General features: G+C 43.0%; 1 long non-coding RNA gene across 1 annotated transcript; it reads right to left on the reverse strand.

Annotated features, from left to right (window-relative positions):
- Positions 1 to 26,620: 26,620 nt before the first annotated feature.
- Positions 26,621 to 49,007, reverse strand: LOC120398228. Its single transcript, XR_005594268.1, has 3 exons — positions 48,696 to 49,007; positions 46,856 to 46,933; positions 26,621 to 26,837 (listed from the first exon to the last, which is right to left on the reverse strand). It is a non-coding gene; the product is annotated as an uncharacterized LOC120398228 (long non-coding RNA).
- Between the last annotated feature and the right edge of the window lie 23,082 nt (positions 49,008 to 72,089).

Consider the following 72,089-nt stretch of genomic DNA (forward strand, 5'->3'; position numbering starts at 1 on the left):
TAAACCCTCAAGCCAGGCCTCTTGGATGCTGGGTAGAAGGTGAAAAAAAAACAACGCAGCAGTTTGCCAGTTTTGCCATGTGGGAAAAATCCTTTCCGATTGCCAGAACCAGCACCACCAGAGATCCAGCAACTAGGTGAAGGGTGAGGATGAAACAAGGAGTACACAGCAGCGGGGGGGGGGGGCAGGCACTGGAGTCCTGGTCCTTGATGTAGCATGTGACTCCCTTCTCCCATCCCCATCCCCTGCGCAGGAGAAAAGAAGGGTCGAAAGGCACCCCTACCTGAGGAGGAAAGAGAAAGGAAAGAAGAGGGGGCATATGGAACACTGCCTCAGCTGCTCCCAGATGAGATTTATGCCCCCCTGCTACCCTGCCACGGGCCCAGCAGATGTCTCCACTGCTACCAGTCCCATCAAAGACGCACCTGGGCTAGCAAGGTGAAGATTTGGGAAAGTAATTGATATTATATACCAATAAATATGATCCAAAACGTATTATTTATGATTTACATCCAGGACAAAGAAACAATACTTTATTGGAGAAGGTCTGACCTTGTGTATGGACATGCATTTTTCTGACATGTTCAGCTTCTGACGTTTGGATCAAAAATGCCTCAAGTATTTTTTATATAAAAAGTAACATGCATCTTTGGAACACAATGAAAACTTGTTCCCCTAGCACTGTGCATAGGGGAACTGTGCATAGTGCTGGGGGTTATTTGTATTTTTGACCTAATTCAATTTTCTACCAAAAATATTAAAAGATACAAATGAAATCTTTTTTTATTACAATTTCCACAACATTAACTGGAAGTTTGTCTGCTGTAAGAATTATATGTAAGAGTAGACTTTATACAAAGTAGGTTTTCACACATTTTAGTTTCTATTGAAAAGAGAATGAATCTATTTTATAAATTTTAATGAGCGTTAGATGCTATAAGGAGCATTCTAGGGTATTTTTTCTGCCATTCTGAAGAGTACATAGCCTAAATATGAAAGAGATTCTTGCATTTTTGAGGGTATTCATTTTTTTTAACCTTGCATTAAGATGGACATTTCAACATTTTCCAGATCTAGGAACTACTGGAAAAAATGTATATAATACTGCAATACTAATGTATGACATTAATAATTCTAAGCAACATTAAATAAAATTGTTTTAATGTTAAGCATGTTTTCAAAAATATGCTTAAATCTGTATTAATATTAAATTATTCAGAGATGACAATTTTCCAAGAGTGTGACTAATATGCCAACGCTATGGCACCAGCAAGATTCCACACTTTCTCCTTTTGCCTATTTAGCTAAACCAGCACCACACCAATACTGAAAGGAAAAGGCTGTAACTTCTTCAATGTGTTATAGCAATACAACACTAAAACAAAATTAATTACAAATATGAGTAAGTATTGCTTCGGACTTCAATGGGCTTACCTGTTGGAAGAGACTACCAAATCCACTGCAAATGCAGCTCAGGAAGTACCAAACTCTCCTCCATTTTGAAGGCCCACACTAATCCTAGACCCTGTGCCATAACTGCAAAACTGAATCTTCTCTGAGACAAATACTTGAGGAAATGTACTGTATTTTTTCTATTCAACTTTAAACATGCAGCTGAAAGTGAAACTTCTATAATTGTGACCATAGCATTTTCACTTAAGTTTTATCCATAGGCAAAAGAAGATTGTGATCTATAGAAGGTGGTTCTTAATCTGCAACCGCACTGATATATCTTTCATCACGAATGCCATATTTTTGTTTCCCTTGAAATCATATTCTTGTACTAACCACATCACTTCTTTGAAGAGACAAGCTAGTCACTAAAACTAAAACAAAGCATTTGGTTGAGATTGGTAATATGTCATCTAAGTCTTTCTCCCTCATGAAGGAAATTCATGTAGTGAAACACCTGCCAGAAAACTTTGAAGTACGAGGCAAACTGCTATCATAACAGACTCCATTACTTTCTTGAGTAGTCAAGCATTGTAAAGAGACTCTGCAATAGCCACCAACCTACCATATAACAAAAGCAATGGAAGTACTAAAACGGAATATGATGATATAATGTAAACTGTTTGCCCTGAAAGAAATCTAGAACAGAAATATCTCACAGAGATGGTCATTAACTCTTCCTAAATCTGTTCATTTTTACTTAATTTCCTACATAGACTATTTTAGAATTGTTTAGAAAATGGCTAACCCTCATTTTGTGGTTAGGAGGGTTTAGCACATGGAAGACTACTATCACTTACTTACTTCCCTCTTCGTTACTCCCAATCAAGAAGAAGCCATGTTCAAAGAGCCTACCATAGTCCAGTGAGAGGCGTGGGGAGTTAAGACTAAGTAGTTCAGCAGGACATCTGCCCTTCTCCAAGGGGGAGAGAAGACCAATGAACCCAGCAAAGACCAGAACAGCTCACCTGATCTTATTTTGAACATCTACACAATCTCATTTTGGTGTTTCACTTTGGCACCTCAAATGTCTGGAGATTTCTTTTTGGGTGAAGTATGGATAAAATAACTTTATAATTTTCAGTTTGACCCCTGTAAACCCATGTATTGTCTCACAGGCCTAGGCCCTGAAATAAAATAATAAAACCTAACTTTTATGTGGCGTTTTTCTTCTATAGAATTCAAAGCACATTAAAAAGGTGGTAAATATCATTATCCCAATTTTACAGCTGGGGAAACTGAGGCACATTGAGAGAATTGATTTGCACATGGACACCCAGCAGGCCAGAAGCAGAGGTGAAAATAGAATACAGGTTTCCTGAGTCCCTGTTCAGTACTCTCTCCACTAGGCCAATGCCTCGGTTTCCAAAGGTTCTGATAACCCCAAATTTATAATGACATGAAGATCTGTATCAGAGCCTCCAGAATCAATGTGGAAATTACCCTGACATTTCTGAGGTCACCAAGAGTGGAAAGTTTACAGATATCAATATTGCAAAATTGACAAGTCCAAATAGAACACGGCTGAAGTTGTCAAATAATTAGCCTTTATTATAATAGTAGCCATACCCTCAGGAAGTCCTCCAATGCATACAGAACTAGAACAAACTTATTGACTGATACAGTGACTTTGAAAAGTATTTCATAATTCATTAATCAGCTATATATTATGTTATTTCAAAGTTAACGATATTGTCCTAAACAAATTAAGGTACTTAAAATAGTAAGGATACATATGATATAAGAAAACAATCAATTTGTAAACACCTAGAGGATAATAGGGTGATAGGTAATAACCAACACAGATTTGTCAAGATCAAATCATACCAAACCATCTTATTTTTCTTCTTTACAGGGTCACTGGCTTAGTGGATGGGGGTGGGGGAGCAGTAGACATGATATATCTTGATTTTAGTAAGGCTTTTGATTCAGTCCCACATGATATTCTTATAAACAAACTAGGGATATATGGCTAAACAAAATTACTGTTAGGTGGTGCACAACTGGTTGAAAACCAGACTTAAAGCATAATTATTCATGGTTCACTAGAAGGACATATCTGAAAACTAGCAGGAGATACAGGACAAAGTAGAAGGACATAACTAGTCCTTCTACTAAGGTCCTGAAGAAGTAACTCCTGGTTCCAATACTATTCAATATTTTCATTAATGAGTAGGATAATGGAGAGGAGCATATGCAGATGACATCAACTTGGGAGGGGTTGCAACCACATTGGAGGGTAAAATAGGGAATAACTGGCTAGATGGCAATATTGCTGAAAAGGATTTGGTGGCTATAGTGGGCCACAAATTGAATATGAGCCAACAATGTGATGTAGTTGCAAAAAAAGGCTAATGTTCTGGGATGTATTAATAGGAATGTCCTATGTAAGACATGGGAGGTAATTGTTCTGCTCGACTCAGAACTGGTGAGGTCTCAGCTGGAGTATTGTGTCTAGTTTGGGCTCCACACTTTAGGAAGGATGTGGACAACATGGAGAGAATCCAGAGGAGAACCACAAAAATGATGGAAGCTTGAAGATTCTGGTAAAACCTGAACTATGAGGAAAGATTAAAACAACTGGGCAGATCATCACAGCATGAGTGGTCACTTAAACATGCAAAAAGATATTTCATGTCTACAGATATTGAGAAAGGAAGACTGAGAGGGGTCATGATAACAGCCTTCAAATATGTAAAGGACTTTTATAAAGAGGATGCTGATCAGTTGTTTTCATGTTCACTGAAAGTAAGACAAGAAGTAACCAGCTTAATCTTCATCAAGGTAGATTTAGGTAAGATATTAAGAAAAGGTTTCTAACTATAAGGATAATTAATTACTGGAACAAGTTACTGGGGGAGATTGTGGAATAGCCATCATTGAAGGTTTTAAAGAATAGTTAGGACAAACACTTGTCAGGAATGCTCTAGGTCTTGATTCTGCCTCAGCGCCTGGAGATGGACTACCTGACCTATTGAGCTTCCTTCCGTCCATACATTTCCATGATTCTATGATTCTGTCATGGGAGTAATTAGGCTTATGACAATTTTAAGCCTCTGATCATGTCAGTAAAATTAGAGATTGCCAGAACCCTTAGCAGGCTCAGAATAAACTGAGAGCTTATATATTTGTTGACAGAATTTTGTCCCCTCTCCTGACAAACCTGAATCCTACTAAATATTACACTCCCTATCGCTTAAAGTGAGCAGGAGTAGGTTGTTCTCTCACGTGTATGCACTCTCCCAGCCCTCCCCCCTGACCTTTTTTTGACACAGTCATGTCAATTTTTCTTCTGTCCTTCCCAGATCATCATAGTATGAATGGTCATTTAAATATGAAAAAAGATATTGCATGTCTAAAGATATTGGAAAAGTCAAGCCCTTTTATAATGTAAATTCATGTTCTCTTCTATCCTTCTCAGTATTCTCCATGAGAAGTATTCTGTTTGTTTAATACACTAACACCATCATCTGCAAAACTCCTTTTGCATATCTAAATGGTGCGCACTGTTTCTCTGCACATGGGGGCTGGGAAGAAGGAAAATATATCCTGCTTCTATTGTACTTTTTACATTTTAGAAACAGGTTATTCCAAATTATTTTCCCCCAGTACCCATTTAGAGCATACAATTATTTTAAATAAAATGAATGAAGCCATGGTTTAGGAAAGTTTAATTATACACATTTAGAAAAATAAAAAGTGCCTTTTCTCATCCAGTTTTCTCTATCTCAGTCACACAAACACACAAAATGTCTTTCATCTGTTTATTCGTGCATGACTAGAATGGCTAGAAAGATCTGTGTTCATATCCTACTGTATAGATGCTTGTTATTATTATGTATGTGTGTATATGTGTAAATAGATAGATAAGATGAATAGCTGCCAGTCAGAGGCAGCAATTAATAGGCACTCCATTCACTGTAATATAGCTTAACTGTCCAACAGTTTAAACCAGGTTTGAACTTGGTCAGCCATGTTCATTTATGCAGTGAACACATAGGGACATATATTTTATCTTATGTGACAGTAATAAAAATCAGACATGGGATCACAGTTTCGAAGTTTTATAGGATTATAGATATTTCATCAGCTTATGTTAGTATTGAAAATTTTAGAATTTGTCTAAGATTGTATGTGACCAAATCTGTCTTGGCTGAGTCAATTTCTTTTATTAACCTACTAAATACTTGCCCTGTTAACTGTCTCTGTGTTATCCACACACTTTAGGGTTCCTACCCCTTACCGTCCCTCATGGGTACTCAGGTCATAAGAGACCCTCCTCTACGGGTCTGCGGGATCTTTGCCCACTGAAAGAGCCTTTACACAGTAATATCATTACCTTGTATTTATTAAAAACTAATTAACAGAACACACTCACTAAGCACACAATGTGCTCAACACTCCCAATAAGGCAGATGGGCTTCTCCGGATGGGCCATATGTGCTGTAACTAGGGGTGCTGGAGGTACTGCCACACCCCCTATCTTGAAGTGGATTCCATTATATACAGGTTTACAATAGCTCTCAGCACCCCCACTATAAAAATTGTCCCAGCACCTCTGTCGATGGCTAGTCGGAACTGGATTATCTGTGGGCTCTGGCTTCAGCTTCTGCACAGAATGGTCATGCAGGTAATCGAGTTCTGGCCGCTTTGATTTTGGGCTGTGTCCCAGAGTTAGGTTGCAAAGAATTCCTTTTTGGACTTCAGTTTATATAGTTAAACCTTGGGTACTGCTTAGATAGAGTTTAACCAATCATTTTAAATCATGGGCAGTGGGTGAACCCCCAGCTTAGGGAAGCTAGCCACTGGCTAGACACTAATGCCTTCCACCTGAGATCCTGCCCCTCCCACCCCCTTCCCCCCCAAGCCCAGACCCCCCCCCCAAAGCTGCCAGCCCCCTCAGCCCCAGAGCACTTTGAGCCCCCTTCCCCATCCCCAGAGCACCAGCTGGGCAGCGCATGCTCCCCCGCCCCAGCCCCGGAGTGGAGGGTGGCGCGCAGTCCCCTCTTCCCTCTAGTCCTGGAGTGCTAGGCAGCGTGGCCCAAGTGCCGGGGGCCCCCCCAGCACTGTGTAGCCCCAGCTACCCCAAATTCCAGCCGCCCTAGCCCCAGCCCCAGCAGGCTTCCCTTCCCAGAAGAGGAGCAGCCTGTCTGGGCTGGGGCCAACTAGTAGCAAGCAGGGGCCTCCGGACGGAGCGTGGGCAGGGTCATGCAGGACTGTTTGGGGAGGCACAGCCTTCCCCTGCCTATTAGATGTGCCGCCCATGTTTTCAACTAAAGTACTATGAAACAGTATTTGTCACCAATCCTAGCCCATCACCTTTTACATACAAGAGTTAATTTAAATTTTGTGAAATCATTTGCACAACTGACAGAGGCAATTAAAGAGCAGACAAAAGCAATCAAAGGTAAACAAAAAGAGAAGTATAGATCTTCTCAACCGAAACTGCTGATAAGTGCTTTTGCCAGACAGTATTATCTTGCAACATTTTCTTCACAGATCTTAAGGGCTGTCTGTTGATCTACTCACTCTTGGCGCTTATATTTCCTTAGGGCTTTCCTAACAATCTGATATTAGATGGTTTTGGTGCAGTTTAGATGGGACCTGACTCCCCTGCTTTTAGCTAATGGCTGCTGCTGCTGCTTACTGCAAAAAAGAGCATCAGACCACAATTGTGTGGAGAAAAAACTATAACACTACATATAGCCACTTTTAATTTGATTGATTTTTACTCTCAGAGGAACGTATGCCCTAAGGGATAGGTTTCCATTCCCTTCTCCTTTTTTTACAAGAGTAAATTTAATTTTGTACCCTTGATATATCAGGACTGCAGACTTATGCAACTAGAAAGTTGTACCTCCTAGTGAGGACAGTTATATCAGTGTAAAAGGTCTAGCTATTACTGTACAGAAAGGGGAATAACAATATGGATATGTCACATAGTATCATAGAAGTGTAGGGCTGGAAGGGACATCAAGATGTCATCCAATCCATCCCCTTGCCCTGTGGCAGAACTAAGTATACCTAAACCAGCCCTGACAGATGTTTGTCTAACCTATTCTTATGAAAACCTCCAGTGACAGGGCTTCCACAGCCTTCCTGCATAACCTGTTCCAGTGTTTATAGTTCTGGGGTGGCGAAATCATAGCTTGCGAACCCCATGCGGCTCTTTTACATTTAAAGTATGGCTTGCGGAGCCTTCCCCCATTCTCCACCTACCAGACTAGGTGCGGGGGGGGGGGGGAGAAGTTCAGGGCTTCCCTTCTGTGGTGGGGTGGTGGGGCTAGAGGCTTCTGCCCAGTGGGGAGGGAGTGTCAGGGCTTCAGAGTCATAGGGCTTGGGGCTTCAACAGCAGTACGGCTGAAGTCGCAAGCCCCGGAGGGCACGCCCCTTGGTGGTAAAGCCCCAGCAGGTGCCTCCTGCAGGGCAGAAGCCCTGAGAGACCCCCCTCCACAGGGCAGAAGCTCTGAGCCCCTCTGCAGGGCTTCCTTCTGAAAATGTACCCCAATACATGAGTCTGATTGTACTTCATTCTCTCATTCTGCTTCACTGACCTTGAAGGGTACATATGCTACATTTTGATAACTAGGTTTAACCAGAGCTTTTTTATCCCAAATATCCAAAAATGGGTTTGGAAACAGACTGTTTGCCTTGTTTGTTTGCTCCTGAGGAAAAATGTCTCTGAAAGGAACAAAGCAAACATTGGTTGGGAATTGAAATTTTGCCTTGAAATGACAATCCTTTTGTTCAAACTTTGTTCTGATGCTGCATAGTACAGGCGCAGTGTTATGTGTGTATAAGCGGCAGGTTAAAAAAAAAAGAGAATGAACGAAAAGGTAGCAAAAAGAACTTGATCCTGCATTAATGAGAGCACTGCAGCATAGTCACCAAATTAATCTTGCCTAGGAGCAGGCACTCAGCCAAAAAGAGGCGCACGTAGCTAATAATTAATGTTATCCCTTTTGACCTGAGTGGTTAACTAAATTCAGAGTGTTGTAGGTTGTTCCAGTCAGAAGTAGAAATTGATGATAGAGTCAGGTGTTTCTTTGATGCAATCTTCTTTATTTACAAGGAATGTACAAAGTCCTGTTTCCTGAACACTGGAGGAACCAAAAAAACCCCCAAGATAGTTTCTTTGCCCACAACCCAGGCCTCTTTGCCAGCACCAGAAACAGAAGCCCCCTCCCTAGGATAGGGCTGCCCGGAGAGGGGGGGGGGCAAGTGGGGCAATTTGCCCCAGGTCCTGGGCTCCACAGGGCAGAGGCCCTGCAAGCCCTGGCCTGACCGCGGTCCGAGTCTTTGGCGGCATTTCAGCGGCGGGGGGCCTTTCAGTGCTGCTGAAGACGCAGAGCGACTGAAGGGCCCTCCACCGCCGAAATGCCGCTGAAGACCCGGACTGCTGCCAGGTGAGTACAAGTGCTGCAGCTCCTCCACTTTGCCCCAGGCCCCCTGAATCCTCTGGGCGGCCTTGGCCCTAGGTTTCTCCTGGGTCACACACTGTGCTTGTCCAGGCTTATATATGTCTTTACCCCAGTCTGTTTTGCTATTGTCTGCATTTGGCTGTTACTGTGTGCTTCCCCTTGAGCATGTGTACTCTTTCTCTCTTTCTCTTACGCACACTCCCATGCCCATAAAGCTTTCTGCCCACATGGTTCCGATTTCTGGGCGGACTCACATATGACTTTATTTAGGTGGGGGATACTGAACTGTCTCTCACCACTATCTTAAATGAAGAGCATCAGCCACACTGTCCTGCCCATGCTTTGCTCAACCCAGAACATTAACTTACTCAGGATGGTACTTCAGCTCACGTCACCTCATACACAGGCGTTATTGCCCACATCCACATTTTTTCCCATGATCTTGAAAATAAGAAAGGGTATGTAAGAGTTTGAGTTGCAGTTCCATGCAAGGCTCTGTCCTGCTCCAGATGATGTCAATTAAAATGTTGCTGCTGATTTCAAACCAAGCAGGTTTGTAACTAATACTTATTTTGCCAACTCAAATTTTCCGTGACTTGAAGGGACCAAGGTGCTTATGGATATAAAATGTCAATAATTAGCACTCTTCTGTTTAAACAAAACGTGAGTCTCTGAATTGAAAGTCTTTGTTTTGTTTTAAGAATGTGACTTTAGTATACATCAGTGCTTAATTTGTGCTGGGGCTTGCCAGGGCTGAGTCCCGGCACCTCTAGGCTTGACAGTTCATAGCTCCAGCACCTCTGGGTTTGAGTCTGGTACCTCTTTCATTACAAACTAAGCATTGGCATGCAAGTTCAGTTGAGGTTACTGAGAGTACTGTCATTATATGACTTTTGCTTGTAACCAGTTATACAGAGTGGCACCAGGAGCAGTGACCAAGAAAATGTTTTTTTTCTGGTTATGGTTTCATTATTCAATCTAAATTAAAATGTACTATGGCCATGTTTATGTTGCTTTCTTACTTGGATCTGAGTGTTTATTTATTAAGGTAATTTTATTTAAGCTTTACATACAAGCTCATGGGAAGTATCAGGAGGTAGCTGTGTTAGTCTGTATACACAAAAACAACAAGGAGTCTGGTGGCACCTTAAAGACTAACGGATTTATTTGGGCATAAGCTTTCGTGGGTAAAAAAAACAATTATTCAGATGCATCAGAGTCATGGTTATATAAAGCTCATGGTTATACTTAGTTTTCTGTTAATAGCATTAGCAATTGCTAACCGGTAAGTATTAGAACCGGGTCTAATACCCCTCAGTATGGTTAATAGTCTTTTGTGAATGGACCCAGTTGCTGGTTCCCATGTGCTTCCAAGTCATCTGGGTCTGGGTATAGTTTAGTTACTGTTTCTAGCTCTGGGTCTATAGGGCACATCCCAAGCTCACATTTCCTGTCTAACACTTTTCCATGGTACGTAGGGACCACATTCCAGCCCCCTAATGCTCTAAAATCAGTGCTTGAGACCTCCTGAACCCGTCAGTGACTTACTCACTCCCTAGTGCTCCACTAAGGCTGTGGGCATTATTGGATTGCTTGTTTAACCCTCGCAGAGAAAATGTGCCAGGAGACCAAGGAACACAAGCTCAGCAAAGGAATTTCTTAATTATAGTTATTTTACTCTTAACACACACAAGATTTTTGAAAACAAAAAAAGTCCCAAGATACAATGGCCCTCATCTGATCTTGTGACGTTGCTTCCACATGCTTTATGGGAATATGCTTATGAATATGACACAACTGGAATACAATTGACACTAAATACCCCTAAAAAACGTTCTTCTCACTAAGTCCCAATGTGCATCTGAATAATGAGTATCTTAGAACCCATTCAGAGTTCTTGAACACCCTACTAAAACCAGACTATAGTAATTCCTGTAGAGAAATGAAAGGCAGAAGATCCTCGTGGAATGAGTAAGCTGTTTCTTCATGGCTTGTTGAGAGGAGGAGAAGGGGAGAAGTTGAATTTGAGAAGCAAATATGTGTCTGCAGCATAGCAGGACATAAAAATTGAATCACTGTTGCTAAATCATACAGTATGTATGTACTAAGCATCCATCTATGGTTACTAGTTTCATAATGAATTAATATAATTTGGGAAAACAGCTATGTATGTTTTTCAGTAGGTTTACTCACACATTTAAGATTACACATGTTTAAGTGTTTTGCTAGATCAGATAGATTATATTTGGTTCTAAAGCTATTTTAATAATTTGGGATTTTTATTAATTTGAGAAGGTTTTGAAATGTGATCTGAAACCTGACGATATAGTGGTTCCTACTCAGAATACCCTTCACCAAAGACAAATTGGGAATCTACAAATGAAAGCCCATCCTTATAAATTGACTCTTTAGTTGTCAGATGATCCTGAAAATTCCTTTCCTACAGTCACCTCTCTCAACTATTTGCATACTTTCCACTGAGCAACATCATCACATCTGACAACTGTGCAAATACAGATGATATTTCCAAACTCAGGTTTTATGCACCGTTCCTTACAACACAATCTGAACTTTGCAGAGAGCAGTGGTCTTGCCTAAGATCCCTTGCTCAGGCTCTCCTAAAGCTGTGACACTGAAAATCTCCCTTGGAAATAAACTGCCTAATGTTTTCTACAATATGCAGAAAATACAATGTCTGAATCATAGAGACAGAAAATGCAGCATAGATGATTCCTTGTGTAGCACCAAACTGTGTAAGTTCCAAGGAAGTGATGAAAGCTGAAGCAAATATATAAAAAACAGAAAGGTTAAAAGATTTCCTGTACATGTTGCAAAACAATGTCCCTGCCCATGAAAAGTAAGGGTTTTTTTCTATCTCACTGTCTGCTTCATAAAAATACCACCTGCCAAGTTAGAGTATTTACAGATTTACAATAAATTCAGCATCTTCTCTAAATTTGTTAGCAGATGCTGAACTATTCCAGAATTAACTGATTCTTTGTGGTTACTTGTAGCAATTAAATGTGTGGCAGCTTTTCTGAAGTGTTAAAAGATCTAATTTTTCATTTGCATAATTGTTTGTTCTAGTTGACAGTAGCTTAAAATCCAGTGCTAGAAAAACAGTGCAACAGAATTGAAAGAGCAATAAATAAATAAGCAGCTATCCAGCTGAAGTGCAACTAGTTAGAGCTATTTATGTACCACCTAAAATGCAAATTAAAGTTCACAAAGATTTCAGAAAATGAAGTTTTTACAAGTTTAAATTAAACTTAGCTTCAGGTTTCCGCATGCATCATCTAATTCAGATGCAATGGCACAGAAATGAAGAGCATGTCTGAATCATGGAATAAAGTCCAAGATTAGATTTATGATATCAAAATTACAGAGTTACCATATTTCAGGTTCCCAAAAAGAAGACACTGCTGGAGGTATGGGACTGGGAGGAAGGGAATGGGAACTGGAGAGCGGGAGCTGGTGGGGGTACTTGGAGGTGGGGGGCAGTGTCGCTCCCTGTCCTGGAGGCAGGGCACGACGACAGTTGCCAGTCAGCACTTCCCTGTGGGACCCCCTCTCCGAAGCTGGGAGCCGGGGCCTAGGTGGGCAGGATCCAGCAGCTGTCACTGCAGGGGAATGGATCAAGCCACTGCCTATGCACAGGAGGGACCAATCAGGAAGCAGCTCAATCAGAGCTCTTCTGAGCTGCAGCATCTGCTCTGCAAAAATCCAGGACATTTCCTGTTATTTGAAAAATCTGCCAAGACAAAGGATGGAGGCTCAAAAAGGAGTCAATGTCCTAGAAAACCTTGACATATGGTAACCCTGAAAACACATCACCTCACAGCTCTGATCTTCTGGCTCCTTCATCATCAACTCCTCTTTCTTTGTTCCACTTGCTTTATTATACTGTGAGCTTTTACAGTGCTTCCTGCAGATAAATAACTGCAGTTTATCACCTTCTTCATGATGACGGCTAAGTGTCCTGGGGGACGGATTTTTATTTAATTGCTATAAAAAAAACCTATTATAAACCACCTTTGTTTTTAAGTTCTGCAGGGAAAGGAGAATGCCTAAAAAACACATTTTTTTAAAGGTGACTTACATTGCCTCTACGCTGGGTTGTTTAAATTAGGCACAATCTAGCTATTAATAATCAGATTTTCCAATACTAGGTCTAATGCACTGGTATATTAGTCCAGCTTTACATCATTTCAAAGCAGCCCTAAACTTAGCTTAGCTGTCTCCAGTGTAGTGGGATCCTCCATTGGCACAGAGCCACCATAGTACCTCCTACTCCATTCCAGGTTGCCAATGTAGATAAAGTGGAAGGGGGAATGAGGGTATGGCCAGGGCTTCTTTGCTCTCCACTACTGTATCACCTTGTTGGCAGCAAACATAGATTACAGTAGCCCTCAAGGTGCTAAAATACACACCAGGCCCCTGACCAGTGCCCAGACAGCCCCAGAATCAAATGGTCACAAATGTGACTTAAAGCCACCTTTGTCCCTTTGCCTCCGAGGCTTGTGAGCAGCACTCGTCAGCCAAGCTGAAAAATCAAGGCCACTGTGCATGCTATTGAGTAAAGTGCACTATATTAATTCTGAGCAGCACTTTTGTATGGTACAAATATTAATTAAGACTTTTTACTTACCTACCCTAATTAGCTTTTTCTGTTTCTAAGTAAACACTCTGAAGTATAGTTTGTTTTTTAATCTTTCTTCCTCAAAAACAATTATGCCCACTACATTCTGCCAGTCAACAATGGCCATTATATGAAGCATCTCAGACAACCAAGAATCAGCAGTGTTGTATTGAATTTTTTTTTTACTGAATACCAACTGAAAATTCCCACTGACCCCAACAACTCAGCTTTAATGTCATCCCATTCATTGCTTGGTATTGCCTGGGAAAGTCTTTTCAGATATTTTGCTATGTCTCTTAAATTAGAGCTCACCCTATGCAATGCAGCTAAAATTGCAGCTGTAACATGTCTTATACAGAAATTAAAGTGAGCTAATAGTGCTGACAAGTTGTATTTCTCATTGGTATCCTGCTGTAGTCTCCTTTTGTGTCCCTTAATGTGCATCCACAATCACTTGGCTAGGCAAGAATCTTTTAAATTGTCTCATTATAAGATATTAGAAGCTACCCTGACTAGCCCAGTAGAATAAGCTTACCCACCATGTATCTGACTTCCAGATAGGACTCTGAGTAACTATGTACTTTTATTAGCATAACCTCTCTCTTCTCACTTTTTCCCAGTATCCCATTTTTTCATTACTTTTTACTTTTCATCTTATTGTGTACTATCTAAAATGAGATTGCATGCTGCTTGGGAGAGGGATTGTATTTTTTATGTATTCTTCAGAGTGGTTAGTATGCTTTGAGAATTGTATGAATAGTGTAACAACAACATAGGGTCAGACCATGCCCTTAAGATAAATGCACAGAGAGCTCTGAGTGAAGACCCTGCCTAGGGGCAGGGAGTGTTTCAGCTAACTGCAGCACTGTCCTGTAGGAATGATTCCCAATTTAAGAGCTCACAAAGAGCAATCCATAGGATTGAAGTGGAGAGAGCCATGTTATTTGGACCCAGCAGTGAAGGAGATAGCTCTGCTTAAATCTCCTCTGCCCTGTCTATCTGCTGTAGTACTCTATTGTTCAGGCAACAAGAAGAACAAATGGAAGTGAGGCTCTGCTTTGAATACAAAGTGCCCAACCATTTAAAGAGGCAGAACATCATGTTCCTCCACCCTACTTTAAAATATTTCCCAAATATATATACATCATCATTTACGTGGCCAACATAAAACACTATATGACCTAACTAAAAGTTGTGGGTGGACTACTGCATACTTTCAAATTCCAAGGGATTATTTTTCCCCGGAATAACAACTCACTTACTAAACAATTTATAAGTTCAGATGGACCATTTGTTTTCTCATTCTCTTAGGCTAGTGTTAGGATTGTGGTGCGGCATTATCCTGCAGGCACAGCATTATGCACAACAGGAACTATCGGTAGTAAGGAATCAACTGGATCTGGTATGAAATTCCCTGAATCTGGTACCAAAGTTTCTTCCAACAAGTTATCAAAATTTGGAGTTGTAAAAGGAGGAGGTTCAATTGAAGGAACAGAAAATCCAACTGGAACATTTCCAGAAGCCGGTATTTGTCATGGCTGCAACTAGTCCATATATCATCCCATAAAGTAACGTTGCATAGTTTTACCATGAATGACACAGGTCCTGTGCATTTCACAAGTTCTCCAGGTACCCATTTCACTCCACAACAATAGTTGCAGGTCCATACTAAGTCTTGTACTTCAAAAGGATGATGCCAAGTCTCATTGGATCAATTTGTGTAGCTTGGGATTTGGCTACACATGAGGCAACATCAGGACGTAGCAGGTCCCAACGGGTATGCAAAAACCACTTCAGCAAAAGAGTTGCCTATGACTTGGGAAGTATCATGTGGTTTCTTCCTGTAGACAAGCAAAACAGTTCTGCTGATGACTCAAAATAGACTTGTTAGCTCTTTAGGCATGCTTAAGTGTCTGTACAAAGTGTTCTGCTAGTTTGTTTGTAGCAGGATGGTACAGAGTAGAACATATGTACTGAATTCTATTAGAAGCTAGGAACCTCTGAAATTCTTTTAAAGAGAACTTAGGTCCATTGTCTCTTACCAACTCTAATGGTACACCTAATCAACTAAATAAGGCATGAAGATGTCCAATAGTCTTGGTAGCTATTGTAGAAGTCATTCTAAAATCTTCTGCCCCCTTTGAATGGGTGTTCATTATGATCAAAAACATACAGCTTTCCAATGTCCTGGCAAAGTCCATGTGAATACCTTTCCAAGGAGTCTGAGGCCACAACACAGAAGAACGGGGCCAGGATGATGCTGAATTTTCTGACATCTAGTAAAGAACTTTGCCTTCCTCTCAATTGTTGATCCCTGACCAACAGACATGAATCCAGGCTATGGCCTTCATCTGTACACTGATCAAGAGCTTCCAAAACATGAGATTGAAGTAATTTTGGAATGATCATTCACATTCCCCATATGATGCAATCTTGATTCACAGATAATTCGTGTTGACCTGACACAAATTGTGTAATCTGAGGATTCTTATGATCCAACACTGTGCCCTGAAGTATCATTCTCTTCACAAGAGAAAGCATACTCAAGCCTTAGCAGTCTATTTTTTTATGTCTGTGGTAGTGATGGGTGACCTATCCATCACACTGAGATAGAACATGTTGTCAAAAGTTTCTTTGGGTTGATGGAAGTTTGAGTATGGCAGACATGACAGCCCATCATCACTGCTGTGATGAGTCCTTTTATGGAACTGGATGGAATAGGAATGAGCTGAAAGTAGCAATGCCCATCTGTGTTCCATCTAAGCTGCGTGGTTGGGTGGCCGCCCAGGAGTGATTCAAGTGCGCAGCTTAGAGGGAACAATGTTCACTAAACAGTCCAAATCATCTTCCAACAGAGGCTTCAGAGCATAAGGCAAAACTCTGGACTTGCAATATTTTGGCAGGCTGTCAGATTTAACAGTGAACCTCACTGACATGTTGCTCATCTATCCAAATTCTTATTCAAAATCTTTGGAGCGTCTGTCCTGTATTTCTTGAAGGTTTTTAGGTGCTTTCATGATCTCCTTGATCTCACCTTTAGTTTCTAAAGCCAAATTCTGACAAATAAAAGTGGATAATTTCCTTCAATCACATGCAAGGGTAAAATGACTGATTATTCATCTAATTGAACTTTCAGCTGGAGTATCCCTTTTGGGACGAACTTTTCTACGTAAAAGTCCTCAAAACTATGGAGTTTTCTTCAAGAGGAACTTATGAAAATGTCTGGTGATAGCTAGATGCAGAAATCAGTGAGATGGCAGCTCCAGTATCAGACACCATTCTTTTAGGAACTCTCTCAATCAATTCCATCTCTTACTCCAGCTTCTGATAACATGTGCAGTGCTACGTCTTCATCAGTGTCACTGGACCTCTTATTCCACATTATGAATTCCTGACTGCCATATCTTCTTAGGTTCAGTCTTCATAGGTGTCTTCTTGGATGGATGGTTACTTGTGTTGCTGGCTGTTGAAATGTGAGATAGGACATGGCAATGCATCCTTTCTTCTGGTACTTTTTGCAAATAACCTGGCATGCTCAGCATTCCCTCTCAATATGCAAAGTTTGTGCAAAATAGCCAAACAGAAATTCCTTGCACTCCCATCATCCTCTCTGTCTCTGATTCAGAAGGTTAGCATCTCAATTCACATCAGATTCCAGCGAATTCTTCTCCGTGCTTTCCATAACCATAACTACCTCAATAGCCTTCTTCAATGTAAGTGCTGATACAGTCAGTAACTTCTTTCAAATCTGACCATTGTGTAATCCAGAGCCAAATTGGTCATGTAGGGCATCACTCAATGTCTGTCCAAAGTGACAATGATCTGACAACTTTCTTAGAGCAGCAACAAACTGCTACTGGCTATCCACTTCCCTGGTGTTGCTGAAGGAATCAATATCATTCTGCTATTGTTGATGGGGTAGGGCAGAAATATACTTTCATTGCTCCTGTAATTGCCTACATGGCAGTTCCAGGCACAGTTTCTCCAACAGTAAGTCATGCAGCAGTCTATAAGCGTTCGGACCCATCACTGTCAGCAAGGTTGAAATTCGTTGTCCATCCAGAAAGGTTGCAGGTTGCAAATGGCTCTAAATTTTGAGGTGAAGCACCCTCAAAAATTCACGGTTTTCTTTGAATTCACCAACATCACCACAAAAGTTGCCATTTCACTTCTCTCTTTTTGAACTTCATGCCCTCCTGGACATCTCTCTTCCACAGGGAAACTTTATTTTTCCGTTGGCCTGTTGTTGAAGTTTTTCTCTGAAGGCTACAATCCCCCCCCCCACACACACACACTTTTTTTTTTATACAGTGCACTGTCTGAGCTTGAGCTCCCTCTGCTGGTTGTCTGTTTACACTGCAGGCTTCAGACTTCCTCCTTTGGTTGTACTTAGGCTCCCTCTGCAGACTGTAGGCCAGGGATCAACAACCTTTGGCATGCGGCTCGCCAGGGTAGAGGGATGTGCTGGCCGCCGCTTCCCACTGTCCCCATTGGCCTGGGATGGTGAACCGCGGCCAGTGGGAACCATGATCAGCCAAACCTGTGGACGCGGCAGGTAAACAAATCGGCCTGGCCCGCCATGCAGCCTGGTGGGCTGCATGCCAAAGGTTGCCGATCCCTGCTGTAAGCTGTCAGTGTAGGATACAGACTGTGTCTGTTCCTGAGTGCATGAGGCCAAGATGGCTGCTTCCCCTGCTCTGCTCTGTTTGAAGCAGTTCTGGCAGCAATTGATGCTGTCTCCTCCTTTGTTTTATTTATATTTGCCTACTCTCCCTCCCTGGCTAGATGGCCAACACTGCCCATGCAGCAAAAGAAGCAGTCTGCCACCTTATGTTTCTAGGTGAACTTTTATTCTTTTTATTTTAATTATCATTTGCTTACTGTTTCTTCTCCTTGGTAGGGCAGTGGGAGCACTGGACACTCATGGGAGAGAAGCTTCCTGTTGCCAATACTATATCTGATCCCAACAGTGAAGAAGATAGACCCAAGGGGAGCTGATTTAAACACAGCTATGTGCAGTGACTTTATTGTTTTGGCAACAAACAGGATACAAAGGCAAGTGAGGCTCTGATCTGAGTACACAGAGCCCAACCATTCAGAGGGATAGAACATCACAGGCTGGATGGTGGTTGGATTGGGGAGGAGGAAGGAAGAGGGACTCATCATCCATTATATTAGCCCAGTGCAGATTACTAGGTATTTCCACTCTATAGGATGCTCTGGGCCACGTCCATTATTCTATAGCAAAAGTGAAAATAAGAAAATCCTGTGTCAAATACTTGTTTTATAATACTAACAATGAAGGATCAAATTCTGTCCTTATTGACACTGATTTTGTTCCAGTCACCATCAATTTTCCACGGAGTCATTCCAGATTTACATCAGTGAAAGTGAGAGCAGAAATTGGCCTATTCTCCTTGGTTTCTATCAAAGTCACATTAGGTTGTTCTATCTTATCCTCTAGATATTTTAAAGGCATCACAATATAGAGACTGTCAGTCTGCCAAAGTCCTGACATTTTAAACCAACCACCTTAATTTCATAAAAAGAAGTAACATTTTAGCATTTTGCTATAGGCAACTGCAAACATTCCCTTTGGCAACAAACCCTCCATTCAAATTATCGGGACATATCCAGTCACTCAAGAAACATCTACAAATACCATCAGATGCTTTCAGCATTGTGGTCTTACTGATCTGATCGGCCGCAAACACCTGCTGATCTTGACGCTGTGCCTTATGTAATCCCAATGATATGAACACTCGACCTTTTGATCTAAACCAGGAGTTCTCAAACTGGGGGTCGGGACCTCTCAGAGGGTCATGAGGTTATTACATGCAGGGTCGCAAGCTGTCAGCCTCCACCCCAAACTCTGCTTTGCCTCAAACATTTATAATGCTGTTAAATATACAAAAAAGTGTTTTTAATTTATAAGGGGGGTCGCTCTCAGAGGCTTGCTATGTGAAAGGGGTCACAGTACAAAAGTTTGAGAACCACTGATCTAAACCATACAGTCCACAAAAAGAATGATTCAGTTTTCTGATCATTGTACAAAACAGTGACAAGTCTCCTACAACTGTGAATTAGCCAGAATCCTTTTTCAAAAATAAAAAGAGCTTTAAAAAGGGATCACTGGGCTTTTTCTTGTCTGGTGTCATGCGCTTAAGGTTCTTGCCAATAGTTCCCATCAGTTAAAAAAAGAGGCATAAAATAATTCTTTAATGTCAGATAAGTAGCAATTTTTCAGATTGTATTCTGAAATCTTGAATATGAAACAGCAGATTTAAGCTGTATTTCTTCTTGTTCCAAATTAATTTTTTGCACTTCAGTTGTCAAGTGTCGTCTTGAGTTTTAAACTTCAAAAAGCAGGAGTCAGGGCTGCCACTTTTATTAATCTTCATTACATAGCTTCTGGACAAAATTGAGTCTCACAATTCTAGTAATCAAGCAGCTTTTCAGCATCATAAAACTAATTTATATTCATTTCATTCTGTCTTATCTTCATTTGTGTGACCTTACCAACCACTATCTACCATTAGGCGCCAGAGCATAGAATTTTGAGTGTTTTGATGTTTTACAGTTATTTACAGGTTATATTTTAATTTTTGATACCCACAGGTCATTCCAGTGCCACAAACCCTTTATAAATATTTGCACAGCTTGATATAACCGAGGAAGACTTATCCTACTTATCTGATGAGAATTTACCTGAAAAACTATTAACAGCTGAGTTCAAACTCTCTTTTAAAGGTGGACTTTTGAATATATATCTTTTCAAATATTTTTTGAGATAATGTACAGATACAAAGTTGAGTTGCAGTGTCGGAAGTTTCAGAAATGTTAACCTGAAAATTCTCAGGCACTGAGCAAAAGAGAGAGAGAGAAAAATCTTTTCCTTAGTGTGGTATAGTTTTACAGTAGGATAAAAAGCTGCAGTTATTAATTGAATTAGTTGTGTCCCAAATACAAGGGCATTTAAAAATAAGGGTTGATATCCACTGGAAAAAAAAAGATTCATGTTTTATTGATCATTTTTCAATGTTATTGTTTCAGGTTATTCTCTTAATTTTGCAGTTCAATACGTATGATAATCAAAACCTTTCTAAGAGATCTTTTCTTTACTTTTAATTTTTTAAAATATTGTGCTATAAAAATAGACATTAGCTTTCATCCTTGATGAGTCAGAATGAAAGATTAATGTTTTCTCTGTTCTCATGAGCTATCCTTTAAACATAATGCTTCTATTAAATATTGTATAACACTGTTAATTACATAGTCTTGATGCATGTTATGGAGGAAGAGGGCTATTTGCCACTTATTAATATTTTACATTGTTACAGTATATATCATGAATATCAATCAACCAGCTTTGAATAAATGTTTTAGTTCACAAATTGTGGCTTACCATGAATAAAACAAGTGATAAATGATATGGGGGATAAGGCACATTCTACCAATCAACTATTGCCATTCCAAATAGTGCATCAGTTGCACAAGACAGCAGTCCACTGCAGTCAGATCTCTCATCTATTGTGGGAAGCAGGCAAATGCAGGCTGCATTATTATATCTCACTGTATTGGTCCTTCCAGAAATATGACATCACTGCTGCTCTGTGTTTCAGATGTTAAGGGCATAATTCTCCTTTACACTAAATTACATTTGCTCCCTCTTTAAGGTCTCTTTGCACAGCCAGAGCAGTGCAAGGGGACCTTAGCGTAAATGAGAATCAGGCCCTAGCACTTGTCTTTTAAGATTGAATGGTGTAATAGAACATCTAAAGTAATTACGCAGAGTAAAACAAATTAGGGATCAATAAATATCCCTCTGCACTGCAGCTTACAGGACTATGCCTTCCAGATATGCCAGGCACTGATGTTTTATGAGTTGCACTAAGTTGTTCCAAAGATCTTGCCTCTGGACATTATATATACTTATGGTTGGTGTTGCGCATTGTTGGGCAGAGCCTTAAAATCAGAGCCTTAAAATCAGCCATTCTTATTTTTGCGCCAATGCCTGCTAGTGATAACGGAAGGTTCATCTCTTCTCTTTTAACAGTCACAGTTAGAAGCCAGAGGGTTCATTGCTTAGCCACTACAGATTTCCTTTCTGCCTTTGAAAACTGTTAACACAGCATGGCATTCTCATTTTGCATCTCAGCCAGTACTAATTTTTCTTATTTTTAGAAAATCCTCATTTGACAGTAATTGCTCCATCTACTCATCTGGCTTTTTAACATTTGCCTGAGTTTATTAAATGACTTTATTAAACAGTTACACCAGTTGAAGGAGAGAGTCATTTTTAATGGATATGCAAAACAATGTTGTGCTACTTTTTAGTACTTTGTTGAGTCCCTTGAAGTATTAAGAGTTAGATGAATACGATAGCTGTCATTTCAGCTAAACACTCCTGCTTTTCCTGTGCAGTGAGAAAACACACTTTTTCTTGGTGTTTCCTGTATTATCAGCTTTTTCTTAGAACCAGATACTGCAGTACATGACTTTCAGCAATGATAACTGTCAGCATGGTGATAAGAGGAGGGAACACATGTCACAAAGGCTGCCTGTTGTAGTGGGAATAGTATAGCCCCACAAGCAAGGAAACTCAAAAGTAATGCAAGGAGGGGACTTGTACCATTTGTTGTGACTAAGCTTGTCACCTGGAGTTTGTTTTACAAGCAAATAACAACCTATCCTCCTAATCTCAGAAGGTTCTCTCATTCCTGGAGTGATCTGAAAGATTTTCACTGCTCAAGGGGTATGGTGTCCTCTGTGGAGGAAAAACAAAAACAAAACCACATGACTTTACTAGCTAGACTTTCTTCACAAACCACACTCTCTGCAAAGCATAAAATCTTCCCAGACAATACCATTGGGCCAGAGACCTTTTCATCAGCAATTCCATCAGTCAGCTCTGAAACAGTTCCTAGGTCAAGCCAAACGTATTTCCTTCCTTTGGAAGACTACTTTATTTTTTCCATGTTGGTCTGTGGCAGGTGACCCCCAAGAGGATTTTAGCTACAGTTCAAGATGTTTTTTTCCCAAAATCTAAGTGTATTCCTTTCCTTGCTTTTCAGGATGTTACTTTCAGATGGTCAAGCACCTCATAAACAGGAAAGGGGCTATGTCTTTAAATAATAAATAATATTATTTAATAACCTAATAAGAGGTGCTGAAACTAGGAGTGCTGGTCTGAAGTGGTTTCCATCATATACGGGGTTAACAGTTTGGTTCAATGGCTCTCAGCACCCCCACTATACAAATTGTTCCAGCATCCCTGATAATAATCACTATTATTGTGCCTTTGAATCACATAGTGCTAGCAATGGTATAAACAAGCAGCAGAGAAGACAGCCTCTGCCCCACAGAGTTTATGTTCTAAGGGTCCAGCCCTGCAAAGGCTTATGCATGAGCTCAGCTTTAAGCCTGTGTGTTGTCTCACTGACTGACTGCAGAAATCAGGAGGCTGAGTTAACAATAACATTAAGAGTGGTTAGCACATAAGCAGATGTCTCAGTGATTAAAAATAAAATGGGTTTCCTATAAAGCAGGATATGTATTGTACCCAGCACTCAAACAGCACACATCTAGAGCCCAGTCTGAATTTCATTCAAACTGTTCAGCTCCTCCATGCTCAATGTGCAGATGAAGTAACACACGCTTACCAATGCAGGACTTACTTCTAGTGAAATATTTATTACTATGCATGAAGATGAATTAGAACCTGTAAAATATATTACATTTGGTGCACAGGAAGAGGAAGCAATGAATTACTTGAATATAATTTTCAAAGCATTACTGCTCCAGCAGCTGCCAAACTACAGTAGCACTAACCAAGGACACAGATTTTTAAGCCTTCCACAGACACAGAATTCCAATATATATATTTTTTTTCTGAAAGAACATCATCAAATGCATTTGAAGTACTGTTTCATGTATAAATATTCTATATGCAGCATACGTAGTAATCAGTAAGAAAAGCTTTTAGTCTTTTAAGACTCCCATAAATGACTTCTAGCACCAAATGGCTGGTACGAAAGTTGCATTTAATTTCAGAGGTTTGGAGTATGGGATTTAATAACTTTACATTTCTTGTGAGTAGTAAGTAATAAATGTGGAGCTAAAAATCCAGTCATCCAACAACATTTAGTATTGAGGAAATGTTAGCTGACTTCAGTATTTTAAACCCTAATGTCCAATTGACAAAGAAGATGTAGCATGCATTAAATCCATGCAGCATAAACCTAATACAAAATAATATTTACACATCTTTTCCCTGCAATCCGCAAACTACCATTTCATTTAATAATACTTTAATGGCAATGTGCAACCTGAATCCAAATGTTGTGCAAGGACCACATTTATTGTATAAATGAATGCAATTTGATTATCGAGCTCTACATAGTATTAGACTTAATTTGCCCTTTTCAGAAATCTCCTAATAATTCAATGAGATTATGCTTTTCATCATGCTTTCTAAACTAAGGGTATATTAGTTAGTTTCAAATAAATTAGGCATTTTCTAGAACACAATCCTACATCAAAAGTTTACATTTAAAGAAACAAATCCCCATTCAGATTAACAAATAGGCCTTATAATCAAGTTTCTTACTTTATTTATTTTATCGAGTCAATTAAACATATGTTAGTGGGGTTTTATATAGCATGAACAGTTTTTCAATGGATAATTAAATTACAAATCAAAAAGAAATGTTTGACACTGTCAAAATGACTCCAGTTCAAAACTACTTTTTATTTAGCAATTTTATTTAATTAATATGAAAGGTTATTTTTTTAAAAAAGGTCAAGATTGAAATAAAGCATTTCAAATGACTTTAACCAAAATATTTTTTCACATTATTGGTTCATAAAAATTTGTGAGATTTCAACCTTTTTTTTCACAATTCGGTATGTTGTGGGGTTTTTTGTTTGTTTGTTTGTTTTTTAACTTGGGGAAGGGTTAATCTCAAAAACGTCACAGGACAGGAAAAGTTTCATACCTAGATCTGTAAAAGCAGCAAAGAGTCCTGTGGCACTTATAGACTAACAGACATTTTGGAGCATGAGCTTTTGTGGGTGAATACCCACTTTGTCGGATGCATACCTAGATCTGTCTGTTATGCCAGGTGTCACCAAATGACACTGTTGCATATTCCAAGTTAGTTTTCATAACATGAAAGTCAATATTTAGCTGTGGTGAGATATTCTGTGTAATTTTGTTAGTGTTGCTATGTTAGGTTTTGTGTGGAGGGTGCTCAAGGAGAGTTTGCTTTCTACCTTGATCTCTGACTGGTGACCATTCTTGCAGTAGAGTTGCTTTCTGAGGACCAGGCTTTCGTACTGGGCTGAGACTTCTGGAAGAATGGATTGCCTTGCATGTTGTTCAGCCATCTCTGTTCCATGACTTGTGCATGTGTGTAAATAAAATAATTTACACTTGGAATACACCCAGACACTATGGCACCGATTTCTCCTCCACTGGGAAGCCAAGCTGCAAGGCCCTGAACATCTCCTACTGATCAGAAGAGGAGCAACAATATATATCTGAGGAGTGATAAGAATGCTATAAGTAAAAATTGAAAGGGCCTTACTCTTCTTTATCTGTACATACATGGATGGAGTCTTAAAATTCCACTTGTCTTCCTGAAAAGGAAAATCTTTTTTACAGGAACTTAATATTACTCAATGAATTCAACCTGCAGGGAAGTCCTCTAAAAGACAGGAGGAGCATGAAGGTTCCAGGACTATATACAAATGCTGGTATATCACCAAGCCTGCAGTCACACAACTTTGGATTGGGAATGGAGGAGGGGCCAAACTCTCAGCCTCCCCCGCCACACTGGCTGAGGTCTTGAGGTGGGGGGTGCTTAAAAGTGAGCAGGGGCATGGCCTCAGCTGAAAGAGGCAGGCAGGGGGGTAGTGTCCCCAAGGGGAAGTTTGACCTGCTGCCCATATCTGCCTACCTGGTTTCCCTTCAACACATTCTTGTGAAATGTTTCAATTTGTTTTCCAGCTCTACCTTAGGATCAAAGACCTTTTATATGTGGGAGGGAATATTTTATATGTATTAACACAATTCTTCATAGACTTACAGTACAAGAGGTGTCCCATAAAGTGAGATACTTTATACATATAGAGAGATGGGTATAAACCCATACTTCAGACCTTAACACCAATGAAGTTTGGATTCTGGCACATGGTTGTTTCAACTCTTGTCGAGTATCAGGGGGTAGCCATGTTAGTCTGTATCTGCAAAAACAACAAGAAGTCCAGTGGCACCTTAAAGACTAACAGACTCCTTGTTGTTTCAACTCTTGTGTGATTCTCCCACAAGGCAAAGTGGCTACAAAGAAGCCCTAAGCAGGCAGCTGCAAATTCCATTAACATGAGGAAGAACTCATGCAATTGGTATGATGTCATGACCTGCAACACCCCAACAGCACAGGGAGATATCAGGGGAGGAGGGTATGGGATGTAGATGGAGTATGATGCACTTTGGCAATCCCCAGCCAGTATAATGGCTTCTAGGGGTCCTTTCCAAGTTGGTATAATTTAGAAAGGTCCCAAGACTATTCTGAGTTACTCCAAATAATCTAACCCCTGACAGCCTCAGGGATAGAAGGAGTGCAAAAGTAGCTGAAAGCCAACCCTACAACATCAGTGAGTGGTGTCATGGCTCAACTAAAAACCTGGACCTCAATCTCTACTTATTCCTACAATGAGTTGGAGTAATTCAGGACATTTAATAAAACATTCTGAGGCAGAACACGAAGTACCTATGAAATAATGCTCCTTAAATTCATTTTTAAGGATAAATTGGCAAAAGAATTCTTGTGGACATTTTTATTTTCATAAAGTATACATAAGACACAAGAGACAAATAGTTTTTAAAGTGTTATTACTTGGAATTGCTGCTTTCTCCTTATTTTGACATATCTGGGGCATGCAATTATTCACAAAGGTCACTTTCCACAGAAGAAAAGGACAGTGTCCAAAAGGAAGCATTTAGGCTGTGAATATGCTATGACAATTTAATCAGTGAGAAAACCCCAATGTCAAGAACCACCTTATTTCTGGGTTGACAAAGACTGACACCTCATCAGACCCTGGTAAAATTGTCTACAACCCGTAGGAGATCAGAATCCCATTGCAGTAGACAAGGAGGTTCAAACATATTATAGGCACAGAAGTTGAGACAACCTCGCCTTTAGATGCTAAATTTATAATTAGCTTGGGAAACACAGAGTATCATTCTGTAAATGTTGGTGTGCAGCTATGGCCTGATGTCCACAGAGACGGTGGCCTGTGTCTCGCCTAATCTGGCAGATCTAGAAATAGAAATGAGACTCTCAGATCATATACAAAAATAAATTTCTAGCCCTTTTCTTTACAAAAAAAAAAATCCGTACCAATGTGAACAGAGTGTGCAGCTGTGGCATCAGTACACTTCCCAATTCCCACAGCCTGCTTAAGTAGTAGTGTGTGTCTATCTGTAGTATTGGGATACTGCAGGGACGTGCTGGCCGCCACTTCCCACAGCGCCCATTGTCCAGGAACGGCAAACTGTGGCAACTGGGAACTGTGGGGGGCCGTGCCTGCGGATGGTCAATGTAAACAAAATATCTCACGGCCTGCCAGTGGATTACCCTGTTGACCATGTGCTGAAGGTTGCCGACCCCTGGCCTAGGGGTTAGGTGTTGCAATGCTGAGCAGAGAGGTATTAATTCTATAGCCCAGTGGTTAGAGCACTCACGTGGGAGGTAGCAGACATGGGATTAAGTTCCTGCTCTGAATCAGACAGAGTATGTCTCCGACATCCCAAGTTAGTGCCCTGGCAACTGAGCTATTGGGCATTCTAGGACACATAAGGGAAGGGTGAGCTGGAGAGAGATTGTTTCAGCTGCTAGGACATGGGCTACCTAGTCTCCTACACCAGGTCAGCCGCTTGTGCATACCAGCCCACCTGCCCCAAAAAGCCTCATCCTGGGCTGTCTTTTGTGGGGGTTAGGCATGCTTTGAGCACACCCACCATATCGGGCCCTGCAGGCAAGATAGGCAGGGGAATTTCTACTTTGAGGATCCCATCAGGATTGAGGTAAGAGCTAGGGCATGAAGAAGGTCAGAGGCACTAGAATTTTATCAGCTTTGCGCATATGCACTGGCAAAAACATTGACAACTAGGGAACTTTACTGGCAGGAACTTAGTAACCTACATGGTAAGGCAGCATCTGAGCACTGGTTTTGTGAATGTCAGTACTTAAGGACCTAAAGAAGCAGTCCCTTTGTGACTCTAACCCTAAGTGTCTAAGCACTTTTGTAAATCCTACTAGGCACTTATCTGCACATAAGTACTTTTATAGTCTTGGCCTTAGTCCATATGTAGACCTTCCCTTTCCTCAGGAAGATCTAGTCAGACTCTTCTTCTCAGAGTTGTTCATTGGTCTGTTGATTGAACTTCCTTTCCGGTCCCCAGGAGAGTGCTCTATCTCACTGACTGGCTGCCGAGTCCAGGTCTATGAATCCAATTTCCTCTAAACATGTATGCCCCCCTGATCACAGTAGTGCACTTTGAGCCCTGTCTCCTCACTATATCATGGTTTCTTCCTGATTATTAACTAAAGGTGGAGGGAGGCCAGTTTCTGAAGTCTTTTAGCAGGCTTTGCCGCTCATTCAAGTCTGTCTTCAACATTGTCCTGGTTTGTACACCTAAAGGTACTGATACTAACTGAGGCAAACTGACTCCTATGGCTGAAAACTTGTTACTGATTTTTGGTTATTCACGGTCCTGTCGTATCCTCCTAGGGCTGGGCTGTATGGACAAGACAAACCATATAGCAATATGTCCCTTGATTTTTTGGGAAATTTTCAAATTAGTTCATAGACATTGGCAATGTCACCCAGGCTATATTATTGTTCTGGTAAGATAATGTATACATAATACCAGTCACGTTTGTTTGAAATTAACAGAATTAATCAGGCATGTTTTGAAATTGATGAAAAAGGTGAGAGGGGATTAGAATTTTTTTTTTAGTCTTTTTAACTAGCTGTAGAAATGAATAAACTTTAAAAATGCATATTTGCTAATTTTGCTATGTGCTGTTATATTATAGATTATTTAAATTCATTTCACAACTAAGTTATAAAACCTGTACATAAGCACCACGACTAAAAGGATTTTTGGATACAGGTGTTCAAAATAACAGCATTTGTATGTACATGTTATGATAGAATAATCAAATTTCACACTTTGAGTTATCATGTAATGGCCTCAGGTGTCAGGAAGGGATATTTTCTCCCCTCTGCACACCCACCCAACCCCATGTGAAGCGTGGGGCATCTGGCTGGTTCAAGATGGGTTTTACTATCCTTATTTCCTGAAGTCATTGCCAGAGACAAAATAATGGACTTGATGGGCAATCTAGGATACAGAAAATTATGTCTTTGAAAGACCTTTATTCTATTTATACAATGGATTTTTTCCTAGTCATACATTCTTATGTTGGCTTTTTATATTCCACTCTCTGGTGTTTGGATACTGTAAGACATTTGGGGTCAGATCCTCATGTGGCATAATCAGGGTAGCTCTTTGACACAATGGAATTATGCTCATGTACAATGGCTGTCTGTTACTGACATGTGATTAGCTTTTAATTAGCCAAATATGGTCCAGATTCTCCTTTCAATTACACCATTCTTACACTGGTGTAAATCCATTGATATCCAATGAGTTATTCCTAATTTAAACCACCATAAATGAGTGGAGAAACAGACCTTATCTTTATATTTTAGCTCCTCTTTATATGGACATAGTTTTCCCTATTAAAACAAAGTCATTCCGTACTGAAGTGGAAGCCATGACAGCAACTGGTATATTTAACTGTGGTCTTTCCTAACAAAGATCTATTATGCTTCAGCAATGTTGTTGCTAGCAAGGTCCAAATATATCTTGGATGCTTTATGTTACTTTAGTGATGCTAATCAGCTGTAAACCCCTTTTAACTGAATCCACATTTACAGCTGATTAGCATCACCAGGATGGCATAAAGGAACCAGAGGGGACTGGTAATCATTTTTAAAATCTAGACATCTGGACCAGATTCTCAGCTGGTGTAAACCAGCATAGCTTCACTAAAATCAGGAGCTGGAGATCCGATCCATTTGTATTAGAAAGCATATGCATGAAAAATATTTGAGTCTGTCTAAAAATACTGTTGTGTGACAAAGCATAAAAATTTCAGCATAATTATTTACATGATTTTTACTTATGAACTGAATACCCACAAGTGATTCCAGTATCTCTTAATTCACTTTGCTAACAAACCTATCAAAATAGTTTACATGGTTGGTAGCCTTTAGCAACAGGATCTGAAACTAATATTCCAATAAAGTTCATGAAAAATAAATTCCCTGTAGTTTTTCGGGGAAAAAGTACATGAATTTTAATCTGTCTGATTCATCCCCTGTTGACGGGATTTTCCTGTAGTATTTATATCTACAAGGATTCAAATATTTCGGTTGCACATGTGATGAATGAAGAATCCAAATAAATATACATATATTTATGTGCAAAATAAATGTAAATTCTGTTCTTCCTTGCTAGCAAAGCAATGGATTGTTTTTATGCATTTTTGTATTCTAAGTGAGAGTGTAACTTGTGTTAATAGTAGTACAACATGATTTTAGAGGGTTCTATAACATACATGACATTTGTGTGTGTGCGTGCAAGTGCGAGTAAAAGAAATGGAGTGCAAATGGCTATCAGGTTGGGGAAGGCAAGATTGATTTTAACTGATTTACTTATGAACATAAACAGTTACTTAACTTCAGAATTAATTTTGGTTGAACTGTTTGACAGCCTCAAAATTTTTGATTGATATAAAAAGCTTCAGAGGCAAATTAATTAGGACCTGTATTTAGGATTCAGAGTTCTATTAAAGAATTAGAATAAGTTTACCACTTTAAGTTAAAACTTTGATTTATCATGATTTGATTTTTTAATTTCTTTTCAGATCCTAGGTTGTTTCATTTGTTTTCATTTCACTTTGCAAATCCTAGCGTATCCATCTTTATTTTCTTTGAACTGTAAATTATGTTTTGATTCATATAACTTAAAAAAAATTGTAGAAATTACAGGCATAGTATATTGTCTTATTAGAGACTTAATACATTATTACTAATCAGGGTTAAAACACAGGGTGAAAGTCAATGGGAATTTTGTCATTGACTTCAAAGAGGTTAGGATTTCACCTATTGTTTTTAGCTTTCCTTTTCATTACTGCAGTGTTGAAAAGGTAGATTGTCTTGACTGACTAAGCCAGACTTTTAATGAACAAAAAGCAAAGAGAAAAAAGTTATAGCAGAAGAGAAATAATAATGACATACAACTGAGAGAACAGAAGCAGGAACCTCAAAATCACACCCATCTGTTTCTCAGGATTTAGCTAAACCCAATGGAGGGGGCAATGTTATTTAGTTCCCTTTGCATGCCTGGTCTGGTCTGGACATCTTTTAGGAAACCAAAAGCTCAGTGGGGTTCTAGTATATCCTGTGGTCCTGTGAGATGGTGAGGCTGTTTGTAGCCATGATGGTAAAGCTTGCATTCTCAAGATGTTCATTCCATAAGATGAACTTAAGCAAGTTGCCAAGTAACCTCCAGTAATGTCCAGAAATGGGCAGCCTTTTTGTCCCATCAAAACTACCCAAGCCATATATCTGGCAATTACATTTAGGAATTGCTTTTTTTCCGCAGCTCATTATGTCAGGTTGTGACTTTCCCAATAGCCTTGAAGATCACTGATCACTGTGGTTTTGGTGGGCTTTTTTAGCTTAAACACATCTAATTTGTACCAGTATGTCTTTAAACGCTGATGATTTTTAAGAATATATTTCTTATATACCAAGCCAAGCTTGCTTTTGTTCATTTTGCCCTCCCCAACTTTGAACAACTCAGGATATAGGCCTTCTGACCAATGGGGATTTTGGGACCATTGCAACTATAAGAAACACAAGAAGTATGTGTGGCTGAGTCTGTGGCTTTAGGTTGTTGGTGCTGCTTCAAACTTTCCAGTCAAGTCAAATTCATAGTTCTAGTGCCCTTAAAACTTATATAAAATGGCTCCTCGTATTACCTTTTGGGTGCATCACTTAGTTCCATCTTCATTGTGTACTGCCTTTCTTTACTTAGGAAGGGCCTGAGATGGACTCAGTAGTGGAGGGGGCTGGCTTTTTACTTTCTCTCCAGTTTCACTTTAAGTAGATAATTATGAACATACCCTGTTTTTCTTCTTTACCTTGACCCAGATCCACAAAGGGACTTAGGTGCCTAAGTCCTATTTTTAGGTGCCACTGAGAGCCCCAAAACAACTATCAGATGCCACCTAACCTTGAAGGTGCCTAAACTTACTCTGTGTCTAAGTTTTTGCAGTAAAAGTTCCTTACGTAACAACTTCTTGCATATGGCCAGATGCACTGTTGTATCATGCTATCTGCCCAGACAACTATCTCCCACCTAAGCCCCTGAGTGTTCTTCCACCTAATTCATTTGCAGTTCCCAATCTGGGAGGCATACTCAGAGATTACTTTACTCCAAATAAAACAGCCAGGGAAACAGGGAGAGGAGAAGAGAAAGAGGCCCTTCCTTTTCACCTTTAGCCGACTGGTTAGGGATATGGGATAGTCTGATATGTGTCTCCCTCAGTTTCTCCTACTGAAGTTGTTCCACTTTAATTAAATAATTTAATAATGTTATATTAATTGGGTTAGAAAAAGAGTGAGAATTCTTCTACAGCCCAGTGAGAGCACTCAGCTGAGGTACCAGATCACTGTTCAAATCCCTTTTCCTCAACCAGCACGGAGGAGACTTGAACCAGGGGTCTTCCACATCACAGATGAATACAATAAGCACTGAATTAAAAGTTATAAGGGAGGAACTCATCACCCCCTCAGCAGTTTTGAGTGAAATTAGGCGGCCTCTGAGCAGGCCTACCAAACAAGGTCTGCAGGCAAGTTAGGCAGAGGAGAGGTGCTCTTCCTCTAATTCTTGGATCATAAGCAGAGACGAGTGCCTCCCATTGGCAAGCTAAGGTACTGTAGCTTAGATACAGTAGCTCCCTGCTAGTGTGCTGGCTTTGTGGATTGCATTCTAAGGTCCCTCTATCTCCCCATTCATTATATAGGGACTGTGGACACCTAACTAAGACTTTGTGGATCACAGTGTTGTTCCTGTGGGTTTCTATGGGCCTAAAAGTTAGGCTTTGTGACATGCAGTATCTGAACACTTGAGATCCTTATGGATCCGGGTCTTAATTCTTGTTTATTTGTTTGTTTGTTTTCAAGCCTCTTTACATAAACACACATAAGCACGTGCCCGTGCACACACCCATACACACACTGAAAAACAGTTCCCCTGTAAAGAGTCCTCTGAACTCTTTTCCTCCAACAACACAACTGATAAAATCTTAGCAATCCTTAGAAATCCTTAGTTTCTAAAGAAACTAAAGAAAACTAGAAATGATGTAGCTTATTTTGGAAACGTTTTACTTATTTCTGTGGATCTTTTAAAAAATGGCATGCATTTAGGAAGTCAGATTCAGAATTTGTGTAAAAGGAACAGCCATACACAAAAGTCAAGGTACTCAGACAACATACCATCCTGAGAAATACCCATACCTTCATCTCTCCACAGAGCCCCCCCCCGCCTTGTTTTTTACAGCATAGCCTGAATATCAACTAATGACAGGTTCTTTATTTTCTCCCACTATCACTTTCTTTATCTAACTCTAAATATCATGTTTAGTATGTAAATAACACATTGAGTTTACAGTATATTTTGACTTTCAGCCCCCACATTCTACTTAAATACAAAAGGGTTTTTGTTGTTGTTGCTAGGTTTGACAATTTTTTGCTTGTATCTGTACTTTATATCCACAGAGGAAAAGGGGCAATGGGGTTGTTTTCATCTTGTTGCAAAAACAAGTGAGAAAATCCAATTTTACCAGTTTCAGTTCAATTACAAATCTTTTTTTTTTTTCAGAGCCTAGCTCATGACCATTACCTTGTTTTGTTTGTTTCCTTGTTTGTTTTGTCAGCTTTAAGCCATTCCAGAAAATGTAAATTTGCTAAAGCAGGTTGTGAATCCACAATACAATTTAATTACACAATGTGTCAATTCATACACATCTCACAAAGCACAGTGGTTACAACAGCAGAGATGTTGTCAAAGGTGGCAATAGGAAGGTGAGTACAATAAATAAGAAGAAGTGTGAAGAGTTGGTAATTGCAAGTACATATGTGGAAAACTGTCTAAGAACTTACTGATTCTAGGTAGGGAAACTGTAGGAAGTGTTCAGGTGTTTTAGAAAAGATCATCCTCCAATAGACGGAGAGGAGACTTGAATTTGCAGAGTGCAAGAGAATGAAAACGGGGTGGGGGGTAGATAGAGAAATGGAGGTACATAAAAGCATGGCTAAGAAAGTCCTCAAAATTAGGAACAACATTAGTAACAGATGTGAAAGTGGATGTGGATAAGTCTGATATGACTTTACCCACAGTAAGAAGGAGTAGAAGGAAAGAAGAAATACCATTAAAGGGAGGAAAGGAGAGGAAATAAAGAAGGAAAAAAGACATCATTTGGAAAACAAAAAGAGTAATGGGGGGATTCTGAGCACATTTTGAGGCACACACAGTACAATTTCTAATTATTGTCTGTTGCTCAGCTACAACAGTGATAATCACCTTAGAAATATCTTAGGCAGGATACGTAAGTGCAGAGTCAGGAGTCATATAGACATGTTTTGATATGACATGTGTTCAAGCTCCAATATGTTCAGAATGCTGAAATAGCCATCTCAGAGACAGTGCATGAACAGAGAAGCACAACAGTACAGAAATATGGTCTGAAGTGGCAAATGCATTGTGACAGACCCAGGCCAGTGGGGTACAGGAGTCTGGTCCTATTAGTATCCAGGAAGTGGGCAGGCAAAGCCCGCCCACTGCTAAAGGACCTCCCCCCAGCCTAAGGGGAGGATCCACAGGTCTGGGATACTAACTAAATACGTGGGACAACAAATGAAAAAAACAGGATTGGGTCATAGGGCTAAACGAAGGGAACCTGATGGGGACACCGAACAGAGAACCCCAGAAAACGCCCACTGCTCCTCGAAGGCGTCAAGGGAGCCAGTGGATGCTGCCCAGAGGAACTCTGCCCGGATGCGTGAACGGATGGAGGAGCGGAAATAGGCCCCACAGTCGCAGGAAATCCCGTCGGCCAACCTCCTCTCTCTGGTTTTGTAGATTGCTAGTTTGGCCAGGGCCAAGAGGAGGTTGACAAGGAGATCCTGCGACTTCGTGGGGCCACGGATGGGGAGTGCATAGATAAACAGGTGAGGGGAAAAGTGCAACCAAAAATGCAAGAGGAGAGCCAAGAGGAGCCGGAACAGGGGCTGCAACCTGGCACACTCTAAATAAACATGCGCCAGGGTCTCCTTCATGCCGCAAAAGGGGCAGGTGTTGGGGACAGGGGTAAACCGCGCCAAGTACACGCCCGTGCTCACGGCCCCGTGAAGGAGCCGCCAACTGACATCCCCGGTGGGCCTCGGGACCAGGGCAGAATACAGGCTGGCCCACCGGGGCTCCTCACCCTTGAGAGGTGGCAGGAGGTCCCGCCATTTTGTATCGGGGCGGGACACGAGGGTGAGGTAGTGAAGAGTGTGGGGCACGAGCGTGTACAGATGTTTTCTTGGCGCGGTCTAGAACAGAACTGGCTGCAGATCGGGCAGCCGGCTCGCAGTGAAAGGGCGAGGGGGTCGATTGGGTCCACGGGGCAGGGACCCGATAAAAAGGTCCACGGGACCCGGGGTGGAAGGTGGGCGGGGCGTGCCCTCTCGCAGGACCCGATCGAGGTAGGCCCAAGCAGTGGGCAGTAAAGTGGCCTTCACCTCCAGAAGTACGCGCCAGCGAGTACGAGGGCTGGAGAGCCCCATGCGCTGAGCGAGCATCAGGGGATCCAGCCAGTCTCCCCGGTCGTAGTCCAGGAGGTCTCCGACCCTGGTGACTCCTGCCAAGACCAGCCTCTGGCGCACTATCGGGGACTCCGCCACCTGCACACGGAGCTGGGAGTTGTGTAGCAGGGGATCCGCGAGGAGATCAACCCCCATGGTGGCCGCCACGGACCTGGTCGTCGAAAAGAGCTTCCAGGCCCGGAGGAGGTCTTGGTAGAAGACCAGCAGCCCAGAGAGGTCTCGTGGAAGACCTCTCGGATGGAGATAAAAGAGCTGCCGGTCGTATCGGAGCCCTCGGAAGCGGCGCAGGAAGGCGTGTGCCAATACGCTCCACGCCGGACTACCAGCACCATACAGGAGCCTCTGCAGGGCCTGGAGGCGGAAGACGTGGACCTGAGTGCACAGGCACTTCAGGTCCTGTCCCCCCTCCTCCAGGGGCAGGTGGAGGACCCCTGCAAAGACCCAGTGCATCCCTGGCCAAAAGAACTCCAGAACCACCGTCCAGAGGTTGGCCAGGAAATCCGGGGCCGGGACCAGAGTGTTGAGCCGGTACCAGAGCATGGACAGGACTAGTTGATTCAGCACCATGCCCTCCCTCGGAGATAGAGGCACCGGAGTAGTCCTGCCCATTTCCAGAGCCGTGCCCTCACCCCGCCCTCTAAACCGTGCCAGTTCTCCGGTGGAGATGGATGCGTGGCAGAAAGGTAAACGCCGAGATAGAGCAGCGGACCCGCGCTCCACCGGATGGCCTGAAGTGCGGGTGGGAGGGAGCTCGCCTGCCACCCGTCCCCGACCACCAGGCCAGAGCTCTTGACCCAGTTGACCTGGGCGGAGGAGGCCGCCGAATAAATGGCCTGGCAAGCCTCCACCTGCGCCAAGTCACCCGGGTCCTGGACCACGAGGAGCACATCGTCGGCGTACGCCGACAGGACCAGCCGCAGCTCCGGCTCCCGGAGCACCAACCCCGTCAGCCTCCGACGGAGGAGACAGAGGAAGGGCTCGATCGCCAGAGCGTATAGCTGACCCGAGAGGGGACACCCCTGCCGCACTCCTCGCCCGAAGCTGACCGGCTCGGTCAGGGCCCAGTTGAGCCTGACCAGACACTCCGCAGAAGCGTACAGCACCTGGAGAAAACCCACAAACTGGGGTCCGAAGCCAAACACCTGCAGAGTGCCCAGGAGATACCCGTGGTCCACCCTGTCAAACGCCTTCTCCTGATCCAGGGACAAGAGGGCGAACGACAAACCATCCCTACACCCTAATTCCAGAAGGTCCCGGACCAGATACAGGTTATCAAAGATCGTGCGGCCCGGGACGGTGTAGGTCTGGTCCGGGTGGACCACGTCCGCCAGCACAGACCCTAGCCGCATCAAGATGGCCTTCACAACGATTTTGTAGTCCGTGCTGAGGAGCCAGATGGGACGCCAATTCCGTAAATCGCGGAGGTCCCCCCTCTTCGGCAGTAAGGCGAGCATGGCTCGCCTGCACGAGCGAGGGAGGACCCCGCCCTGCAAAGACTCGGGCCAGACGGTGACTAGGTCTGGGCCGAGGACGTCCCAGAACATGCGGTAGAACTCCACGGTCAGCCCGCCCATGCCCGGAGATTTATTGGTGGGCATGCAATGGAGGGCTTCCGAGAACTCGGCCAGAGTGAGAGGCAGCTCTAGCCGGTCCCGGTCGCCCGCACTGACTGTCAGGAGTCCGTCCCAGAGCACTTTGCGAGCGTTAAGATCGGTTGGATCCGGGGAGAAAAGAGTCGCGTAGAAGGCCCTGGCCCTCCCGCACATCTCCGCCGGATCCGTGAGGGGGGTGCCGTCCTCCGCCAGGAGGCAGGTGACGTGCTTTTTGGCCCCCCTCCTTTTCTCCAGGGCGTAGAAGAAGTGGGAGCCGCGATCCATCTCCCGAAGGAGGCGGATGCGGGATCGAACAAAGGCACCCCGGGCTCGATGATCCTCGAGGGCCCGAAGCTCCTCCCGCTTCTCCCGGCACGCTCCGCAGAGGGATGGATCCTCGGGGCTGGCGGCCAGACGCCTCTCCAGCTCCAAGACCTCCCGTTCCAACTGCTCTATTGCCGCATCCCTCCGTCGGCTGGCACCCCGGGTGTAGTCGCGGCAGAAGAGCCGGGCGCGCACCTTCCCCAGGTCCCACCACCGCCGCGCCGAGGGAAAGGCGTGCTTCTGCCCTCACCAAGCCAGACAGAACTCCCGGAAGGATGCCACGAAGCCCACGTCCTCCAGCAGACTATTATTAAAGTGCCAATAGGCCGGCCCCGGCCTCTCCGCGCAGAGAGAGACCATCACGGTGGCAAGGTGGTGATCCGAAAAGGGGGCCGGCCGAACGCTGGAGGAGTGGGCTCGTGAAAGGTGGAAACGTGACAGGTAAATGCGGTCCAGCCAGGAGTGGCGTGACTGATGGACCTCCACCTGGAAGGTCCACCTCCACCTGGAAGGTGAACGTTGAGACGTCGTCCAGGTGGTGATCGCGCCAGACGTCCACCAGGGAGTGGCGTTCGACGATCTCCCGGAGGACGTCCATGGTGGCCGGGCACTGCTCGGTCCCCGAGCGGTCCCATTCCTCGAGGGTGGTGTTAAAGTCCCCGCCCAGGACCAGGCACTCATGAGGATCCAGGGAGCCGAGGAAGGCGGACGCCTGCTGATAAAAACGCAACCTCTCCGGGCCCGATGTCGGGGTGTAGACATTGACGAGATTAACCACAAGCCCCTCCATGCGGACCCGGAGGTGCAGCAGGCGGCCCGGCACAGCCTCGGCGACCCCCAGCACCTCGCGCCGTAGGTCGGGGGAGAACAGGGTCGCCACTCCTGCCGAGCGAACCGAGAGGTGGCTAAAGTAGACCCTGTCCCCCCACTCCAGCCGCCAGCTAGCTTCAGCGGCCGGATCCGTATGGGTCTCCTGCAGGAAAACCACAGAGTACCCCCCGTCCCGAAGGAAGGAGAGCACCTGGCTCCTGCGGAGACCCATCCTACAGCCCCGGGCGTTCAAAGTGGCAAAGATGATCGGCGCCATGAGGAGGGCTGGGGGGGATCCTCACCAGCAGACATGCCCACGGCCTCCATCGGGCCGCGCAGCAATCCGTGACCAACACCGCAGGTGACTAGAGAGCTACGGAAGAGGCAGACCCGCCGGTAGGCCGCGGCGGCCTGCTTCCCGGTCCTCTTATCCTCCCCCATGAGGGCCCTCGCGGCCTGGAGGATCAGATGGAAATCCCCCCACCGCTGGAGCGCAAGTTGGACCTTGTTACGGGAGCCACGGACATCCTCAAGGAACTCCCGCAGCTCCTCCCTCAGCTCGCGGGGGCTGCGGATGGCAAGCGGACAAGAGGGGCTCCCTCGGGGGCTTCCTTGGGAAGGGACCCCGGATGAGGGGCAGCGTTACCGTCTGGTGCTGCCACGTCGTCCCCAGCCGTCACCACAAAATGGGCTTCGTCAGGGGGCAAGGCAGAAGGTTCATCATCAGAGACCCCCTTCCTGCTCTTCCAGGGGGTCTCCGAATCCAAAAGATGTAACGGGGCCTGAGCCTTCCGCTTGCCTCGCTTCCCCTGCACTAAGGACCAGCCCTCCATGGCATCATCCGGGGGCTGGCTAACAGGGGTCAGGTCTGGGGGCAAGGGTGAAGGCTAATCAGGGCCGGGGAATCGCGGGGGGGGGGAAGTTGAGCTAGGAATGGGGCAGAGGGACCACAGGGTAGCTGCAGGGCTGGGGCAGGACAATCAGGGCCACAAGAGGGAAATGGGTGGGGCAGACAAATGCGGCAAAGGAGAGGGGGTCAGGCCAAGGGGGTGGGGGTGGGGGGTGCGCCCACGGGCACTTGTGCAAAAAGTCAATGGTAGCTAGCTGCTGCTGCAGGCCCAGAGGATAGAAATGGGCATGGCAAGCCAGGTGAGCAGCTCAGTCCCAGAGGCAGGAGATCGAGGTAGACGGAAAACAGCCAGCAGAGGTGGTGGTGGAGGGGGCAACGACGGTGGTGGGGGCGAAGGGGGACATGGAAGGACCGGGGGCAGGCTCCGCGCCATACCCCCGGTGTCCCAACAGACACAGTCCAAACGCCCACCACAAGAGCACAGTCCAAAAAATACTCAGTCCTTAGGTGCCCCCTCCACGGTGGTCTTCAGAGTCTCTACGTGGTCCCTCAACAGCAGGCAGCACTCTCCTCCTCCCCCTCTCCCTCCTTGGGGCTCCAGCAGCACCCCAGTAGCAAACACAGCACCTCCAGCAGCTCCAGGTGGTGGTCTGGTGGCCAGGCAGGAGGGATCCCGCTCAGAAGATGGTGGTGGTGGAGCCCTCAGCAGCAAGGGCTGGAGCTGGGGTCCCTCACTCCCCTCCTCTGGGGAGCAGGCCAGCAGCCCCCCCCCCCAAGAGGCCAGAGGTGGAGTAACAGCAGCAACAGAGGTGGTGGTGGTGGAAATCTACTAGCCAGCCAGCAAGCAGGTAGCAGAGAAAGGGGGTGGGTGGTGGTGTCTAGCCCAGCCAGGGGAGCAGCCGGAGCAGTAGCAGCAGCGAGGGCCCAGCAGGAACAACAGCAGCAGCAGCAGCAGCAGCCCTCTCCCTCCTACCCTCTACAGCAGAGGAGTCAAAGGGGGATCTTCTGGCCACTGGAGAAAGAGGTTTCTGTTCCCTGAGTGACCAGAGCAGGGGCTACACTAGAGTAATCAGGAACCTGCTAAACTAATCAGCCTGTCTGCCTTAATTAGAACACCTGCAGCCAATCAAGGCAGGCTAATCAGAGCACCTGGGTTTAAGAAAGGAGCTCACTCCAGTCAGGGAGGGGAGAGCCAGAGGAGAGGAAGTGCGTGTGAGGAGCTGGGAGCAAGAGGCGCAAGGAGCTGAGAGTGAGAGTGAGGGTGTGCTGCTGGAGGACTGAGGAGTACAAGCATTATCAGACACCAGAAGGAAGGTCCTGTGGTGAGGATAAAGAAAGTGTTTGGAGGAGGCCATGGGGAAGTAGCCCAGGGAGTTGTAGCTGTCATGCAGCTGTTACAGGAGGCACTATAGACAGCTGCAATCCACAGGGCCCTGGGCTGGAACCCGGAGTAGAGGGCAGGCCTGGGTCCCCCCCAAACCTCCCAACTCCTGATCAGACATAGGAGAAGTTGACCCAGACTGTGGGGAAAATCACTGAGGTGAGCAAACTCTGCCAATAAGCGCAGGACCCACCAAGGTAGAGGAGGAACTTTGTCACAGCATGAATGAGCAACTTAGCCGACGCTGTAACAGCGAGACCCATGAACCCAAGTACTGTACTGCCAGAAAGGTAAAAAAAGAGTTATACAGTTAAACTAGCACAAGCTACATAATGCAGTGTTGCTTTAAAGAGTGTTGCTTTAGTTATAGTTTTTGAAATGTTCAAGAGGTAAACTCAATTTACAAACACTCAGTCCCTGTGCTTCTCTCAAAGCTCCCAGGTAGTCTCCTGTATGACTTCTCATAAGGGAATCTCATGCATTCCAGCTTTCTTAAAATATGGCTCAGTGACTGACAAAGCAATTTCTCCCTTCCTCCTCCAGTCCAAGAGACTGATGCCCTGCCTGTTCTCTCTGATTTCTTGACGTATGAAGGTCACATGTAAATAACTAGGGCTCACTCTACCACTGTAAAGGTACTTTTTCATTCCAAAATGTGTCTTTGTAGTAGGCAAACTTGCAAACTGTATCAATGTGAGTGGAAAGGAGACCTTAGAGTCAACAATATCTCTGCAATTAAAGAGTGGAGAGGTAAAAGAGGCCAGAATTGAGAAGGGAGATGGAGGAGTTAGAGGCATAACGGAGGATGCTTTTTAACTAAAAAGAAAAAAAAGCAAATCGTTTGAGTTTAGGTGGGAAAGAAGAGTGCCATCCAAAAACACATTTAAAAAACAAAAACAAACACTACTTGGAAGTCTCTTTTACTGTTTCCTAACAGGGCCATCTATACAAGCCCTTACTTATCAGTCAGGCATCAGTATTCTTTGGAAGTGCAAGCCCCAGACATTAGTGTAAATTCTAAGTTGGACTAATCATCAGCAGGAGATAAGAGAAGTCACTCTCAAGCACATAACCATATCACAAAAGTCTTAGGTCAAGCAGAAGTCAAGTCCGTATCTTTACTGGTGACAGGCACAGCTGTAACCATAGCAACAACACAAATCACATGAGGAACATGAGAATTGTACTTGTCACTTTCTTCCTGCCTCCTCTCATCCTTTATGCCTGCTTTCAGGAAATGCCTGTACTTTTAGGAGCAGATGACTGCCTTATCAGGGTTTAGTAAACACCTAAAGGTAGCTAATTTGTCTTTGGAGATACATGAGTAGGTGATTTAATGTAATGCAAAGTAGTTAAAGGACAAATGTAGCTTACAGCAGTGCTAAAAGAGTTCCCTTTCATTAGCTGCCCCAGCATACTAATAATCTCTAGACAATACTTCTAACAAGGCTGTGCATTTGGGTTCCAGAAAAACCCAAATATCTGGATAACAGGATAACCCTGAGTATCTTGGTGTTTGTATTTTGCATTTTCATGGTCTTGGGGGCTAAAATAATCTAAGTTTGGTGCTTCTCATAATCCAGCAACTGAAATACCTTGAGAAAACCAGATCTCATTCTTTAGCTGAAGCTACAATAGGAAAAGGACATGTTAAGAATTACTTAAACAAATTAGATGTTTTCAAGAAGGCAAGGGCTGATGAAATATATACAAGAATACTTAAGGAACTGGCTGAAGAGATCTCAGAGCCATTAGCAATTATCTTTGAGAAGTTGTGAAGAACTGGAGAGCTACTTGAGCAATAGAAAAGGGCAAATATAGTACCTCTTTATAAAAAGGGGAATAAAGATAACTCAGAGATCTATAGCCCAGTCAGCTTAACATTGGTACCTGAGAAGCTAATGGAGCAAATAATCATACAATTAACTTGTAAGCACCTACAAGAAAATCCGGAAATAAGAAACAGTCAGCATGGGATTTGTCAAGAAGAAATCACATCAAACCAACCTTGTGATAGTGCACCCTATAAGGCTTTATGGAAATATACTTATGAATGTATATATGACATAACTAGAACATGTTTTATGCTACATATGCCATGTAACATATCTCTGTAATGGTTATTATCTACTGAATCTATTAATCCTATCTGTGTGCATGTATCATTTTTGTATTCAAAGTTATGAATTTTGGGTGTGTACTGGCTTCATTTTTAAGTAGCCTCTGTAAAGCATTTGGTCAGCTCCTTGAGAAAGGAGTGTGCAAATTAAGTGCCCAATCAAGAAGCGTTTAAGGAACAATGAATCTTGGAAGGCTCCAATCCACATAAGAAGTCTAGATGAGGATATTCAAGGTAGCAAGTAAGCAATGTCTGCTGCCTGTAAAAAGTGAGTCATGCATGGACATGTGACTTGCCCATGTGACTCCAAAACTCCATCTTGGAGCTGGACTTTGCATAGGAGAGAAGAGGAGGTCTCCAGCCACAGAGAGTCTATTTAAGCCTGTGGGAGACCCCTCAATTTTGTCTTCAGTTGGCTAAAGAGAGAGCTTCTCCATCCCCAAGGATACCTGAAAGAAACTGGAACAAAGGACAGTAACTACAGGGGGTGTGAGTGATTGCTGGACTCAGACTAGAAGGAGACTAGTATTACCTGTATTCAGTTTTCTTAGACATAGACTTGTGTGTTCTATTTTATTTTGCTTGGTAATTCACTTTGTTCTGTCCGCTATTACTTGGAACCACTTAAATCCTACTTTCTATACTTAATAAAATCACTTTTTACTTATTAATTAACCCTGGGTATGCATTAATACTGGGCGAGGGGGAAAACAGCTGTGCATATCTCTCTATCAGTGTTATAGAGGGTGAACAATTTATGAGTTTACCCTGTATAAGCTTTATACACGCTGAAACAGATTTATTTGGGGTTTGGACCCCATTGGGAGTTGGGCATCTGAGTGTTAAAGACAGGAACACTTCTCAAGTTGTTTTCAGTTAAGTCTGCCGCATTGGGGCATGTGGTTCAGACCCTGGGTCTGTGTTGGAGCAGACTGGTATGTCTGGCTCAGCAAGACAGGGTGCAGGAGTCCCAAGCTGGCAGGGAAAGCAGGGGCAGAAGTAGTCTTGGCACATCAGTTGGCAGTTCCCAGGGGGGTTTCTGTGATCCAACCCATCACAAACCTAATATCCTTCTTTGACAGGGTAACAAGCCCTGTGGATAAGGGGGATGTAGTAGATTTCATATATCTCAACTTTAGGAAGTCTTTTGATATAGTCTCACATGACCTTCTAAAAAATAACCATAGAAAAATAGCCTAGACCAGGGTTTCTCAAAACAGGTGTCGCCGCTTCTGTAGGGAAAGCCCCTGGCGGGCCGAGCCGGTGTGTTTACCTGCCCTGTCTGCAGGTCTGGCCAATCGCGGCTCCCACTGGCCGCAGATCGCTGCTCCGGGCCAATGGGAGCTGCTGGAAGCAGCATGGGCCGAGGGACCCGGAGCAGCGATCTGCGGCCAGTGGGAGCCGCGATCGGCCAGACCTGTGGATGGGGCAGGTAAACACACCGGCCGGGCCCACCAGGGGCTTTCCCTACAGAAGCGGCGACCCCCGTTTGAGAAACCCCGGCATAGACGAATCTACTATAAGGTAGGTACACAATTGACTGGAAAACCATACTCAGAGAGTAGTTGTCAATGGCTCAGAATATCTGTCCTGGGTCTGCTTCTATTCAATATCATCATAAATGATTTGGATAATGCCAGAGAGAGTACACTTACAAAGTTTGTGGATGTTACCTAGCAGGGAGGGGTTGCAAGCATATTGGAGGACAAGATTAAAATTAAAAATGATCTTGGCAAATTGAAGAAATGGTCTCAAGTAAATAGGATGAAATTCAATAAGAACAAATGCAAAGTACTAAACTGAGGAAGGAATAATCAACTGCACAAATACAAAATGAGAAATGACTGCATAGGAAGGACCACTGAAGAAAAGGATCTGCGGGTTTTACTGGATCCAGAACTATATATGGGTCAACAATGTAATACTGTTGCAAAAAAAAAGGTGAACTGCATTCTGTGATGTATTACAAGGAGTATTTTAAGCAAGACATGAGAAGTAAAACTTTCACTCTACTCAGCACTGACAAGGCCTCAACTGGAGTATTTTGTCCAGTTCTGGGCACCACATTTCAGGAAAGACGTGGAAAAATTGGAGAAAGTTCAGAGGAGTGCAACAAAAATGATAAAAAGTTCTAGAAAACATGATCTATGAGGGAAGATTGAAAAGATTGGTTTGTTCAGTCTGGAGAAGAGAAGACTGGAGGGGGATATGATAATAGTCTCCAAATGCATAAAAGGTTGTTATAAAGAGGAGGGTGATAAACTGTTCTCCTTAAGCACTGAGGACAGGACAAGAAGTAATGGGTTTAAAGTGCAGCAAGTGAGGTTTAGGTTAGACATTAGGAAAAGCTTGCTAACTTTAAGTTTGTTAAGCACTGAAACAAATTACCTAAGGAGATAGAGGAATCTCCATAACTGGAGGTTTTTAAGAACAGATTAGACCAGGGTTTGGCAACCTTTGGCATGTGGCTCACCAGGGTAAGCACCCTGGCAGGCCGGGCCGGTTTGTTTACCTGCCGCATCCACAGGTTTGGCCGATTGCAGCTCCCACTGGCCGCGGTTTGCCATCCCAAGCCAATGGGGACGGGCCGAGGGATGTGCTGGCCGCGGCTTCCCGCCACCCTCATTGGCCTGGGATGGCAAACTGGGGCCAGTGGGAGCCGCAATTGGCCGAACCTGCAGACGCAACAGGTAAACAAACTGGCCCAGCCCGCCAAGGTGCTTACCCTGGCGAGCCGCATGCAAAGCTTGCCAACCCCTGGATTAGACCAATGGTTCTCAAATTTATTTAATCATGCCTGCCCCTCCTGTGGTCATTTGTTGCCCCCTCCCCCAACTATCTATACTCCCATCGAGGCAGAGTGAAAAGCTGTGGATGCTGGCCAGGCTCCCAGCTCTGAAGGCAGCACCATGCAAGGAACAGTGCAGAAGTAAGGGTGGCAATGTAGACTTAGTGTCCCATTGACACCCTTACTTCTGCACTGCTGCTGCCACCCAGGTGCTGACAGCTGGAGCCCCTGGACTGACAGCTGGAGCCCTACTGCCACCTCCTGGTAAGGGATTAAGGGGGGTAGAAGGAGAGACTGAGCCCAGGTGGCAGGACTCCAGCTGTCAGCCCCAGGCACGGGGCTCTGGCTGTCCCCTTTATGCCTTCCCCCCGGCTTCTCAGTGTGCATGGCCCTTCTGCATGAGTCCCCCACACCAAGGCCTGACAGCCAGAGCTCTTTTTTAAAAAAAAAAAAAAAAAAGCACAGTTCATGCCTCCCTTGACACATTACCATGCCTTCCTTGGGAGGCACGCCCATAATTTGAGAACCATTGGATTAGACATACATCTATCAGGGATGGTCTAGATAATACTTTGTCCTGCCTCATTGCAGGGGACTGGAATCAGTGCAGAGGATCTAACCTGCTCCCTTCCAGTCCTACATTTCTATGATTCTATACTTAATCCAGTTTCTGGACTACTTATACAGATGTACATGTGCATCAATTTCAAATAGAATTTGATTCTTTATTTCCTTTCACACTTGGAATATTTTGGAGTGATCAATGACAAATGAACATACTCCTTGCTGCTATGGCCCTCTGTGATACCCCAGATTACACAAATATTAACAGATAATTGGTTTGGATATTCACTATTTACTGGGTTCCTGGAACAGAGTTTACTCACTGTCTCTTCACATTCAAACATGAGCCTTAGACACACATACACACACACACACACACACACACAAAACTGGCCAAGCTAGCAAGTAATAACCATATTCTTCAGGATCTAGAGGAGAAACACACTACACTGTCTTTTAGGAAGGAAACCTATGTGTGTCCTGTGATTATTATATAGTGAAGTCCATTGGTGCTGAAAGTAGAGGTGCTGGGGGTGCTGCTGCACCCTCTGGCTTGAAATGATTACCATTATATACAGGGTTACAGTTTGATTCAATGGCTTTCTATACCCCTACTATAAAAATTGTTCCAGCACCCCTGGTGCAGTCTACTGTTTAGAGAAATGCATCAGTCAGTATGAATGCAGCAACAACTTGCATATGGCTTTTTACATTAGAAAGTATTCTCAGAAAGGAAATGTTGGTCAGGATATTGAGATTATCCCTTTCTTATCTGTACTGCCACCAGAGATGGCAATAGGCACATTTACCTATTTCTTAGTAGTAGCATACTGTAGTACCATCAGTCCTATGTCACCATAAGTCTTATGTGGCAGCCTTAACACATGGTCATAATTACCTTCTGTCTTCCAGTAGTAATGTAGTCATTTCACACTAGCTCATGTTCCTTCATGGGACAGTCCGTCTTCTGGAGTGTCTGCATGAAACAAGAAGGATTGAATAATGATTGCTGGCTAGTGTGTGCTCTCACTGATTTTCTCTCTGTATTTTGCTAACATGTAAGATCTCTATTCTATATCCCTCATTATGTGCTAGGTATGGGCTAAATAAATCACTAGTTTCAATTATGCAAAATTTAGGATGAATTTGGCCCACTTTTTTTTCTTCAAAGATGCTTTATACTCCTTTGAATTCTAAGCAAAAACCAAAAGATCCAAAACACTCCAGGAATGGAAGAAAAATGAAAACAGATTATATTTGAAGAGGGTAATGTTGGGTTCACTGCAGTCATTCTTCTCACAACAAAAAGGCAAGAGGCTACAATGGGGCAAACTAACAAAGTCTACAGGAAGAGGATTGCATCAGATTGTTGTTAATACAGTTGGAATAATAGAGAATAATCTCCAGAATGTAGGTTGTGAATGGTCCTGGCCCATCAAGTTAGGAGAATTTTATTTATTTGGAATTTAATTCAGCTACTGAATGAGCTGCTATTGTCAATAACTGTAGCTGTGAGGACGCAGTCAAAGAGATACTGTATCTATAAAAAAGGTAAAATTCTCACTCACCGTTATAAACTATGGTCAGACATTTGTTTGAGAGGCACTTGTTTTCTGGTTTTCTGTTTGTGCATGAGTATAATATTCTTCCTTTTTCCTTATTAAATATTCCAAATAGCATATTGTTCCAATGCATGTATTTTACCTATCCAAGTGACATTTAACACACTAAAGTCCTATTAATGGAAACTTACTATGGCAGTATGATTCTTTCAGAATTATACTTATGATTAATGCATATGGGATGGGAATTCTGGATATATTAATGGTATTAAAGACAGTTAATCATGTAGCAAATGCAATCATTTACAACAAAAATTATTTGCAGGGATTTTGACTTGAAAGGAAAGAAAAATACATTCTGTTACTCCATCAAGTTCTTCTTTGATGTGTGTATGTGAGTGAGAGACAGAGAGAGAGAGAAAGAAAGAGAGAGAAAGAGAATATGTATATTCACACATGTTGGTTTGGCCAGGCAGAAGAGATGGTAACAATAAAACAGTGTGCAAGAAGAAAACACTAACTAGATGATCTTCCTTGTTAGGAAGAGGGATGATTTCTGGGACATCAATTTCATAAAGTATATTTTCCTCTTGATTTAAAGATTCATATTACATTGTGCAAAGCTGCATTGGTACAATATATAAAACAGGTTTGGAATTAGCCAACGTTTTGGTGATTTCATCTTGAACTTATTGGATTTTCTTTTCAGAAAAAAGTGACCTTTTACAAACCTTCAGCAAAGGCTTGATTCAATATTTGTTGATATGATGCCTGTTTTCACCAGTGAAAATAGAAAAAAGGAATGGCTAGTAGTAAAATCTCAAGTAAATTAAATGACTAAATCTAGGCAAATTACATTAAATTGATGAGAATTTTGTGATATTCCCCTCAATTTAGGAATTACTTAGTTACCAGTTCCTGCTTAGTTTCATTCTGTAATCCAGTGAGAGTTTTTCTTGAATAAGGGTATATGATTTAGCCTGCTTTATGCGGGCCTTGAAAATAATGCAGATATGGCATTCTCTACCAACAGTATGAACATTCTCTAATATTTTTGGTTATGCAGTGGAAATTTCATGACTCAAGCCAAAATGAGTAATTACACACACTGAAAATTCATATTTCATAATAATTCATTCTGGGTGGAATTTACATAAGTGAGTTACAATAGCTTACCTCTTCTCCCATTGAAGTTAATGGATTTTTACCATAAGAATGCTTTACATTAAAAAAAAATAAGAGGTTTGCTGTACTTTACATGTCATGCTCCATCACCACTGCTGCACTTTTGAACCTCTGAGTGGCGCAAAAGAAAGAAAGCATGAATTAGCAATTGTATGGCATGTGGGGTATTACGTAATTCCTGAAAGTACACACAAACTGCTTTTCTTGTTCCTAGTTTTCAGTTTAATTTACTGGCATTTGTCTTTGTTTATTCTGAAGCTTTAACACAGTAAAGACCACAATGAATACTAAAACTCCCTTTAGTCTTTAAATTATTGTTAGTTTTCAGAGTGAAACAGAAATACATCAGTTTTCTAAACAAAAGTAATATTTTACTAGATATTGCTGTATACTCATTATTTATGCCTACAGAGTAGAATTCTTTATTTTCCTGTTCAGCAACCAATTTCTCCATTCTTCTCTCTCTCTGTGTTTCTAATCTGCATTTGTAATTCAATCATCTGTGGGCAACCATCTAGTTATTTGTGGGTTTTGAATATGTGAATTCAGTATGCAGTGTAGACATGGTAACAAACTACAGGGGTTTGCCACTAGTCTTGTGTAGATGGTGTGTATATATACAGCCTACATCTGTTTCTAAATTTTTCTTCGTGGTACCTTGCAGTCTTTTAACTAACTTGTTAATTCATAACATATTATTATTCCAGAGCCTGCTGTCCAATGTACATTCCTTCACATGTCCTTTTAATCTTGAATATTTAGCAAAAATAAACATAGGGCTCTAGCTATTGATTTTGGCATGTGGTCTTCCTGGTAGCTGTCAGCTTCGACAATACAATGCTCCTAGGAGGACAATTTAAAGAGTCACGCATTTCAGTTATTCACCACCACTGAGCAAATCACATGTTAATACTTTCCTAGAGTGGATTTTACATTTTGTCAGTAGAGAATAGTAAGGCAACGGCTTTTAAAAACCTGGCAAAATGAAGGAGCATCACCAGATGGAGTCCTCAGGTAATATGCCGTAGTTTATTAATACAGAAGTGTTCGGGAAGGCTCTGTATTAATCTCCAAATTTCAGAATTAGTCTCATGGCGACTTGCCAGATTTTTGTGTTCCAAGGAAAACTGACCCTGTTAACTGAGGGAGTTATTTCACATATTTTCCCTGGAAGTTCTATTTAAAAGAATCTTTGGACGGTCTACCCACCATGTGCCACTCCATTCCTTTGTCTTCCCAGCCAAGGAAACAGAATCCAGCCTATCTATTTAAAAGGAGCCCATGCTGAATAATTACATACTCCAATTGCTCTCCATCTGCTGCTTGCTTGATCTACAAATGCCTTTTCTTGTACCAGAAAGCAAATAGGAGATACTCAGCTGTTCGGAGTTTCCATCTGGGAAATTGCAAGTTGCTATGGTCCAATGTCCAGGAGAAGAGCCTATTGCAACATACAGTTAAATACAGAAAAAAATGTTGGGAAGGAAATCATCAAAACATATTAGCTGGTCTCAATTTGAATATTAAAGTGGAATCAGGATAAATCATATAATAGGCAAGCGCTATATATAGTACATATCTGTCAAGCTGGTGCTGAGGAAGGGGGACCACAAGCTGCATCCTTATGGAGTGTGAAGCATGGTCATATTCCTGCTGGGTACACTGGAGTTCCAGGAGGCATTGTGCTGAAGTCTGGTACAATGTTTCAGAATACTTGTGCTGAACTAGTGTGCCTCTACTTTGTCCCCAGGTGGTATTCCTTAAAGAAACAATGTAGCACTTAATGTGTCTGCTGTAGCTTAAAGTGCCGCAATTACGACGACACTGGGACAGAAAGGGTCATAGGTCTTATTTAAAAAAAAGCTTTCTTCAGTATAGTTTGCCCTAAAAGCATGCAAATCATTCCAATCAAGTCTATAAACTCTTTCAGTGCCAACATTTTATTAGGGGTTAACATACTCATTTGTGTCAGCAACTTCTTGTTCAAACAACCTGCATCACTCCTTGACCCAACAGTGGTTGCTTAAATCAAAACAACAACAGGCAGAGTCCATAAGCATAAATGCTCCTCCAGCTCCCTTCCTTGTACTCCAGGAGGTTCAAAGTTTCTTCAAGGCAGCCTGGTGCCTGCTCACTTAGCAGATAACAGTTACTTCTCTGAAGTCCCAAAAATGTTTGTACGCTTTTTCTGTTTCTCTCTCTTTATACTTGGGCTTGCCCTCATTAGCTACATCAGCTGAGGGCATGTCTCTCCACAATTGACATTTCTCCCAGCTGAGCCAGGTGAGAATTGGTTTTGCTGTCTAGGGGCAGGAACAGTTCTTAACCCGCTCCTGCCTGTGCTTTGGGTGGGAGTTGTAGACCCCATCAAAATGCACCACATACATCAAAGGAGGAAAAAAAGGATCTGTCCAATATTACAAAAATGTATAAAAAAGGAATTAGGAAGATATATAAGCAGAGAAGTAGCATGCATGATATGTAAGGTATGAATTGGATATATCACATATATTGGAACCCATGTTTTATGGACTAATTTTAACTTGTCACTTACACAGAATATACTTTCTCAGTTCTATGCAATTCACTTGGGAAATACCATGCAATATGTAGAATTGTAAACTGTTTATTGAATCTGTAGAAAGAACCCTTATATCAGTGTATCTGGGCTGCCATGATTAAGAATGTGCCATCATTTCCTTTATAAATCTCTGTATTCAGGGGGATTAGAATAATATGGCATTAAAAATTCCTTCAGAGTCAAAATGAAGCATGCAGTGCTAAGGTTCTAGAGGCATTGTTGATCGTGTGTAAAGTTATGGTGTGCTGTGACTACTACTATTAATTTCTCTAGCCTTCATATTTAAGCTCAATCCATTCCTCAACACTACAGCACCAACACTCTTATAAAAAAATCAGCTGCTGTGCTTGTGTACACAGACAATTGAAATCTATTCTTTTTTTTAAAAAAGGCAAATTGGTCTAGTGGTTAGAGCTAGGAAAAGGGAGTCAAAATTCATAGGTTCTCGAAGTCAATGGGATTGTTCCCTGAGCAATGAAAGCAGAATGGGTTCTTTAACAGCTCCTTAGGGCCTGTTTCACACCTGATCAGAAATGCAGCACCTGCAAAGCACAGTATGACATATGCTACATCAGGGCAAAGACTGCAAAATGCTTCCTTCTCATATTCATTTTAACTTTGAACTAACTCACCTTTCTGTCCCTTTTCAGAGAATATGCCTGTAAATAAGTTTCCTGGCAGCAACATTAACTGCACTGCCAATTTTAAAGTGAATTTAAGAGAATATTTCTGTAAAACAAATTTTGAACTTGTGAATTTCGAAGTTATGCAGGTCAGAGTGTAGACTATCACTGAAGAAACTGGAGCCTATGTTTAAACATCAAGAATGAGATTTTCAAAGAATTTAAGGGATTTAGGAACCAAACTCCCAATTTCAATGGGAGTTGAGAACATTCCTCCCGTAGGCCATTCTGGAAATCCCAGTCTAATTTTCTATATACACATTTACTCTGGGCTTGGCCCTTGACAACATGGATGCAGAGTACTGTATATATAGTGTAACCCTTCTGCCGGGTGGAGCCAGCAGCAACAAGGGCCCTGTTCAATACCTAGGGGTTCCTAGAGCACAGCACAAAACCATTTCGAGCCCACACCCAGTGACCTGCGACAATTACACACTACCTCCTGGGTGCCTTTAAGAGGCAATACTTCCCTTCTTGCAAGCACAGAGTCTGAGGGTAGCAAAAACTTTTAATAAAAGGAAGGAATTAACTCAGCATTAATTTGGGATACACCACAACTAGGGTTCATAAACAGTAAGTTGGGCAGTGCCCTTTTCCCCTCAGGGTCTTAAGTCCAGCAACCCAAAAGTTCCTTTAACATGCCTGTCCCTTCTCTGTACCCCACTCACAGTTGCTGTCATTGGCCAATGCAGCCCCAGAGTTCAGAGGCTCATCCACAGAGTTCATCTCCCACCCTGTATGGAAGGCGGGGGGGGGGGAGGTAAGGAGGCACCTTACATGCTGCACTGCTTGGGCACTCACTCGATGCCTCAATGTCTGCTAACAACGCCTTTCCACCAGCCACCCTACTGGTTGCGCCTCTCCTCCAGCCGCTCTGCTGGCTGCTTGCCACACTTCTCCTCCAGCCCCCATGCTAGCCGCTTGCCATGCCTCTCCACCAGCTGCCCACTCACCAAGAAGTTTTCAGCCCCCCCTCTCTGGTTAACACAGCTCTCACTGATTTCAGCTGTTAGTGGGGGAGCCTCACCGCTGGTGCACACTGGGCAGTCTCTTGCAATAGAGACCCTGTCCCAAAATAGGTCTAATACTTAGACCTAGATATCAGTGATTTTAGCTCTGCAGCATGTAACAAGAATCTCAATTGAATTTAAATTAGCTCTTTTATTACATCATGGACAGAAAAAGGGTCAAATGCTGTCTAGGACCCTTAAACAGGACTCACCCCACCATGTACAAGTACCTATACCAACCCTCTCTCAACTTATTGGGCTCTGGTATCACAGGGGTAGCCGTGTTTGTCTGGATCTGTAAAAAGCAACAAAGAGTCCTGTGGCACCTTATAGACTAACAGACGTATTGGAGCATGAGCTTTTGTGGGTGAATACCCACTTCAGGGTATGGGGGCTGCAGGAATCTGCGTGGGCGATGGATGTGTTGGCTGCAGCTTCCCGCCACCCCTATTGGCCTGGGACAGCGAACCGCAGCCAGTGGGAGCTGCGATCGGCCGAACCTGCCAACGCGGCAGGTAAACAAACTAGCCCAGCCCACCAGGGTGTTTACCGTGGCGAGCCACGTGCCGGAGGTTGCCGACCCCTGCAGTAGAGGCCCATGCACTGAGGTCCCAGGTCTGATCCCACCCACCAATGACTAGAATAAAATAGCAAGAATGAGGCCTAAGACCTGATATTGCCCTCATTGAGGTTAACGGCAAAACTCCCATTGAAGTCATTGCTGCAGGATCAGGTCTTGAGAAAGAGCACAGAGCCAATCACTTCAGGAGCATGGTGATAAAATTGCTTAAATCTGTATCTCTTCATACAATAAAAAAAAATCTCTGCTTATATCCCATCTTTTCTTTATCCTGCACCCATTTCAGTAATGGAGAGGATTGCTTGAGGCTTATCACAATGCTAGCACTATGCTTAGAATTTACACTCACTGTGGGCCTGCAGGTAAGTGTATATTTGTACTAGAGCTCTCTGCTGAATCAATGTGCAGGATCAAGACCTCTATTTCTCCATGACAATGATACATTATATAGCAGTAGCCTCCAAGATGTCAGTTATAGAAGAAGCTGCTTTTATTATGGAAAGACACACATACACACAGTATTTTGTGACTTTTTTTAACTGAGCTGGGATTTGGCCTACATAGAACTTTTATGGTAGAATTATAATCTCCCAAGACAGCAGGGTTATAAAAACTGCACTATGGAAAAGCATGCGGACTGCAAAGAACAACTTTTTTTCCCCCTAGGAGATGAAAAAGAGCCTTTTGTAAGATTTTGAGGAAGTTTATTCTGCCCTCTTTTATATTGCAAATGTCTCTTTAATTTAAGTATGCCATATGAAGTGTTGATAAGGGGTTTTGTTATAGCTGTTTGTGTTGTGGTTTTCTCATGAAAACATTTCTTCCGTGCTGCTTGAATTTGCATGTAGAGTTCTCCAAGAAATGTAAATGTGTTTCAAGTGAAAACAGGAAAAAGCAAGTTTGATTAAGCTGTTCATAAGAGGTGTTGATACATGGTGAAGATATACTAAAGATGTTAATTAAAGTGTTTTTATTAAACTTGTTCTCCATTCTCTGTCTTTCCGCTTGGCAGGATAAATTATTGCTACAGGTGTTTTCGTTACAAGAATGGAGAAAAAAGATGAAGGATTAGAGCTACAAATCCTTGTGGAAATGTATCCTTTTAGTTACTGTACTGATGTTACTATTGTCTGTTATAAGATGCATAACAGCCACATTTGCTGGCTTTCCCCTTCTTACTAAGTGGTAAAACTAATCACTATCCATAGGCAGACTTAAATGCGTAGTGACCTTATATCCATCATTTTACAGTAAGTTAAATAAAGGTTAAAAACATTTAACACAATGAATTAAACATATACAATATGGTTTAGTTATTGCAGCATTACATATGTCATACCTCTCTGATGGATTGCAACCTTGTTGTGGTGGAGAGGCTTGCATGGGCTAAAGATGTTCAGAGCTACATTGTCCGGAGCTTTCATACTCCTGGTAGGGTCCCCCTTGGGGAACAGGTCTGAGGTGAGGCTCCTGACTAACCGCAGTCCAAACTTCACAAGATCCCAGTGGTGGATCAGATGCATATAGAGGACATGCTGGTACTCTGAGGCTGTGAAGGTAGAGGGCTGCAGCAGGAGTGAGGCCCCTGAATGTCTTGGTCAGGGTTTTCCTCCTCTCAAGTCTCATGTGCTCACAGCCTGCACACAGGTTTCCCCGCATTACAAGATTTCAGGTGCAGGTCTCTGCCAAAGGGCTCACACCCGTAAATCCCTGTGGCAAGGGATGAGTGGTGGTGAAGACAGGAGTAGTGATTTCTGGGAGTCTTTAGTCACAAATCTGCACAGAGGCAGCAGTTGTGTGATAGTCATCTTGTACTTGGATGAGATTGAAGTGCATTTCGGCAGCAGAGCTGTGACTGAGCAGGCCTTTTTAGGATCCCCTCTGCTCATCCCAAATAGGGAAGGGGCTAGAAAAGGTGCCCCAAACATAGGCTGTCTGACACTCTTCCAACTGGATGGCCGCATCCAGTGGGATCACTCAACTCCATGGCCAAATTGGTTAGTCTACTCTCAGCACAGTGAATGCCCAGAAAGAACTGCCATAATTGCCAGAGAACTGACAATTGACAACTGCATTGACACTGCCGCTCTTAGTGAGACCCACCAGGCAATGAGGGCTAATTAAAAGAGGATGAAGGCACATCTCTGCGTGCCTCTGGTGTGGGGGGGAGGTGCCCCCACCCCAAGTAATGCACAGAGACCTGCTGTCCCCTTCCCCCCTAGGGGCATGCAAAGATGTGCCAGCAGCAGGGCTAAGGCAGCTCCCTGCCTGCTCTGCCTCCCTCCCTCCACTCCGCTTCACTCACAGAAATGGCCGGCATGTCCCTGCAGCCCCTGGGGGGAGTGTGTATGTCTCTGTGCACTGCCCCCACTCTGAGCACTGACTCCTCAGCTCCCATTGTCCAGGAACTGCGGCCAATGGGAGCTGCGGGGTCGGCGCCTACAGGTAGCGGTGCGCAGAGACCCTCTGTCCCCTGTCCCCCAGAAGCCGCGGCTGGAGGGGTGTGTGTGTGCTGGACGCTTTGGGAGCCACACCTCCCAAGGTAAGCATCCTGCACCCTAACCCCCTTCCCTAATGAAGATACCTCACTTTATTTTCATTTACTTTCCATTACAGTAACTCCTCACTTAACGTTGTAGTTATGTTCCTGAAAAATGCAACTTTAAGTGAAATAATGTTAAACTAATCCAATGTTCCCATAAGATTTAATGTAAATGTGGGGGGTTAGGTTCCAGGGAAATTTTTGGGGGGCAGGCAAAAGGCATTATATACTGTACAGTACTGTAGTTGGGAAGTGCCCCTGGCTTACCCCACACAGGCACAGCCCGCTGCATGTAAGGAAGCGCCTTCACAGCAGCAGCAGCTTCCCCTGAGAAGAACAGGCACCAGCTTTGCCGGGGGATGCTCCAAGCCCGCCTTTTCCTGTCCTCACTCCACTCCAGGCCCACCTCTTCCCACCCCCTACTCCAGCTCCTCTCTGGAGCATGCCACAGCCCCGCTCGTTCCCCCCCACCCCCGCACCGCACCGCCAAGAAAGTCCTATGCTCTGCAAACAGCTTTTAGTGTAGGTTAAAACTTTCTGGGAAGGAGCGGGAGGAGTGGAGATGCAGCACTTCCGCACTCCTCCCTCTCCCTCCCAGAAAGTCCTAACCTTCACCAAAAACTGTTTGGCGGTGGGGGAAGTCCTGGGAGGGAAGGGGAGGAGGCGGAGAAGAGGAACTTGTGCAATGCTCTGTTGTAAAGTCACTGCTCTTCCACAGAATTTTACAAGCAGTGGACAGAGCAGGCAGCCAAACAATATTATAAGGGAGTGTAGCAGGGTGGATCCTGCTCCTGCTGAGAAGGGGTTTAAAAAAGTGGCCTGGCAGGGCTTGAGAGCAGTGGCTCTCAAGGCTGAGCTGATTAGGGAAGTGGCTGCAGCTGGGGGCCACGCCCCAAACTGAGGAACAGGGCCTTATAAGAAGGCAGGAAAGCTATAGAGAGAGATGGGTCTGGCTGCTTAGGAGCTTGAGACTGGATACCTGAGTGCAGCAGGGCTGGGGAAGGCTGAGGAGCTGGGGAGCTCCAGCCTAGAAAGCCCCAGGCTGTGGCCTAGCAGTGGGCCAACAGGTACTGTGGGTTGCAGAGGGCAACCTAGGGGTAGGCCAAGGCAGCAGGTCCAAACCCAACTTTGCCTGTGATGAGTAGGCTGATACTGCAGTCTGCCCCAGAGTGTGGGGCTAGACAATGACTGGCAGTAGCCAAATACTGAGTCAAGGTAGGGATAGAGGGTGGGGGGTTCCCTGAGATAGAAGGGGAGACCCAGAGAGAAAGGGGTTACTGCTAGGGGGCAGCACCCCATGTAAAAGGGCACCGGGTCCAGGGAGGGCCACGGGGGGCCTAAGAACAGGTGGATCACCAGCCTGCAGAGGGTGCTCCAGGGCTGGACTGAGCTAACTTTGGAGAGCAACCAGTAGGAGGCGCCGCGGGGGTGAGTCGACCCGTTTACAGGGAGCATTGCACAACTTTAAACAAGCATGCTCCCTAATTGAGCAGTGATGTAACTTTGAAACAATGTTAAGTGAGGAATTACTGTACATATAATATAGGAGAAGGAGGAAGAAAAAAGAATGAAAAACGGGGGTGGCGGGGAGATAAGTGAGAATGTTATTTTTTCTTGACTGGGTCCTGAGGGGGACGGGGGGAGGGCTGAAAATGAAGCTGCACACAGGGCCCCACTAACTCTAAAACCACCACTGCCTTTGACTATCAATTGTGATGTCCCATGGAAGGTGCTGTGTAGGTTTGGCTGTCAGCAGAAATTCATGTCCATCATCAGACTACTCCATGATGGGATGACTGCCACCATTCTGTGCAACCGCTCAGAGACCAAACCTTTCATCATTTGCACTGGTGTCAAGCAGGGTTGTGTCATTGCTCCAACACTCTTTTCCATTTACCTTGCCATGATACTTGATTCTCATCCGTGACCGCATTCCTGAAGGAATCAAGATTGAGTATTGTATGGATGATCAACTCCTCAATCTCTGATGTCTCCAATCAAAATCTAAGATCATGAGAAATGGCATCACTGATCTTCAGTATGCAGATGACTCCATTATTCTCGCACAAATAGAGGCCGATCTGCAAAGTACCCTAAATCTTTTTGCAGATGCCTATCACAGCCTGGGTCTCTCTCTTAACAATGGGAAAACCAAGATACTCTATCAGCCCTCACCTGCACAAACTACTCTTTGTCCTCCACAAACCACCATCAGTGGAAAACCCCTAGAAAATGTGGACCCTTTTCCATACCTTGGCAGCCACTTCTCCCAAACAGCCAACACTGACAAGTCTTCAATTATAGGGATCTGCAAATAGGCACCAAGACCTTGGTTTACAAGGCAGTTGTCATCTCCACTCTTCTCTATGGGTGTGAGATCTGTGTAACCTATAGACGACATCTCAAGTGGTGGCTGGAGTGGTTCCAACAGCAGTGCCTCAAGAGGATTCTCAGGGTCAGCTAGGAAGACCAATGTACTAATATCAGTGTTCTCTCTGCCAACATCAGCGGTATAGAAACTCAGGTCATGAAACACCAACTCCACTGGGCTGGCCACCGTGTCCGTATACCTGACACTTGCCTCCAGAAGCAAGTACTCTTCTCTCTGTTAAGTCAGGGAAGAAGGGCTTCAAGAGGGCAGCAGAAGCACTTCAAAGACATACTGAAAGTACACCTTAAAAAGAGAGGCATCAACCCAACAAACTGGGAGGACTCGGCGCAGAACTGAACATAGTGGCACCACACCAAACACCAAGCCATAGCTCACTTTGAGAAGAACAGACGTGCTCATGAGACAGAGAAGCAACAAAGGAGGAAAGAAAGGGCACAACAATCCAGCCAACAACTATGTCTCCTCCAAGATTACACCTGTCACTTTTGTGGGAAAATCTGCAGGGCACAAATTGGGCTCCCCAGCCACTTAAAAACTTACCAATGAACTCCCTTGGCAGACATCATCCTTGCATCAAGAGCTAGTCGAAGACATATGCCATAAGTATTTACAGTAAAATAAGCTTCTATAAATGTTCAACATCTGTAGCTATTATATACTCATAGATTCTGAGGCAGAAGGGACCACTGTGACCATCTAGTCTGACCTCTTGAATAACACAGGCCCGAACACTTCCCATAATAATTCCCAGAGTATACCTTTTAGAAAAAAATATCCAATTTTGATTTAAAAATTGTCAGTGATTCAGAATCATTCTAATTGTTAATTACACTCACTTTTACAAGTTTATGCCTTATTTCCAGTCTGAGTATGTCTAGCTTCAACTTCCAGCCATTCAGTCATTCACCTTTCTCTGATAGATTGTAAAGCCCATTATTAAATATTTGGTCTAAATTTGTTGTTCCTAGATGTATACATTTACCCATATTAAAATGCACATTGTTTACTTGCACGTAGTTTAACCAAACAATCCAGATCACTCTAAATCAGTGATCTGTCCTCTTCATTATTTACCACTCTCCCAATTTGTGTGTGTGTGTGTGTGTGTGTGTGTGTGTGTGTAACATTCTGATGTCACCACCTGCTCTGTAATTCCAAGAGCCTCAAGGTGCTCTGCTGGTGCAGCAGCCTTTGCCTGGGTACTCCTGCACTGAGTGTGTCTGTGTTAAACTGCTCTGACTCAACAATTCAGATTCCAGCAGCCTTATTGTTACACCTGAGCCACACTCTGATTACATAGGACAAGATGGCCACAACACCCCTCCCACAGTGCTGAATTTCCCTAAAACTATGTGCTGTGAAATGTCCAGCCCTCTCCTGAACCATTCAGAGAGAAATTAAGGTTTGTTTGTTCTTTTAAAGATACAGTACCCAGAAGTTTGCCACATTAACTGGAGTTAATATTCACTTTAAATCAAAAACGTCATTGAGTTGGTTTAGATTGGGGTCGGCAACCTCTGGCACGCGGCTCCCTAGGGTAAGCACCCTGGCGGGCCGGACCAGTTTGTTTACCTGCCGTGTTGGCAGGTTCGGCCAATAGCAGCTCCCACTGGCCGTGGTTTGCCTTCCCAGGCCAATGGGGGTGGTGGGAAGCCGCGGCCAGCACATCCCTCTCCCACGCCGCTTCCCGCTGCCCCCATTGGCCTGGGACGGCAAACCGTGGCCACTGGGAGCCGTGATCAGATGAACCTGCTGATGCGGCAGGTAAACAAACTGGCCCAGCCTGCCGGGGTGCTTACCCTGGCGAGCCATGTGCCAGAGGTTGCCAACCCCTGGTTTAAATTAAAGGTAAAACAAGTTTATTAACAAAAAGGAGACAAGATTTAAAGTAACTTCCAGTATAAAGGATAGCGTTGGAAATGGTTACAAGTAAAAAAAAAAAAAAAAAAAAAATGCTTTCTAGAAGCTAAGACTTAATAGAACAAACTATACCCTTTGTTTAAAGTAGTTTCCTTCCCAATCTACCTTCCAGCAAGATTGCTGGTCAGGATCTCTCCCAAGGTCCAAAATGCTCAGTTCTTTTGTCTTCTTAGGTGAAAGATAACTTGGGGGTCTCTGTCCTTCAGAGGTGAAAGTAAGCTGGTACGGTCCAGAATGGCACACCGGCAAGAGCCAGTACGCTGTGCCAGACTGGACTGGCTTCTCTGGCGGTGATTTAAAGGACCCAGGGCTCCAGCCACTGCAGGGGGCCCCGGGCCCTTTAAATCACCGCTGGAACTCTGGCAGCCGGACTCGGGCGGGGAGTTAAAGGGCCCAGGGCTCCTGCCATTGCAGGAGGCCCTGGGCCCTTTAAAGCGCCGCCTGAGCTCCGGCAGTGGGGATTTAGAGGCTAGGGCTGGGGCTAGGGCTGGGGGTAGCGGGGAGCCAGGCTTCGGTGGGATTTAAAGGGCCCGGGGCTCCCCTTTAAATTGCCTCCGGAGCCCTGCCGCTGCTACCCCAGCCCTAGCCCGAGCTCTGCTGCCCCGGGGTAGTGGCAGCAGGGTTCCTGTGGTGATTTAAAGAGCCTGGAGCTTCGTGGCAGTCGAAGCCCTGGGCCCTTTAATTTGCCCCTGAGCTCCCGGATGCCTCTGCAGCTGGTAGCTCCAGGGTGATTTAAAGGCCCCGTCTCTTCCAGTTGAGGCCATGCCCCGCTCAGGACTCTGGCGTATCAGTAAGTCCTTTAAGTTACTTTCACCCCTTTTGTCCCTTTCTTCTACAGGCCACTGATCCTTTGAAGGGAATTCTTCTAAAGCTTACCCCCACACGTAAAGTTCATTTAAGCTGTGAGGAAGGTGATATGCAGTCTGCCGGTAAAGGAAGATGCATGCTGGTTTCTTCAGCCACTGATGTTTGTTAAAATCCAAACTGGTCTGTTTCCTGCAATCTCCTCCCTGTCCTGTCTTGATGGTCCTAGTCACCTTCTATGCATTCCCATTGTCTCCTAATGCAGCTTAGAAATACCTTCCAGATGGCCAGATCACATTCCTTTGTCTTGGGTGGAGTAACTTTTTAGCCCTGTGTGGCAGACACACTTTGATAACAATTTCCAATAAGTTTCAAATTTTGAATGTGTCCTTCCTACATACACCAAGCAATAATATTAATAATCCATATGTTATTAGCTTTCTGTTGATATCTAAAGGGCAAATTTTAGGTTACGATATTAGTGAGTTGGAGTACATTCAACCTGCCAGGCCAGCTGAAACTCACTACCTGATACAAATGAGCCTCTCGCACTGAGATGCTGTGTCATTGCAGACTTTATCAGTTATACTTTTAGGTTGTTTTCTTCCAGATCACTGATAAAAATGATAAATACTATAGGCCCAAGAACCAACCCCTGTTGGATCTCACTAGAAACACATCCACTTGATGACAATTCCCTATTTACAATTACATTTATCAGTTAGCCAGTTTTTAATCAATTTATTATGAATGTTATAACCTTTTCGTTTTTTAGTCAAAAGGTCATGCAGTACAACATGTCCAGCAGATAACAGATCTTGTACTGCCCTTGGCCCACATGCATAAATGTCATTAACATCAGCACAAGTCATGCATGTAATATATGGCCCTAAGTAGGCAAGCATCTGTACTCGCATAGTTGGGCTCATAAGACAGCATTATCACAATAGAAATTAATCATCATCATTGGTTAGGAAATGTACATATTTTATAATTACTCTGGGTGGAGGCTGTGGAAGTCCCATAAAGAAGCAGGTCCACTTCTAGGGTGGGGGGATGGAGGACTTTTGGGGAACATGATGGGTAGTGGAATGGCTGTGAAGCCAAGCTTGATGAGAGTATAGAAGGCTGAGTGGGTCAAAGGTCTCCTGTTTTAGTCCATGAGTAGGGCAAATTCATTAGCCAGCTTTTCTATTATTCCTATTGCAGTACTGTCTTAAGATCTCAAATAGAGGTTAGGGACCCATTGTAGTCAGACCTCAACAAACAAACAACACAAAAAGACAGTCCTTCCTGTGGAAGAAAGAAGCAGCTTACTGCAATTACTGCTGCCCATCAGGTGGTTGAACATACATGCTTACTTGGACTGTTTGTTGAGATGGTCACTCTTTTTTAACATTCATCATATCTAATTGTATGAGGCTTAATTCTGGCCTCAGTTATGCAAGTATAACTAAGCAGAATTTGGCTCTTGGCATGCTTTATATTATGAATATTTGTCAAGCTATGGATTTAAAAAATGTAGCTATGAAATTAATTAATGTGAACTTAATAATTAAAATGGCAGTATCAACATCCAGTAATTTCTGCTACATTAGTCAGTTCACACAGTTTATTTAGTTTATCTGAATTAATTTATACTCTTTTCAATGCAGTCATTTATTTTCAAGGTAACTACTGAACTATTCTGCTGCTTTAGTGAAAATAACTCAGTATGGTATTAGAGAATTATGTTAAAAAAATTTATGTTAAAAGCCTAGCAAGTTTGTGTAGTGGGTGTAATGGGGGAAATTTTTCTGATAGAATGACATTTCCTACACTACATTTATGTGCTTATAAGCAGTACATTGGATTTGGGAGGACAGAAGTAGAGTTGGGTAGGAAACAGTTTTCCCATCATGCAAGAATTTTTGTGACACCAAAACCATATATATCTATCCCCACCCTGATTTGGGACAATAAGTCAAAACCTTACATTTTCACAAACGAGTGATAAAAAAAATAGGTCCATCAAAATGTTTAGTTTCAATAATTTTGGAATGTTCCATTTTAATTTTGACACTAACTTTTTTAGTATAAAGTAACTGAAATTTCATAATGAAAAATCATTTCCACCATGAAAATGAAACTTTTCATTTTTAAAGTAGAGAAAGAGAGAGAGGGCATGCACATGCAAATAATCCCTAAACCAGCTTTAGGCAGATGTCCTTTAAAACTGACACACTGAAGGGTTAATTAGTTTAAACTCCACAGACTTTAGATCAAATCCTCAAGTTCATCTGACCTTCACTCAGCGGAACTCAGTGGATGGAGGCACAGGTAGCTTTTCATTATCCTTCTGTACCCAATCTTGGGGGGCAGATGGGGCTAATCTGTCCTTCAGCACAAGTTAGTGCAACCTCAAGTCTGATCTAATTTGTACTAGTTGGAATAGGCCCAACATCATTTGCAAATATCCAGAATACCCACTATTCTGTGGAGGAGACTAAGAGTGTATGGCTGTGAGAGCTATGGTATTGAAATCAATGGAATTATTAATCTTTATAGTACAGTAACTCAGAATGATTGAGGTCCCATTGTTCTAGGAATTAGCAAACACATTAGGTAACACCCCCAACCCCAAAAACTTTATAATCCAAAATATAATAGACAAACAAACCATGGGAAAGGAAATAGGTACAAAGAGGTGACCTGACCTGCCTAAGGTCCTACAGCAGTGGTGGGCAACCTGTGGCCCGTGGGCCGCATGTGGTCCGTCAAGCTAATCCATTGGTGGACTGCCAGACAGTTTACATTTGCACAGCCATCTGCAGCTTCCAGTGGCCACAGTTCGTCGTTCCCAACCAATGGGAGCTGCGGAAATTGGCAGTCAGCACGTCCCTGCAGCCTGCACCGCTTCCCACAGCTCCCATTGGCCAGGAATGGCAAACAAACTGTCTGGCAGCCCACCAGCGGATTACCCTGATGGTCCTCATGTGGTCCGAGTGCCAGAGGTTGCCCACCACTGTCCTATAGCAACTCAATGGAGATGAATCCATGTCTGACCTCCAGTCCAGTGCCCTTATTACTGCCTCTGGGACTACTAAGAGAACAAGGCACTATTCAATGTAATAGTGTCAGGATCTGACCCAGCATTTGGATCTGGCAGCAGGCATTGCAGGCTCTCTTTTTGCACCTGTTCATCTTGCTAGACGTTTTGGTTAATAGAATAAGGTCTCATTTCTTATGCTGACACTTTAAAAATATAGAACTTAAATTTCACATATGGTGTTCCAAATTATAGTGTGAAAAATAGCAAGTAAGCCCCTTCTGTGCAGTTATTGACAATACAATGCAAAAATAATTTTCATCACAATCAATATTTTAATTCTATTTCCCTATTTATTTTTACAGTGAAGAGAGCTAATTAAATTCCCTTCACCTGATTCATTTCGTATACTGCATGACTAGCAGGTAAAGTCAATTTGTGAACCCATTGTCCTTGATGTACTGTAGGAGTGTTTCCACCTGGAACTGATTATGCTTCATGTTCTGTGTTACCCAGTTAAAAGTAATCCAAAAGACAACAATAAATAATTGTGTTTCTACCTTTATTTAAATCTGTACTGCCACTGTTATTGAACAATGCAGATAAATAGCAGAAGATGGCTCACAGCGTCCACAGTGCAATTTCTTAGCAGTACTAATGTTCCTGTAAGTGACCCTGAAATGTCTGCAGTCTAGGGCAGGTTAACTGATTAAAGAAGAAAAAAAAAACCTCAAGAAAATGAAATTCAGTCTCTCATTTATGTCTCTCTGAATTTGTGTTAATTGATATTTAAAAGATTTGTACAGCGAACTCTCCAGGCTTAAAGGGAGAGGCAAGGAAATTAGCTAGTGATTAGATTTTTTAAAAGGAGATAATATCAATAGGAAATGCATGGTGGTGGTAGACAGTTAGAAGGGAAAAATACTAGGATCACAAATTACAGATGGAAGAGGCCAATTCAGTCTGTCCCTTTTACAATTACGGTCTGTAGTAATTGTTTCTAGCTTTTTGTTTCTGAAAAAAGCTTATCAAGTGTAGTATAATCTTCTTAACTAAAAGGACGATGAAATTGTATCTGTCTATCTATCTATGGATGGACAGAGGAACGGAAAAAAAGGGGGTACCATTTCCAAATGGTAAAGGAGAAAAGTGAGAAGGACTGAATTTTGCATTCCCAGTTTAGATTGTATCGTTCCAAAGACCTGTCTACAGCAAATTTATTGAAATAAGCAAATCAAATCTTTTGCAACCAAATTTCCCATCAATGTGACTAGGATTTTTGCATACATGTTCCAGGATAGTCAAAGGTGAGGTTCTACAATAACTTCTCTGTATTCAGAAGAGAGGGAAAAAAAAGAGCAGAGGAAGAAGAGAACCAAAGATATGAAGAACTAAATTTCAGGAGAGAAAAAACAAAGGATTATTATAGCAGTAGTGACCGCTATAGTTAACTTTGTAATGGATGTTTCATTATCCTCTCCCCTTTTCACTGTCTTTATCATCTTTGGCAAACTTCATGCCAGCAGCTTCAGCTTTCTATTGGTATTCTTGCAGCCAAGGATCACTGGAGAGCATTTTACTCTGGTCTCACCACCTCCAGAAAACCTGATGATCCTATGATGTGGGGTGGGTTTGGAGGGCTTAGCTAGATAGCCAGCTATGCCAGCTTTATATCAGCCAATGATTCCTTCACACTGAAGGAAATCCTCAGCTGCCTGCACCACACACAGTGGACTTTTCATAGTGTGAGACTGAGCCCACTGTATCTAAATTGAAATTTGATTGGGATATTGGGGTTAGCATGTTAGCTAAACAAAACAAGTGATCTATAATGACCATGTGGCCAGTTGCTCTATATTACAACTCATCCCAAAGTTGTACAGCTCTGGCAGCTCAATGATCTCTTAACACCGTGCTGAGAGACTGGCTCACTACTTTACCAGGCAGGTGAAGTATTGCCTATTGAATCATCAGTTCCGCTCAGAGGCATACCATTGTAAAAGCTTACTCAGTTCACCCAAGCTCTGTTTATGCCATTTCCATGGATGGCAGAACAAGGTGTCATGGCTGATAGGGTGTATTATAGGAACGGTAGAATCACTAGTGAATACCTATTTTGATACATATTCTAATTTAGAAAACATAGCATTACACTCCAATTTTAAATGCTTAATTATGGATATAATTCCCTAAACCTCCTTAAGGGTCATTAAAGTATCATGTAATTTTGTATTAGGTTTCTTTTATTGTAAGACATTACAAGGTATCTGTATAGCAGAGAGTGGAGTTGATATTAGTATGCATCTACATATTTTCTTAAAATGAATGCACATAGGCAGCAGCCAATTTTCACATATTAGTAACATAATTAAATACCTGCTAATTAAAAACAGTCATTTAAAAAATAGATGCAGAAAAAGTGTAGAAACATTAAAGCTGTTCCTCTCCTCTCTCATAGATTAAAGCAACAGATAATTTAAAAATAAAATGTTTTAAATTAATTTAATGCATTTAATATACTCTCAATATGAAACTCGCTATGCCAAATTCTAAACCATAGTGACTTATTTTAGTACTATAAGCCCTTGGGAAAAGAAAAGAAAGAGCCTCAGCTCCAGCAGCTCTTATGAAACTGTTATATAAGAATTGAATAAATGTGCTGATTTCTCTGTATCATACATTGTGAAACTCAGAATTCCCAGAGGGTAGTTTCAACTAGATCACTATCAGGTGCTGGGAAATGTGCACTGCTGATGTGAGAATCGTTATTCGCATGCTCTTTCAGCTGATCTTCTCATCACACCAGAACTGTAAAATCCTTATTTATGTTAGCAGGTCGTTGAGGTAGAACTACAGCTCATAGTGAACAGATGTGTATATATATACATACACAATAGAGTGGATGAATCCATTCCACAGACTACTACTGTAACTGTAAGTGGTGTCCTCTTTGACACTGAGGCACTTCTATCGTTTAGATCAGTTATAATTTTTACTCTGAAGTCCTTCACTTCACAAAATGTGTCCCAAGATCTCTTACTAATTTGTGAAGTGTCTCAAACTGATGAAAATGAAAAATAATTCTTGCTTGAAATATTATGATTCTTTATACGTATTACAGTAGCACTTAGGAGCCAAATTCATAGAATCATGGGACTGGAAGGAATCTCAAAAGGTCATAGAGTCCAATCCCCTGTACTCATGGCAGGATTAAGTATTATCTAAACCATCCATGTGTAGCCTGATTTAGGGTGTACTGATAATATTAATTTGGATAATATGGGAATTTAGTTTATTAATGTAATTTTATTTTATTTTAATAATAATATTAATAATAATTAATAACAATAATTAGTATGGGTATAGGCTCGCCAATCTGTTTGATCAGAAGATACAGTTCCTGTCCTGAATCAGGCTTCACAGAATTTATAAAGGACCCTTGGGGGTATGACAGGAAGCTCACACTGAGACAGATATAGCCTTAAAGACTTTTTATTAAAATCAATAATAGTAAGTAAAAGGTAAAATACTCAAGAGTTACAAAGTTACAATTGCATTACTGCTATTCAAAAGATACATATGAGAATATATTATATGCAACAAAGCTTTGGTTAATATACTCACATCCTTCCTTGATAACCTGGTGGTAAGAGACACAGGACCAGCCTTGAAGTTCAGGTTTCTCAATTCTTGAGTGAGGGATGCAGTGCTTAGAAAATGCTAAAAGCTGTTAAAGCTGACTAGGGTTTACTTGACTATCTTAAACTTAAATCAAAACCTAATAAACAAAGAATAAAACTTAGGGAAACCAAGCTTAGCCTAGTTCCCTTGAAACTTAAAGTTTAAGAAGAACAAGTTTAGCCTACAAATAGTAGCAGTCATCATAGATAGAGTGGAAGAAGTAAGTGAGAAATGGAGATAGAGAGAAATGGAGATCTAAAGCTAGTAAGAAAATGGAGAAACTGGAGCTCCTCTATTGAGGTGGTTACCTCTTTTATAGGGCAAATACCAGACCTCCTTTCTCTTATGCCCAAATTTCATTCCTCACCCACAGAAATGTTAGGGTACACTTACGCCATAGGCTAGTATGTATGTGCGTATTGATGACAGGTATGTACACACATCAGTCTCTTGTGGTGTACTTGTTAAGTCTGTGGGAACCCCCCCCCCCAATGCCATTTGTCATTGTCTATCAGTCTAAATAAAAGGTCATAGACATAGGCGTGGGTACTCATCTATTTAGGTAACAAGATATAGGTCAACTTTGCTTTCTGAATAAAAGGTCTTAATCTAGATGCGCTAACTTTGCCTTAGCTTAACATACAGGATATGGCCTGTAGGTCTCTTGCATTACAGCCAAACTTATTTTAATATAAATTTATAAACCTAATACAAGACACCAAATAAAATCTATCTATCTATCTATATACACACACACACACTCACACAAGCAAGTTAGGCCACTTTAACTTAGCGCTGCGCGCGCGCGCTGCGCGCGCGCTGCGCGCGAAGCGCGTTAGCGCAGCAGCGCCAGCGCCAGGCTCCCAGCAGCGCCGTCCTCCCCAGCCTGTGGGAATGGGGGCCCACAGGGGGGGCGCAGCGGCCGCCAGCGCTGGGGCTTGATTACACTACACTGGCGCTAGCGCTTATTTGCAGCAGCAGAGCAGGTGGTGTTTCACACCTGCCTGCAGCGCTGCAAATTTGTAAGTGTAGCCAAGCCCTTAGTCCTATAGGCTACACATGACCGGTCTTACTTGCTCTTAAAAATCTCCAATGATGGTGATTTCATAACCTCTTCTGGCTCCAGGCACATTGACCATATGCATTCTGACAGTGGAATACAGATAGGGACCAGCACTTGAAGAGAAAGTTACTTACCTTATAGTAACTGGAAGTTCTTCAAGATGTGTGGCCCCTATCTGTGTTCAACTGTGGGTACACATATGGTCTATGTGCCTGGAGCCAGAGAATTTTGAAAGCTGCATCAACATCCTGTGGCTCCAGGCACATAGACCATATGCGTACCCATAGTGGAATATGGATAGGGACCACATATCTTGAAGAACCTCCAGTTACTATAAGGTAAGCAACTTTCTCATATAATATTGATATGATTCATACCCCTCCTTAAAACTCTCCTTGGCCATAATGATTCCAAAAAAGGTAACAGTGGTTAGGCAGCTGATGTGCTGAGATGCTTCTTGCCATGCTGACAAATATTGTCTTATTTCCTTGTATTCCCCTGCCTGTATCCATCTACTGCCTCCTGTCTTACACTTAAATTGTAAGATCTTTGGGGCGGAGATTGTATCTTTTGGACAGACCCCAGCAGTATTTTACTGTGATTGACTGACAAGCAGTACTCAAACAGGAGGAGAAGGATGCCAGAGCAAAATGAAGGACCACCATTCCAAAAGATGCATCAGCAGAGGAGTCCTGTACCAAGGCATAATGTCTCACAAACATGTGGACGGAGATCCATGTAGCTGCCTTGAAGATGTGAAGAAGAGGCACCACCTGAAACAATGATAGAGACATTGCTTATGCTCTTGTGAAATGAGTTCTTACTCCAAGAGGTGGGGGAAGATTAAACAGCTGGTAGCAAAGTGAAATACAGACCAAGATCCATTTTCAGATTCTTTGAGTGTATATCACCTGACCCCAACCCTTTTCTCTATGGCAACAAATAGTCTAGAAAACTTCCTGAACGGTTTTCTTCTCTGCAGGTAAAAGTCACCTAATGTCAAAGGAATAGAGCCTCATATCTTCTGAGGATGTGAAGGGTTTTGTAAATAATGTAAGTGCACTGACTTGTTCAGGTGAAACTGAGATTACTTTGTGGGGTGAACTTAGAGTGTAAATGTAATAAAACTTTCTCCTTACGGAATATAGTGTAAGGAGGTTCTGCCATTAACTCACTAAGTCTCCAGGCTGAGGTGATGGCCACCAAGAAGGTGACCTTCATGGATAGGAGAGACATGGAGCAAGAAGCTAAGGGTTCAAAAGTAGGTGTAGCGAATACTGAGAGAACAAGGTTCAAGAACCATTGAGAAGTAGGCATTTTTATAGATGGAAAGGTTCTGATTAGGTCTTTCCAGAATCTGCTTGTAAGGTGTAAGGATGCGAGACTTACCGCCATGGTGCCTCCCACTGGTCGTTCAGGGAATTAGCTTTCCCAGCCTCCAGAGCGCCCCCAGTTGGTTGGTGTCTTGCCTTTCCTGTCATGCCTCCGAGATGTAGGATGTACTATGTTATTTTGGGTTGAGCTCATAGACTTGCCAAGTTTAGGCAGTGCTGAATCAAACTTCTTTTAAGAGGATTTGGAGGAAGACTCAGTCTCATGCTTTGAGAATGGTCCCTGCTTTCCTGACAAGAGCCTGCTGAGGGTTCTTTGGGGTTAGACTCCCTCACTCATGAGTTGGACCTTGTGGCAGGAGGAGCTCTTTTTGCTGTGACAGGCCGAGGTACAGAGTTTGGGGGGGGGGGGTAACCTCGGCCTGGATCTGATTGTGGCCTTGTGGCCTTCTTCATTAGGTGCTTCTTAAGGCAAAGTTCCTGCCCTTCCCATGTACAATTGGAGAACAAATGGCAGATACTGCACCATGTCACAATATAGGCTTCCCCAAATACAAGCAGTGCTGGTGGTTGTTACAGACCAAGGAGGATCACAGTTAGGAAGCACAAATTTGAATCTTGGGCATTGTCCAGTACCCAAACTGGGTAGAGGAGAGGAGGGCGCTCCCCACCTTGAGAAGATAAATTATAAAACACTAACGCTATCAGATAAAAATTTTAAAACTCTAAGAACTATTTACAAATATCTAAATATATTTACAGATAAAGGAGAATGCCAAAACCTCAGACACTGGAGGTTCCAACCTGGATCATGCAACAATGAGAAGGAACTGGAGAGATGGTCAGTCCACCCTTCCCTTCAGAGGTGGTCGGAGACACAGGGTGAGCCACAGTGCATGTGTGGATAAACAGACACCATCCTCAAAATTCTCAGGTTCCAGTCACCTGGAGCACATGTGCCCATGGAGATCAGCACTAAAAGAAGAATATATATTTCCTTCATAAAGGTAACAAAAATAACCAGTAAAAACAATTAATGGCATGGTAACAACTGACAACAACTGAACTGGAAGACAACGAAAATGGGACAAATTCTGACTTATTTTTCGAGATGTGGAAAATAAATTCCTACTTACCGAATACAAAGTATGACATAGGGATTTGTTACTTTAGAGTAAGATCCCAAGTGACAGAATCTGAGCCTTAGAAAATATCCTTCCTTCACAAAAAAAAGGGAAATATTGGAGAAGGAGAGCTTTAATTATAGTTATTGTGGGTTATGAATCCTTGAGAGCAGAATTTGTGTTGATGGAGGATGAGGGCTTTTAAAAAGCTATATAATTTTCTCCCATGGTAAAATGCAAAGAACAAGGACAGTAGTTACAGAAAACTCTACAGATGATATTGAAAATTTTTCTATGAGTGTTCCCTCAAGAAGGTCCTTAGAGAGGCACAGGGCACAGGCACAGCCTCTACACCCAGCAGATCCTTTTGGGGAAAGGATTTTCTGTAGTTGTGGTTTGTCAGCCCTTCTTCAGCGACAGCTGCCATCCATTTTGTCATAACATAGCTTCCTGCAGAACCATGCTACAATTGGCTTCTCTGCCCATGTTTGCACAGAACCCACTCTCCTAGGACAAATGAAGGCACACAGCTGTTTTAGCATCATACGGTCTCCAAAATGTGGTTGCCCCCTGACCTCACTCAAGCCATAATATACCTCTTTCCAGCTTCTGGAGACCCAGTCCTAAGGAAAGAGAGGCTTCTGCT

This window comes from Mauremys reevesii, linkage group 1 (genome assembly GCF_016161935.1).
Source record: "Mauremys reevesii isolate NIE-2019 linkage group 1, ASM1616193v1, whole genome shotgun sequence".
Classification (NCBI taxonomy): Eukaryota; Metazoa; Chordata; order Testudines; family Geoemydidae; genus Mauremys; species Mauremys reevesii.